Genomic DNA, 54,487 nt, shown 5'->3' on the forward strand with positions numbered 1-54,487 from the left:
AGTTCAGATGTGTGGTACAGCGTGTTGGGAGTGAACTTATGGTGAAAATAAAATGAATGCTGAAACAAAATGCCCCCTAGTCCCGTGTAACATTGACATTGATGTAATAATTTAAACACACAGAGCTCAGTTCAGTATGTTAATATGTTAAATTGGTTATAAGATATCTTCTTGTGTGGTATCGTTGTTTGAGACAAACCATCATTTATTTAGAATTTTAAAGGGTGATGATGGATTTAATGAATAGCGCGAAACAGCCTCTGTAGTTTTGAATATGTGGAATAGATTCTGAATGGAGTTTGCTTGTTTGCACCCCGTTTTTAACAGATGGGTGAGTCCTGGCTTTGGTGTCTTCTAATCAAATATAATTCCACCAGACTGATGTGAACATGCAACATTAAACCTTATTTAACCGGGTCCAACCATCTGCTCTTTGGTAAGATAGAGTGTCAGTGGACAACATATCGACATGGGTGGAATAAAATGCCAACTGTGTGGTCTCTTTTTAATGCACACTCTCTTTTACAAAATCAGATCAAATGAATACTCACAGGTACCTTACAACAGATTGTAATTTCTTTTCCCAAGTGTGGCTTGCTTTCATTTTATTGTGTGTATTCCAAGATTAGGAAGAATTGCGGGTAAGCTTTGCTCAGCAGTACAAAAGGAGATAAGTGCGAACAAAGCGTTTAGATACAAAAAACAGAAGAACCTTGAAATTTCACTGGAAGGCTTTAAGGTCAGAAAAACTGTCTAAACATTTTAAATATCACTTTTGCATAAAAATCCAATCCCTCTGTGACTACAACATGTCCGTCTGAATTCAATATAAATATAAAGGGCGGTGTCAGAAACACTTTGTCTGTGGCATTCAGTTTTCTGACACAGTCATATATCCTGTTACCTGGACAACTGAGCATCTGCATTGACAATATGTCAAGAAGAAACGTTTTGTATGCAGCTCAATATAACCATATCTCATTCTGCTGTTTTCTCGTCAGCCTCCTGTACGTAAAATTATGTAAAAAAAAAAAAAAAAAAAAGTCATAATAATTATAATACAAAAACAATTGTATTCTTGAGCAGAAAAAAAGCTGTCTAACAAAAAGTGAAACCAGAGAGGAAGCAAGAAAGTAAAAGGTCAAGTGTTGCAGTCAGACAAAAGTAATCTGAGACTAAATGTGCCAACGGGGAGATTTTTATCTGTTGATACTTAAATATCATAACAATAATCAAAGTAAAGCTTTGATATGTTGTTATTTTGGTAAATAAGTTTGTCCTCTTCCAGAATTATAGCTTTGGAAAATGGTCAGAAGTGTTTGAGTAGAAGATTATTATGTCACAGTGAAAGTGATCTTCGACTGTGTGGTTATAAAATGTCTCCCTTCATCATTTAGTCCTTTTCAATATTTGCATTACTTTCTGTCATTGGGTTGATTTGGTGTGTTTTTATGGCCAAAAGTTGTTGGAAGTCACAGTGGCACGGAGCTTTGATCAAAACCCTCTCATGATGTTGAGTCAACTATCAATAAATTCCTCAAATGGGGTCTTGGGATATTACATTCATGTACTTCGTTAAGTTAGACTGACTTTGGCAACAAAAAACTCTCTCCAGAAATTGTGATTGTGAAGCCAAACTCATGCTTCATTAGGATGCTTTGACCTTTGACCACCAAAATCTTATCAGTTCAGTCATGAATATAAGTGAATGTTTAGGTTTGTGACATTTAGGTTTTCATTTGTCTCCAAATTACTTTTTGTGACTCTCATCAGCTGATGACTAAACCATGTTGTCTTTCCACAGTCGTGCTGGTTAAAACTCTGTGGCTGAGGAATTATGTGACTGAATCACAAGGTGACTGATTGAAAACTAGCCAAAATAAAGTCTTAAGACTAAATCTTCTTATATACAGATACAAATTTTTTGCCTTTTTGCTGTTTGTTGTGTTTGTTCTTTTGTGTTTTTTTGTTTTGCTTTGTTTTGTTTTTATCATAAACTGCTCTTTTAAGTAAGTTAGTATTTAACACATTGATATGGGTGTTCAAACTGTCCTTTTTTGGAACATGTTTCCTGTTTTACTGTCAGGAAGTCGAATTAAGCCTCTTATCAAGGAACAGAAAGTGTGCCATGTAAAATCAGATTTTTATACATTCATAGGGATGGTCATTAAGAAGTCTAACCTGCTGTGGATAAACCTATTATAGTCAGCTTTTAGGTGAAAATGTGGGTTCCTTGTTAGGAAGGGGAAAAGTTTGAACTTCTCTTCATCACAGAGCAAGGGTGTAATTAGCAGTTATTTAACTGTTTGTTGTATGTCATGCACTTTGTGATTAACGTGGGAGTTATATAACTGAAAAATGCATTGGTAGCTAAAACTCTTAAAATGTGTTTTATAGTGTTCAGTCTCCTGAGCACCGTCCCTTATCTGTGCTGCTGAATTAGAGTGAAGGCTAAATTGTACCACAGTTTGAGTCATTTCACTGCTCACAGATTGTGAGGAGGTACTTGCGTCAAAACGCAATTATTGACTCCTATGACTTTTATCTGTTGTCTGAGTGAAAATGTTGTGCAACGTGTGCAATAAAAGCTACTGTTACTTTGTTCAGACTTGACTTTTGAACTTCCTAAAATGTTTAGCTCAGATTCAATTTTTTTGGCGCCTCTATGCAAAAAAAAAAAAAAAAAAAAAAAAGCAAATTTCAATTTAGATTCTTCGCCTTGTGTGAATTGTGAATTTTTCTTGCAGAATTTTTAGTCTGTTTTTATTGTGATTAAATTCTCACAGATGTCTAGAGGACTACTCTATGTGTGCTCTCCTCCCTGCAATTGATCAGACATATGCTCCATTCTCTTAATTTCGTCACTGAGTTGAGATTCTTCTAAAAGGGAAAGTCATCTGAATTTTCAATTCAAGAGAGAGAGAGAGAAAATTTAACACCAGGTAGTTGACTTTTCCTCATCATTGAGGCTACAACTTGAGTTTTTAAGGCTAATGAGGAAGGAAAACTATGTAAAAGACAAAACCTTGTGATACAAGACAAAATCTTGCAACTCAGGAAATGGCATTCCAGTCATCCAACATTGTGACTTTCCCTGGATAAACTGTAGAAATGAGACGTTGGTACTGCAAAGCTTTTGCCAGGACTGTGCACTTGCATGAGTTTGAGCAGCTGACAGCTACCTGACTGGATTGTTCTGTTGCAAACATTGCACTGGATTCAGCATTTCTTCTCCTGTCAGTTTTTTTTTTATACTTATCCCCATAGGCCTGTTGAATATCTTGAACATTTATGACTTAGAAGGCGTAATAGTTAATTGTGATAATTGCAATGATTGAAATTTGTCATATCAGTTCACGTAACCTCTTTATAGTCCTACAAGTGTAAGTTATTTCTGCAGCAACAATGAAGTTGCTGGAGGAGAGAAGGATACAAGTTACTGTATAGGGCACAGTGATATCTGCTTGTGTGTGTGTGTATGTGTTTGTCGAGACGAGAAAATGTGTGACCCACAAAAGTACTGCAACACAATCCATTCCCATGGTTTGTGAAACCAAACTTTCCCATCAGTGCAACAATTGTTCTGGAGAAAAGACCTTGTGATTTTTCGCCTTGAGCAAAACATGTTTACTTTTATGAGGAGAAAGATAATTCAGTGAATACCAGAAACACCCAGATATCATGAGTTTTTCTGTAACTGATACACCAAGCACACCCATGAAATCCTCTGTTACACATGATCAGAGTAGAGTGTCCCTGTTGTTGGTAGAGTTCAGAAGACAGTTGTCTTTTCTCTGTATATGTGATTCCCCCCTGCCACAAACCACCTGAACCTGCTGAATGGTAGGAAGCTGTGAAGTCATGTTTTATTCCGGTTAACTGAAACTGAAGCTGAAGCTGAGGAAAGAGCTATAGAAAGCCAGCTGAGGAGAGCGTTTGACCAATCGGGAGTGTAACGAGAGCTGCCACAGCAAACTGAGCACCGAACGCTTAGCCTTCCGCCTTCCCAGGCTCTTTTTCTTAAAGGTACACTTAGCGTAAATAGTTTTTGAAGGTGCTTGGCAGTTCTTCGCTGGATACAGAGCGCCATTGTCTTCAGTCTCATGTGATCCCAGACATACTCCATGGTTTTGTAATCTGGGCTCTTTGGGGAGTAGATTTTCTCTTGAAGGACACCTTGCTTGTTTGTTTGCTTGTTTTTTTTTTTTTTTTTCAATATGACACTGGCTGGGTGTCTGGGCTCTGTGTACTGATGCAGAATGTATTTAAGACTGATCAAATGCCTCCCTGAAGGTCTAACACAGTGGATGATAATCAAAACATCTGTAGGACTAAAGAAATGACTTGCATTGTGCCTCGTGCCAGTGATAAGGCCAGAGATAATGAAGATGTCAACTGTAAAAGTGTCTCTCTGGAGGTCCGTCCAATGTCGTCTCACAGATAGACTCAGAGGCAAAATGAATAAGTGAATTCATAAACATTTATATTGTTATTAATCGTTATAGTAGTTTAAAGCGTTCTGCTTGTCTGTTGTGGTCTGTCAGAAACAGATTGTTAGCAAGTGACTGTGTGGTTTATTCAGGGGTCTCTTCTAGTTATCTTCTAGTTGATACTAGTTATGATGTAGTTCATTGATCACTCCTCCAATTGTGATTTATGTCTTTTATGTTGGCCCAAACTGCTTGTAGGATGGCTGAATGAAACCTCTCTGCCCCCACACCTTGTTTGGTCATTTTTATTACTCTGTCCTTCTGGCATGTCTTTCTTCCTCATTAAGGTGCAACCCTGTGCATGGAGAATTTATCTTCCTTTTTTTTTTTTTTTTAATTCATCACACATCTTCCTATCCAGTGTGGCAATTTCCAACATCCATAAAGAAGTTTGATTTCAAGCTTGCTCAGACACATCTTCTGAAGTAAACACAAACTGGCCAATAGCCCATCCGAAGAAGGTTACTGGAGGGTAATGAGGCTGCTGGTGACAGATCTGGGCTACCTCTGTTCCTACAAAAGGTGACAGGCTTTGAGTGGCTTGAAGAGAGACTGTACAGTATCCCACAGGCAGGTCCTGGGGTCAGCACCCTGCCTTACAGGATTAACACACCTGCCACCAGCACAATAAGGTCTAATGAGCGCACACTAGAGGCCCCCGGTCCGTTAGCAGCAGGCCAAGTGCTTCCTGAGTGGCTCACACCTCAGTGCTGGTATTGAAGTCCAGGCTCTTGAGTCAATACCTTCATTAGTGACTTCATGGCAGATCACTCGGTGAAGCCGAACAAAGGCTGCCGGGAGCAGAGTGACACATTCCAGGGATTAGACAGCTCTGTCTTATTTGCCATTAAAAGAATTTCTTTTTCCTTTTTTCTTTTTTTTTTCGTGAAATGCAAGGAATTTGCTTGGACCAAAGGAAAAATAACACATTTCAGTGTAATTAAATGAGATGATTTTTCTTCCACTCAGCAGTTTGATGTAGTGGTGTTGACATGTTTCACCACATCAGATTCATTTTGAGTTTATGACACGTAGTTGGACAATTACAGTTGAAAATCACATTAATATGGCAGATTGTCCAAATACCTGCAATACTAGAGTGAAAAGCTATTAGTTACTAAATCTTTTGATTCTCAAGAAAGTTTCAGATTAATTATTTTGGATCACTGAGTCAAACTTCACTCTCCAATGGCCTACACAAATAAATAAAATTATAAATTATAGCTTTTTGTTCTAAGGTTTTTTTCTACATATTTGTTTGCAACCTTAACATGTTTCCTACAGAGTACTATCATTATTATTATGTTATCAACAGTTTTTATACCACAGCGAGGACAACAACTGGAACAATGTAATGTAATGTAAAGTCGCTCTGAATTCACAAAAAACCATTTATATTACAATGTATATGCAAATTGGGAGAAATTCTTCAGAATCAGATTTCATTGCCAGGTATGTGTAAACATACAAGGAGTCTGACTCCAGTGTTTCTATCTTGGACATGTTAAGGGAAAGACGAAAGAAAATATAGAAATATATATATATACATATATACATTGACATTAGAAATGTTTGTATTGTGTTTGTGTTCATGAAGTTGCCAGGTGGCTTACGAGGAGATCAGGGAGACAGCCTGGGGGAAGAAACTGGTGGCTTTGGCGATCACTATATTATATAAAATATACTGACTGGTTGGTGAAGACATACAATAATAACAATGATAGTAATGTTTATTACAGGTCATACTGTTCCTTCTGCTTTCTGTGTTTATTCTTCAATGGGTGTACTTTAAATTTCATTCAATGTGTGTTGAAAATTTATTGAAAGAATATAACTCAAAGCATTCCACCTTCTGACATGTGAAAGTGGCTTCTGAGGAGAATCTTCTTCAGGATGTCATTTCCTTCCTTCGATAGAGTTGATGCATGAAAAGAAACTGCTTTTTCTGGAGTTCAATGAGGTGACATAATGATTTTTGTGGCTGTGCAGAGACCTCGTCTCACAAGAAACACTGGACTGTGTCTGCGAAGCGCTAAAGTCACTGAGTGCTCATGCTTCCCCACTGTTCACCTTCATGACCCCCACCATGACCTCCACCCCGCCCCCTGAAGAAAGAGTCAGATGGCAATGATGCTTCAGTAAGTTTAACCTCTGATAACATGACCTCTGAACCCCAAGATGACCCCCTCCAACAAAGACTGTGACATTTTATTTATTAGGGGTCTGACATGTTTTTTTCAGGTGTGGGTTGCAGTGGTTTCTGTACATGCTGGGAAGTTCCAACAAAAGACAGAATTTGGACATATTTTTGTGATAATAAAGACAAAGGGACTATCAGACAGGCTGCCGGAATCTCTGACCAGAGGGAAAATGATTCAGACTTATTTCTGACATTCCGGAAAAGCTTTTGTCTCTTCACATCAGGCCAGCTGAGTGAAAAGCTATAGAAAAGGACACTTAAATTCCTCAAAGTCCTCTCATGTGGCGTCAGAGTTGCAGTTAATCTCAACATGATCAAAACTTGACATTTATGGAACCCCATTCAGCGATGTGGGAAAGCCTCCACGCAGACTGTTCTCTTGAAACCAAAGTCAATGAATGTACGGTTCCTCCCCTAAGAAAACAGTATTTAGTGACACTTGTCAAATGGGAGATTATTTTTTTATTGTTATGATTCTCAGTTCAACTTAATTTATGTTCCTCAGAGAGACAAAGTGAGCAATGAAAAGAGCTGCATGATAGGAGAGAGCTGCAGTGTGTGCCGAGGGACAGGAAGGCCACCGTTCACAGACGGTGTACGGCCTTTGTTTCACAATGATACTGCCCTATATTTAAAGCACAAAGGCACTTACGGTGGCTTGTGTGTGTGTTTGCCCCTGCTGTTGTACTTCTGTTATTGCGGACCAAGTTTTAAGGGTGAAGAACAGTTTGTAGTGTAGGTTTTATTCATTCCACTTGAGGTTATGAGGAAAACAAAATATGAATCGTATAACTGTATTTTTACACAGTTTAAAACCTTTCTGGAGTGAAGTTCAACATGCATTCTGCTTTATATGTCTCAGTTTCTTTCTGATATGGACACATTGCAGACGATTGGAAAGTTTAAAAAATTTTAACTGAACACAAACATGTGCTGATTGTTTGTTGTTCCAGGCTCAATTTTTGTTAGAAGTTGTGAAAGCCTCCAAGTAGTTTATATGCTGGAATTTAAAACATATCTGAATTACTACTGACATAGTATTTTACCTTTTGTGGTATCCAGCCATTTTCTAATAATGAATGTGGTCAACAAAAAACCCGAGAAAGGTTTAAGTACGTAAATTGTACAATCCATCACTATGATGATGGTGTAACACGGTACACTGGAATCACTGACTTCATATCCAATGATCCTCTGATATTTACATAAACTTGCAGTCACTCTATATACTGAGAAATCATGTCATCTTTTATTCTTTCTGGGGTTTTGAATAGTACAATTCATCTGTTAAGGGTTACAACCCTGATGATGAGTAGGAAAGTATACTGCTGCGTGGTTTAATGTATCCCTGTGTATTCAGTTATGACGCAGCATGGGAAGGTTTATCAAGGAAGGAAATTCAATGCTGAGGTTTTTTCCCCCTGTAGCCCTGCAGCGCAGATTGAGCAGCGGCAAATGATATTTTCTTACTTGACTTCAGACAGTAGGTATCGTTCCAGAAAGCACACATTAGCATGAACATACATCAACAGTTACAAAGAACAAGACGTTGTGATTGAAAGGTATGCATTAATCCAACTTCTCCTCTCTTGGTGTTGAATAACGGTAGAGTTTCTGCTGATTCTGAGGTAGGAGCCCATAACACAGCTTTCTGATCCCTAATACAATAAACAGGACACAACTCATAGGAATCATTTTTCTGAGTAGCAGAGGAACGTGGTACTAAAATCAGTGGAGGCTGCAGAATAACTATACTACTATACTATAACTAATAAAAGAAACAGGAAATGATCTGGCACTGGAGGATGATCAGTATTTATATCCCTGATTTAACAGGGATGGGTCTCATCATCGCTGATGCCTGATTGGGTCAATGTCCCTGATGAGCAGCATCAGGGACATTGACAGGGACAGAATACTGATTATTGAAGGCTTAGGTTTTGAGATAATAATCAATATAACTTCTTGGTTGTTGATCAGAATACTTCATATTTCAGAAAAAAATATTGAGTTTTTTTTGCAGGGTAAGATGTGAAAAACATCCTATATTAAAAAACAATGAATTCATCAAGAGATCTGACCAAAACCTTCACACAACCAATGCAAAGTTGACATGAAAAAAACTCTTTTCACACAAGTAGAGGATTTTAATATTTTGTCTTCACGTCTGAGCTGCGATCTGATTCATCTGGGATAAAATGCTGATGCCTTGATGTGTGTCATTTATCATCTGTGACAGAGGTCACAGAGCAGACCCCTGTTTTGACTTCAGGTAATATTATGACTTGATGACTCGCAGAAAAGGGTTTTGTTTTTGTTTTGCTTTGTTTTTTGCTCAACACCAGTGTCTGAGTCACAAAGAAATGTCAGATGTCTACAGCCTGAAAAATGTTGCCTGATGTCTGAGGTGCATATGGACAAAAGGATCTGATTTTAATACACAGTGATTGTGGTGCGTTACAAAATTTCCTCTCATGTCATCTCTTAACTGGCATTCTGCCCTTCTGTCTGAGACATTCACAAAAGATTAAAGAGACACATGAACATCAACAGCTTTCAAAAACAACAGTAAAAGAAAAAATATGTTCCTAATTTGGTTTCAGGATGTTCTGGAAAAATATAGGAAGTAATATGATGACATAAAAATATAAAAAAGACCAAGCAGGATAGGATACCCATGTAGAAATATTACACTTCAAGAGTAATGATGATCCCTGAGACCCCTGAGGGGCTACCTTCTCTTTTAGACCAGGGACTCCCACACAGGCTGGCTGTCTGAGTCCTGACTGTGCAGGGAGCTGAGGCCGGTGTCTGAGTCGTCATCGTTCACACAGTGGGCCTTGGACAGACCCCTGGCCTGCTCCAGCCACTCGCTCTTCTTCTCCAAAGTGCTCATCATCCCGGTCTGATCATCTGTCCCGCGGCCACAGTCCTCCTCCCTGGCTGTCCCTTCCTCTATGCCCAAAGTGCCCACTTTCTCCAACAAATCCCTCATCTCCTTCTCCCTCGCCATGTAAATCTCCTGGCTCAGCTCTAAATCGCTCCTAATAGCTTTTAAGTCCGCGTTGAGGCGCAGGCCAATGTATGAACTCACATCTAGCTGCGTTTTGATCCTCTCTTCCTCCAAAAACAACTCATTTTCCTGCACTGTGTCCGCCCGTCCCTCTGCGGACTGTGCGCAGTCTTCGTCCTGCAGAGCTTCTGTCCTGCGCTGCTTCCAGCGGAGGTTCAGCTCCTCCTGGATCTGCAACGTGAGCATCTCCAGCAGAGAGTCCTGCTCCCACAGCTGCTCCTGCAGTCTCACCACCTCCTCACACCGCCGGGCATACTCCTCCAAACACCGCTGCTCGTCCTCCGGGCAGGAGGCTGCAGCAGCATCCACCAAATAGGTCTCCTGGACGTAGTTAATCCCGTGTCTTTTGATTCTGTCGAAATGCACCGTGGCCTCGCACTTCTCGATGTCCGCGTCCAGCTCTGCGATCCTCTGAGTCTGCTGGCGGATTGTGTGATCCTGGGAAACCACGAGATGCGCCAAAGTTTCCATCCTCTCCGCGGAGGACGCATCTCTGTGCGCTGCCCGCGCCTTCTTCTTGTTGATCTTCTCCAACTTTCTGAAAGCTTTCCTGACGATCCGTCGCTGCTTTTCGGGTGAGATCCCCCCCATGTGACCCCGCGGGCTGGCCTTGGCCAAACAGGGGCTCTGTTTGCTGAGGACGACGCGCGCCTCGGCGCTCCGGGCTCCGCAGCTCGCCAAAGACGCTTCGCTTTTCACCAGCACGAACTTCACGTTCCTCTGCTCTTCCCCCCACGCCACCCAAAGCCGCCAAATCTTTATTTTATTCGGCAAAACCCTCTCGAAACCTCTCCATTTCTCCACGATGCAGTAAAACTGCGCTGCGGAGAGTCCATGCTGAGAGTTGTGGTCTTCCAGAAGCACTTGGACGACATCAGCGCAGGTTGTGTGCTTGGAGAGGCCATGGACGACCTTTTCTTCTCGGCAGACCCACACTGATATTTTACTCTCCTCGGACTCCATTATAGATTAGTTTTGAAGTGCATTCCATCCAAATAAAGCAGGAGAAAAGTCATTCTGGTAGTTAGTGTTTGCACACTGTGCAGGCGCGTTTGGAGGACGCAGGCTGGACTGGAGGCGGCAGGGAGGGAGCTCCTTCTGTCCTCTGCTTCACTTTTCTGAGGCCAAACCAAGGAAACACTGGCTGGGATCACATGATCACCGCCAAGTGTCAGGACGGAAGACGTCATGGTGATTTTCGCTGGAAATCTGCAGGATTATAAATTGGCCAGCGTCTTGTTGTGCATTGCAAACGCGTTTGTGTTGCAAAAAAAATTACCGAGACAGACTAGTGTTTAAATCCCCATAAAAGAATTTATATAATATTTTTTTATCACACTTTTACTGATGTCACAGTGTACTACGTGTCATCGCCTCCATTGGCGATTGTAGATAATTCAGGGTGAAAAATGTTTGCAAATAATGCTGCATTGTGTGTATTCATCCACGGCACAATGGCAGAAAGTCACCATCATCCATAATGAGCAAACCTGGAAAAACCTGCTCTACTTCAGTGTTACAACTCCAGTGAAAGTTGTTATGTTTTGTTTTTACAAAACTTTGAAATATATTTGATTTCCCCCGCTTATGCTCTAACACCACCCAGGAAGTGGAGTCAGCTTTCCTGAGCTTATGAGCTTTGGCTCTGGATGCGGATCGAGTTTGCCCTTTTGTGTCTCATCTTGCAGGAGAAAATACTTGATCCTCAATTCGTCATTTTATGTTCAGTGAGGGATAATTACCAGCTATGGACTTTACTTAACCGGTGAACTAATTTGACAAAAAAAAAAAACAAAAAACAAAACGTCAATTTGGTTTTAACTGGGGATCTTTTGTTATCTTGTAGTGTTTCGTCGAAAATATCAACAGCTCCACAACAGTGAGGTAAAAATGAACCTGAGCATTAGTTACACTTTCTCCCTTACTGATCACTGAACAAGCTCAGTGCTGTCCACATGACGGCACAGTGTGAAACAAAGAATAATAAGGTTTTGGACTCTAAATTAAATGAAATTAAATGTAATCTGTTCAGAAGGGATACCAAGGCTCAACAGGACAAAACCCTCTCAGATGCCTTCTTGTGCAAAGTATGCACCAACTCTTTGGTTTGTTCAGACTTCCGAACAAAAATAATTTGGGCCACAGTTAATTGGGGAAGGTATTTTACTTTTGGGACTAAATAATTTCTGACGCTATTATTGTTGTTGTAATGATTCTCTCATGACAAACTAATTGAAATTGAAAATAATTTTTCAATGGCTTTTCCTCTGTCAGTCTTTTTAAACCCTTACCTTTTTTTTTCCACAAAAAAATATTTTAATCATTGTACCAGAGGTTTGTTAGCTTGTTATATTTGGCCATGCTTAACACACACACACACACACACCATTGAGTGGTGTCTAATACATTTACTCGGTCTCTTTGGTGGTGGTTTCTGTTACCAATGTGGTCAACATCGCTCACATTTGTGTGGACAGTTGACTAAAACAAGTCTCGGGCTCCATCTACTGTTGACCCGGGAGGCCTACAGTTAGAGATAAAAATGGTCCAGACTGCAGTCAACTGAAGTGCATCTGAAAATACTGCTAAGATTTGTTGCTTCGTCATAACAGTTACGTGAAATGTTTTACTGAAGTGACAAAAGAAGAATGAGGCAACATTTTTCAGATTTATTTAACTTCAATTTTGCATACATATAAAGTATCTAGAAAGCTACAAAATATCTACTATTATCAAGAAGGCATCATAATGTTACAGAGCAAAGACACGACCATATGCAGAACATAGAAACATAGCAGAGCTGCTTTTCTCTCCTTTGCTCTGACACTTTACTCATGGATATGGAAAGATATCATACATCTGTACCAAGAAAAGCTAAGATAGTTTTGTACAAAGCACCTTTTTACAAAAGAGGAAAAAAAAAAAATGCTTGCACTCAAACCTAAATGTGTGTATGACAATTATATGTGAGCTATGTGAAGAATTATTTTAAAGCCACCATCTGAATATGGTCATAAAACAAAAAAAAAAAGAAAAAAAAAAAAAGGTACCAGTACCTACTCTTCGACAGAATTACAAATAACAAGAGCTAAAACTGCTGATATGTTTGTAGCATGACTCCTTGACTCAGCTGACTTTATTTATTTATTTATTTATTTTTCTGTGTGTGTGTGTGTGTGTGTGTGTGTCCATTTTCTCTATAAATGGTCTGACATTCATGCCATTTACAGCATGCTGCTTTGAGTGTTGAAAAGACATGTTAAAATGTACCAGCAGTAACATCATTACCATTTTGTTGGGCTTGCAATACATAGACAATGTCATCACAAAACCAAGTACAACTGTATACAAATACAGGAAGAAAACAGGAACATCTCACTAAGTAATCAGTAAATGTGAATGGATACACGGGGTAGACATAAGAAAAAGCCTGTTGAAACCCCAAATTGTCCACAGGATGTGGCAACAATACTGAATGATTGAACTTTGTCTGCAGTTATGTAGAGCTTCTTTGATTAAAAATACTTAAGATGATTGTAACAGTAAATGTCTCAGTATTTATGGTCTTTGCAGTGAAAAGTATATTAACCTTGACGGCCTCGTCCAAACACGCATTTGTGAAAAATTAGTTTCTGAAATAGCATCTCAAACAAGTTTTGGACACAATTTCAGATTTTATCTTGTTTTTTTCTTTTTTTTTTTACTCAAAGTGTTCTACAGACTGTTAAATAAAAAATTCACTTTTCATTGTGCAAGATAATAAATGATGCAAGCTTGTGTTGGTCCCCGCCTCGTCGACATCAATTGTTTCAGCATCGTTAAGGTAACATTGAGAGAGTCTGCTGTTTTCTGTGGTTTTCGCATCATGTGGTCGCAGGACAGCAGAAGCTGTAATGTTTCCAAAAACCTTGAAAACAAACAAACAAACAAACAAAGGGAACGGAAAGAAAGAAAGAAAGGAAAAAAAAAAACAAAAAAAACAAACACTTGAACCTGCAAGTGTACATGAAGCAGACGGCTGCAGTATTTATGGAGTTGACGTCCTACATGCAGTCAGTGGCTGTACATTATCAGCAGGTTTTTTCAGTCTTTGACCTCAAGCAAAGAAATACGTTTTCTTCAAATACATCATTTGTGAAATCAATTTACAATGTATTAAAAATGAATATACCATTTATTTATTTTACCAGTAACCAGCTTTCCCCACTGTCATAATCCTTTGAAAAGGCAATGTGGTGATTGGTTTCACTTTATGTCTCATATTTGGTCTAGCATCATTTAATTGTTAGCTTGTGTTTGATCTTTTTGAAGCTGGAAATTTTAAACCAAAGGCACTTCCTTGCTATCATGCAGGACATGACAAAAGAGTGACTGTAATTCTGTATTTTTGGTCTTTTGCACAGGAAAGGCAGGCGGTCTGTGTTTGTGGTACACTCAGAAGAGAAGGCAGATATTTTAGGAATATATTATAGACAGAGAAAAATATAATCTGTATTATGACCATTTTAACCTTAAATTTGGAAAAGTTCATTCACGTAGGCTGCTTGTGAAAAGAACAAAAACAAGTGTTTTTTATAATTATTACAGTCCCACAAATAATCTTTCAGATGTGGAGATGTACCAAGTGATGAAGTGGTGAGACATTTTTTTTTTTTTTTTTCCATCCACAAAACTGATTTTCGCCTAAAAACAAAGGGTAACATTAGAACATATTCTAAGGCACTGTACACTTTACACTTTGGCAGATTGTAATGTGAATTACTCACACAATGCAAATGTATGAAGAGTATTCCCGTGTAGAGATCACAGTTTTAGTGGCATCTTTTGGAGTTCACAAACAGCAATGACATGTTTAAGGCCACAGAAACATGTGAATGTGGTGTGAACATGAAGGCAACAACCCTGGCTTGGAGTTATTACAGCATGATCCCAGAGGGAGAAGATGTTCTGAGTCTTTCAAGGGGCAAAGCCACATCATACTGAACAAAGCCTGCTGAAATTTACATTGTAATGATTATTTAACCTGTTCTGAAACCACAGATCTAACAGAAAAAAACATAACTTAGGCAAGGAAGGAAGGGGAACAGAGTTCTCTTGGAAATGATGAGAGTGTGGTTGCACTAATTTGAGCAGTACTTTGCCCTGTCTAACACCTAAAAAAAGTTCTCTTATCACTTGTCACAAAGGAAAGACTTGTTTGCAGAACAGAAAGGTTTAGCAGGTGGTAAGACTTATCTACATTTATGGGGCCAATGCAGGCAAAATATCTGTAGTATTTTCACAGTGCATTCATTTTGCTCTTAGTGTCTAAGACTTGGAGTGCTTGAATGGGGATAAATATACTTCTGAAAGCTTTTTATGGTTTTTCTTTATATAGCAATAATTTTGTGATATTCACAACCACTCACTTCCAGCTACTATATATGTAGTGTTGTTAGTATTGATTCTTTGGAAAATCTATTGTCTGTGGGTGCATGTCTGTATATCTACAGTATGTATGCTCATAAATTATGAACTACAGACATACAAAAACACACTCACACATATTACAAAGACCACATTGGGCTGCTGGTAGAAAAAGCCACCAGCTTTAGTCTTTTTTTTTTTCTTAGTTTACGTAACAAAGCTGAAGACAACACATATATTTCCATTTACCAAATTAACAGAGTAAATTCTTTATAAACGGCCACATTTATACCCAATAGAGACCAACGAAACATATTTTAAACATGAACTCCCATATTTAAACATAAAACAACTGTACCGCAATTCACAGCTGCAGTCAAATAATAAACACTTATATCAAAACAAACTGATAACAACGGACTTCACCCAATACCATGACCAAAAAGCATTGTAGGTGTGACTTTCAGGTAGAGGCACTGCCACTTTTCGTGAGGTTGGTAAGTCTATGAAAAGAAGGGGGTTGAGGGGGAAGCTTAACGCCTCTCATTCCTTTACCAGTCTGTAGATATGATGTTGGGCGCCGTGCTCACTGTTTGAAACCTCAAACACGCACGCCATACATAGCAGCGTCTCTTGGGTGTCCCTGTTCGTCACCACCTGCAGAACAAAACACTGAGTCACTTCTTAGTAGAGAGCTGGTGTGATAAAAGTGAACTAAAAAGAAAAAGCACTACACATTTCTATATTCTACATGTAGTATATATATCGTGTATGTATTTAATACATATACACAGTGAGAAGTTAATACACAAGGACATTGCATCACGATTCCCATTATTGATACGTTTTTGAAAACTTTATTTTGCACTTAGATTTTTTCTAAATTCACATTATTGTGACCTTACGTATTTATTCATTAATTATTACCACTTATTATTTATTTATTCGACACACAAAGAAGCACCTAGATGAAATAACACACGATTGAGCTGAAAGCTTCTGAAAATCAGATCAGATTCTATCAGGAATGTATGAAAACACAGTGTAACGTCAAGTCAGCTGTCTGCCTATGTGATTGGTGTAGGAGAAAATTAAACGATTGATTTAGGTGCCACTGGAGGCTTGTTATTGTTCGACATATAGAAAGAACCCAACAACAGAAGTTGTGAATGGAAACATATCTGTTTTTTAACTTAAGGTGTGCGAAATAAAGTATTTTACTATGAATTACAATGAAAATAAAATATAAATAGGTAGAAAAAAGATAAACAGAAAGGTGTGTGACAGTAGGACAGAAATAGTAGGTTGATTGGGAAAGTCTGTTGTTAAGCTAATTTATTTAAGTTACGTTTTTTGGCTGGATTGCAACAGCAGTGCGAGTTCAACAATGACTGTGAAGTCACTGAGCTTCTGGCACAAACAGGTCTGTTATTGTTACATTTACATTACATTTACATTTACTGTTACCAACCAAGAGCTGAAGGCTGCACCACTGATGAGGGGCAGTCCCTCTGTTCCACAACTGCAGGCAGGTTCATAAAGCCTGACCTCCATTATGGTAAAACTTTCATTAACTGTATCGCTATTACTGAGGTAAGCAACGGACTAAACGTGACTAAACACAAGACACATGAAAGAAAGGGATGGATAAAGAGAATTTATCACAAACTGCTTAATTCTCTGTTCCCCTTCCCCTTAAAGAAACCTTTATTGAAGGTGCTGTAGCTGTGGCTAAGATAAATAAGGAGACATCAATAATAATTTGATTATTCAAAAAAGTAAATAGAGCTGATATAGAACTGTCTTTGTCTTTATTTTGTGTTTTGGGAGTTGGTCAGATGACATCCCAGTTATAAAATAAGGAATTGACCACAGGCCATACTTTTTTTTTTTATATCAAAAGTCACTCAACAGAGAGCCCAAGTGCTGGAAAAGAGCACTGACTTTACAATGAACAAAAACAAGAATAAATGTTTTCTTTTGTTATTCCTGCAGCCTTCTGTTTTTTCGATGCTGTTATTAATCTGTGGTCAAATGAAAAGTTGAAAGTCTATACCATGGATTTTACATTCATCCTTGTGTTTATGTGCTTTTGGGAAACAGGGCTTTGGTTGCCACCTTCAGTGTACGCGCTACATTCGGAGCTATACCTTTCTGTTTATTTTTTGTCTGGATGGTAAATGACATTTTTAAGACCCCATGTGGTGGTTAATAACGGGAGTTTCTCCTTCTCCCTCTTATCCTCCCTTTTCCCCTGCAGATAATGAGGCACCTCACATGGCATTTCATTCCCTGTGGAATGGGAGGAATGTGACCAGAAAGAGGAACTCATCTTAAGGCTCAGCCAAACCAAAGCGTGCCATCTATTTTTTTTTTTTTTTTAATGAAGCCAGTTAGAGCCATCAACACACCCTGACAGGGACAGAAGAATGAAGATCCTGCACTCAGGTCAGTAAGGTGATTACCAATAAGATAGTGAAGTTCTCCAGCACGCTGTTCATCATATATTTCTCTGGTAGATGTTTTAGCTTATGGATGAAGTTGATCATGTATTCACACATGGGAGACCGGCTTATTCGGTAGACGAAGCGTCCGTTTTCAAAGCGTGCGTATTCAGTCTGAAGAACAGGGGGGAAAAAAAAAACTGTAAATATATATTAATAATTCAGCCGTTTATCTGAATATTGCTATTTTAAACAATTGGCTCACACCTCAACCTTCTCGACCACCTGTTTGCCAAAGGAGCAGACCTTCGTTGAACATGTAATGGTCATGTTCTCTGAGCTCTCATACTGACTAGTGACTCCATAGAAAGATCCACTTTCATCTTGAATGTTGCAGTTTAAGTCAGCCTGCGAGCAAAGAAGAGGGAATTTAGTGTAAATGAACATTTTAGTTTAAGGTCCACACAAGAGGAAGGAAGAATAAATAAAAAACATGGCAAACAGCAGAAGTCTAGAGCTGTTTTTCTTTCAACAGCTGCAACAGAAAATAATGTAAGGGGACAGACTTGACAACTGCAGATTCCGGTGATAAATATCTGCAGGTCGATAACTATGGGCAACACACACGTCTTAGTTTGATCGTTTGACACATACTGTAGTATTGGACTGGGGCACAGCACATATGGGCATTTAATAGGAAGCCAAAATTTGGTTTAAATGTGTTGAATTAAACTTCAGAATTTCTGATCACAGAGCTGTTGAAATTATACATGTACACTGCATATCAAATTAGAATATCTTAGGCCACATCTGACTAACCATGCAAATGTGTCGGTGTTGGTAACAAGATTGTGAAGAGGATTAAATGAAGTTACATTAAAAGACTGATTTATAAGGTTGAACGGATCTGCTCCCAGAGGGCAGCCTTTGTAGGCCCTCAACATCCTGTTCATTATGGATACAAAAAGAGGAGACATCCTCCTACAACATTCTCCTCCTTCATTAAGCAAAGCAGTTATACGTTCATTATTGTGCAGATTCTCTCTTTCATTTGAAATTTAGATTGGTCGGTCACTTCAAAAGGAATTTGAGGGGACTTGGTCCAAGTGCATACGGTCTCTACTTTGTTGGGTGCCGCTAGTTAGCATTTTGCCTCAAGGAGGAAATACATGCAATGTTTAAACATCCATTAGGAGTGCAACTGGGTCACTCCATTGTTTGGAGATATTACATTGAATTACAGAGTGCTTTGATCAAAAGCTCTCCTGCTATGCAAGTCCAAATATAGCACAGTGCATTCTGCAAACATTAAGAGAGCAGTCTTCTCTGTGTAGACTGATTACACCCAATCACTAAAGACAAATCCGAACAGGCTTTTCCTGAAAAGAACTCTGCCATCAAACATTTAACCATGGGCAAAATGTTACCAATCGTCTTAAGACCAGTGTGGTGTGTGTAAAGTCTATCATCACGGTTATGTTATTAATTATCCTAATCAATGTGACCAACAAACACTCACCCAGAATTTTATAAGGAAGAAGGAATTCTGGTGACCTTTTCCATACAACTCCTTCAGTCCTCCTTTTTTTTCTGGAAATTTATCATAAATCTGACGAATGTCCACCGACTCCAGCAGTGCGTCACTGTAGGAATGGTTGGTCTGCCCGATATGTACAAATAGGTGCTTGTTGTACTGAAAATACAAATAAACAGCATTACAAAGATTTCAGATTCATTAAAAGTAAAGTACAAGTGCATATTGTGTAAAATGAACATTAGACCCTCAAAAATGATATAAAAGTAATCTAAAAGGATTGAAAATCAAACCAATTCTAACAAAATAACTACCGTCATAACTGAATTAGATTAGTAAGAATACACACTTGTGATGACAAAAAAGTCTACACATCATTGCTTTTCATTTGACTGTCTGCAAGGTTTTAGCCATCTTTTTTATTCACCACGTACAAATTAGGAAATACCATTCAAGACAAAAATAAACAGCTCCCACTATTTGTAGTAATCCAAAAGGTGAATGAAATCCTACAAGCATAATATGTCATATTATAAACAAGAAAGCTGCAAAACCACAAACTGTGACAAAGATTAATCCATCTCAAGCACTGCATTAGGTAAAACCATTCAGTAAAATAATTCATTTTCTCAAAAGCAATTCATGGATGAGTATAATTCAGTCTGCACTCAAATGAAAAGCAATATTTCTGCAAAAAACAAACAAAAAAAAAAAAGGTAACTGCAATCAAACTAAATTGACAACATAGAATGAAATAATAGTCGGAATTTATCTATTCCTTTGTCTAACTTTTCAACTGAGAATAATTGGATATGATGGTAGCTAAAGAGGGAAAAGAGGAGCATAAAATCGGAGAGTAACATTGGATTTTCAGAGGTTTGTTGACCTCATTGTGACAGAATGAAACTCTTTCATGTGGTACTGCACTTTAGTCTAAAAGTTCACAGAGCATCCTCTCCAGCATGTAGCCTTTAGGGGAATGCTGCATGCAATATTAATGGTTCTTGTGATATCATGTGATAAACACCAAAAGAAAAGGCACAGGAAAATGTGGACAAATATTTATGCAATTAGAGAAGTAAGTTGTATCATAGGCTGTGATTTAACTTGTGACATAAAAGCAGTCTTTCTAACACATCAAACACTTTAAATCAACAATACTATCAAACTTTCTGATCACCTGTCAGCCGCCTCCAGAGAAAAAACGCAACACACCGCAATTACTTTTAGAAATGACCTGAAGGTGCTACCTCCCAGCTTTGAAAGGATTAATTCGGATGCTTTTGTGGACAAGCACTTGGAAGCACATTTGAAGTTTATTCTCCAACATAGAAAAAACTGTTAATAATGTCACTTCCATACACATATATCTCAACAAGAAGCCCACCAAAAAAGACTCTAAGACTGCAGCATCTGCTGCAGGTCCTGTGACAGGCCCTATACAGCCCTGCTGAAGCAACTTAAAGAGAAGCATTTTCATAAACAATGATTCACAGTGCAACACAACTGTCAACGGTGATGCCTTACTAAGAGACTTCCTCGAGTGTTAGATCAAGTCACTTTAGTATCAGTTCCCCACAGGGCCTTCTTTCCTTCTCCTAGTCTAAACTCATTAATGTGCCCTTAACCATCCCGCCAACATCACCATCCAGTTCATGGTCTTGACTGGTCAAATTTATCTCAGAGGACAAGAAAGTTTTCAGGGATGAAGTCCAATGGAGGAGGAGGAGAGAAGTCGCGGGTGTCCTACTACCACTGCATTAGCAGGAGTGTGTGTGATCTACTGCATCTTTGCTTGGTGTCCCAGCTGCACAGCAGTGAACAGGAGAGCCCTTCAGAGGGCCACAAATACTGCCCAAAAGATCTTCAGCTGTTAATGGCCCTCTTTGGAGGTTTTATTCAGCTCTTGCTGCCTCAGTAGTGCAACCAACATATTGCGATGTATGTTGGCTGCTGAACATAAATATTCCTAATTGCACTATTTGCAACATACCTCAGCTGCTGTTTGGTTTTTCTTTTGGACTACACCCTATATTTAATTTTCATTATATCTTCATCATATATTTATATATACATATACACACGTCCTCCTTGAAATCCTTTTTTTTTTTTGTTATGACTGAATACACTATCTTGTTTTCTCCTTCATTTCAGTGTACTCAAAAATAAAGGAATCCAAAAAAAAAAAAAAAGTGGACTGCTGACTTATTGTGTCACACTCCACAGAGAATCTATGTATTATCCTGTGGTCCCGAAGTCCGCAGTTTAGATACAGTTTTGGCATGCCCTTCAGGGAACTGAATAATATACAGTCATTCATTAATCCTGCAGGTTTTCCTGCCGTGTGTTCCTACATGCCAGCCTTGTCTCTTCTCAGCTTGTTTTGGCCTCCTCCCAGCTGACTGTGTGGCTGGGAAAACCTCCCAATGTATTCATAGAGGGAAGGACGGCACGATAAGAGGTAGGAATTAACACCATGAGATTGTGATATTTCATCCTTTAGTGTAATGCTGGACTCACTGAATCTGGGTCCCTCTGTTGCTCTAAGAAGGCAGAGAACTCGACCAGTCGGAGTTTAGATGTGCCAATGGAGCGACCCTGCCATGCCGGTGCAGTGGGAGCCGGAGTTGCTGCCGGCTCATAACCTGAAGCATGAATATGTTCATTTCATTATTGTTTGGGGAGATCAGTGGGGAGTCAGGTTCATTTATGTTTTCCTTATGTTATTGGCAGTAATACTCATTACTTAAAATAAAAATGCAGAGTAAATAGAAAAATCAAATGAATTAAATATTTATGAGCAAACTGCAGCCAAGCCTGCCCTTGAAATAAGTTATTTTAGGTCAGAGCAATGGGGGAAACATTTGTGTGAATAAATCTACTCTTAACTTGTGGGTAGCTTTGTGTGATTCATTAATACTTTCTAATATGCAAACACTTGTCTTGTTCTTGGCAACACAAGCTGTGGATATTTTAGGCAAGAAATAACTATTATCCTGATTAAAAGCGTTCAAGGAAAAATGTATCAGTAATACTCTTACTTGAAATGGCTGTTGTGACGGCTGACTGGGTGGGATAGGCTTGCTGGGTAAAAGGCTTAATACTGGGGCAAAGAAAAGAAGACACATTAGGAAAAAGAAACTATTCCGCACATCGAGATATCAAATGATATAGATTTCAGAGGTCTTTTTTGCATGAATTTAATTTTCCTGTCACAGAAGACTGATACTTACTCTTGTGAGGATCCTGGCTGACCAGTGGATATCATACCCTGCCATAACTAGAATTAGATGTATAAATAGACAACAAAGAATAAACAACATCCAATTGTGAGCAGCTGTGAGCGACAAGATCAAAATGGCTTTTAGCTCGATGTTCAGTGGACATAGTTATCTTTACTACCACTCCTTTTGATCATGTGCTTATCTGATAGGGGCAGACAAGTATGGTGTGTAATGTGATTTGGCCCGGCCGTTGGTGTGTTTGGCCCCAGTGGCTACCCTGGGTGAAGCTGGACTGGATGGATCAAAAGTGGTGCCGATGAGGCTCTTACCCCTGAACCAGGAAAGGCTGGACGTGGGATGCCTGGCAGGCCGAGCTTGTTGTGAATAGCCGTGGCAGAGACGATCTGAGCCGAGGACATGGAAGCCATGCTCTGTAGGGCTTTGTCCTTCACGGCTTGGTCCTTAAACAGTCACAAAAGGCTTAGCACTCACGCAGAAATGGGAGGTGGGTATGTTGCAGAAGTAGCAACAACACACTGAAAGCATTGCTGAACTTTCTCACAACAATAAACAGCATGCAGGTTAAAAGAGGATTCATCTGTATTGCTATTTAAGTGCAGGTTGTTTTGTTTGGTTTTTGTTTTTTTAAAGGAATTACCACTGCATTCTACTATACAATGGTTAGCAAAGGTATGCACTTAAAAGAGTCTGCTTATTGACTAATCTGTCACTAAAATACTTTTAAAAAGAAGAAGAAAAAAAAACCCCTCATTCAGCATACTTCTATCAAGGATGCATTTGTCTGCATGTCAAAACACATCCAAGCATTGCAAAGAATTTCCCTGAACTGAAAGACGTAAAGAACGCTTGTTTACAGCTCTTTCAACGCTCTTAACACAGATAGCGTGTGTCCTTTATTCCTTTCATAATTTCAAATGGCCATGCTTAATAAACAGAATAGTATTTTATGGAAAGCCACCAGAGAAGCACTACACATTCTGTTTTGCTTAGGAAATAGTTCTTTAATGTGCATTAAAGAAGTTTGAAGTTACACTGAGCACACACCAAACACAAGCAAATCCATGCAGACTCACTGGTGGCAGAGGCTAAAGGTAAGCATGCTGGCAACAGTTGCTGGTGGAGCAGAATCAAGCTACAGTGTGATAAATGTGTAGCAATACGATGACACAAAGAGACACACAAAAAAAAAAAAAAAACTGGGAAAACACTGGGCATCAGCTGTTGTGTCGCTATGGAATGAACACAAATGCAAAACTAGCAGCAGAAGGTCAGAGCACAATCTAATAAAGCACAAACAGAAAATGGGTACTTACCATGCTCGTGACCTAAATGCAAACAAATAGGGTTTGATTGTAAATTTGTACATTTAAGTAAGTCAACATTTTTAAACCCTTACAAGTATGATGGATGAAAAAGTCTCAATGTTACGGCTCCAATTGCCAGTAAAAAAAAATCTACTTAAATTTGAGAGTGCCCGGCTTTCTTCACACAGAACAGCAATCACAGATGTGTAATGAATACTTCATCCCAAAAGATTATGAAATTTGTATTTACAAATTATCCTTGGTCTCTGTGGTGAATGTCTTGCTCTCTATAATTTTCACAATCTGATCAACAATCTTCATTCAAGAAAAAAAAAACAAAAAACAACAGAACAGTAACATAATGACTGTAATTTCAACAAAACGCCATAGACAAGACCAGAAACAGCAGGTTTCCACTGATGCCCCCTCAAATGAAAGGCACACTTGTACTTCTCTTGCTACTGAACTCTAATTTGCTTTAAATGAGAAAAGACAGGGATTCATACAAAAGCTGTCTGTTTTTCTTTAGACTGCTGCCTGTGCCGTGAAAGACCAGGCATTCATGTGGCTGAGCTGCCTGTCTCACTGTCTGCCACACACACACACACACACACAAAAACAGATTAATGAGGGGGCATTAATTCATGTTGAATACAGGAGTGTAAAAGTCAAAACGTAGAGTAAGCTCCCAAAATAAAATAAAGTTAAATAAAAAGGGACATGGGTGGAGAGTTCTTTTATAAACAAGAATTACTTTGTAAAATACCTGATATCACAAGCCAATAATATTCACGATTACTTCCATCACGATGCTTCAAGTTTAATATGCCATTCTTAAGTTTTCAGTATCGATGGACTGGGAGAGGAAAAGACAATGGCAGCCATGGCATTGACAAAGTGTTATCAACAGATAGAGGGGAGAACAAGAAAGGGCAGCAGAGAGGGCTTTTCAGAAACAGCCAGCTTCACAGCCATTCTCCACTCTGAATGTGCACGACTGAGCCTTTGACAGAGGGAAAAAGTTGGGTTGCATTATCAAAGAATGCAGAGGTATAATCACCTCTTGATATTTTGTTAACATATACCACCCTTTATGAACTCTTTGGAAGAGATGTAAGCAGACCATTTTCCACTGACCTCCTATTCCCAGTCACACACCAACAACCAATGCCAGCATGCTTCCCAACATTTGCATATTAATTATATTATAGTTTTACTACATTTTTATAAATCTGGAGAAGAAAAGTTTTGAGCGTGCCCCATAAATTAATCTCAGCAATATATTTGCTCCTTTGTTTGACCATTACTGGTACATACAACAAGTGATTATTGACAAGTAAATACAGGACAGAAATTAAAAAGAACTATTATCTCATCACCCCCAGCAGGACACTGACCGGTTTTTGAGGCCATGCTAGGATCAATCTGTCCATGACTTTGTACACACTGAGATGGCTCGATAAATTTTCATTGGGTTGCCTTGAAATCTTGTATAAACATTCATGAGCTCCACAGGAAGAATCCAATTGACTGGAGTGATCCCCTGACTTTTAATTCTAGTTGCTACCATGAGGGTGCCATTTAGGGTTTTCAGGGAAATTTCTTAGCGACTGGACAGATTGCCATGAGTTTTTGTCCACATATTCATATCACCCTCAGAGTGAATTGTAATTATTTGGCGGTCATCTTGCTTTTCATGTACTGCCATTGTCAGGTCAGGACATGTCAGTGTCCTGTTGTGAACTCGGAGCTGTATTTAATTGCCCTCTCACAGTGTTGCTAGCATGGCTGAACTCCTGTTTAAAAAACTGTATATTGGTCACGATTCTATAAAAAAAAAAAAAAAAGGCAACATACAATTGGAAGCAATGATGACTAAAATCTTTTCTTTTCTTTTATATATTAGTGACTGAGAAAAATTTAACATATTAATTACTAGTACAACTACATTTGTTATTTAAAATAAAGAGAAAAGGCCTTCATTGAAGAGTGAATATAGATAAAACCAAGTTGACAGAACAGGAAAGTGATAGCATCTAAGTATGGGTCAGAAAAGGAGTGAAAATATAAAGGGGGTTAGAAATTCTAAAACAGATTACAATCAGTACTTAGAGAAAATCAGAGCAGCAGGCATTCACTCTGTCACCACAGGAAACAGGAAGTTAAGACGCACAGCAACCAAGAAGCCCAAAAGCAGAAAAGCGCATACCTTTAGCTTGGAATGAAACTCACGAGATTTCCTTCTGGCAAGAACCTGAATGTGACTAGACACCTGCGGGGTCGGGGAGGGGAGGAAAACAAAGGAAGAGCCTGTAACCATGGCAATGAAAAGCCCCCTACAACCGGGCAAAGCCAGACGTACCTTAATGGCAGCTTGGATTTCACGAACTTTCTTTCTTGCTAAGACCTGTATGTGACTAGACACCTCCATTAAAAAGAGAAAAGGGAAAATAAAAAAACAAGAAAAACCAAAGAAGTACAAAGTAGATTATGCATATATAGAGATTATAACTTGTAAAAAAGAATCCACTGGATGAGGATAAGGTGCATAACACCTTATCTTGTTTGTGTCCAAATCACAAAACAAGCTAACAGCCAACCAAGTGTTATGCTGTGTGTTGTCGTCACTTAAGTGAACTGATTAAGGCGGATTCAGGCTCCTTTCGCACACATTAACAGCACACAGATGTGATCTGTTGTGTGCTGAATCAGAATTGGCTAGTCAAGTATTCTTTCGGGAGCTGGATGAGGCGTTTCACCAGCCGCGTTTACCTCCAACATTCACGCAGTACACAATTATTTGATTTCCTCAGATGTAACAATGAGCAGACCAAGTAACAATCTGACAGATAAGTCATGTGTATTGATCTTAGGTTTGGATTTACATTCTCCTTTGGCATTGTTTACACAAATCACAGCAAAGCTAAGTCAGCCAAATAAATAAATAAATAAATAATTTTCTTGGTGTTCAAGGTGTTATATATAATGATATAAAATGGACAGAAAATTAATCAGCAACTATTTATCTACAACTATTTCACTCTTTTTCTAAGCAAAAATGCTCAAGATTCTTTGGTTCCAGCTTCTCCGATGTGGAATTTGAGGACTTTTTTATTTTAAATTCACCATCTTTAAGCCTTGAACTGCTCACCAGGGGAAAAAAAAAAAAAAAAAAAAACAAAGTTTAAAGACATCACCTTGGATCGTAGGCAACAGCCATTTTCCACTATTTTCAGGCATTTAATAGACAAAACAATCAAACGATTCATTTTCCATTTTAAATATACCAATGGTTTTTTTGACTGATTGTTTGGAAAAAAGAATTTCAACCATAGTTTGTATACCATAGTTGTATTTTCAAACTAAAATAACAAAATCAAAAGTTTCAGGGTTTATGATCATAGTAGATTCAGAAACCCAGTACAATATTTGAGAAGCAGAAATTGGTGAATTTCTAAGAAATTAGCTTAAAATTTAAATAGTTATTCATCAAAGTGCCTACACGTTGAATTCACCAAATCAGTTTGAGCGAATGCAAATAACTTAAATAATAATAAATACACAGAGATAAGGCATTAAAATGAACTCTCTCATTCTAGCTCTGCGTTGAGCAGAAGAGTCATGAGACAGAAACCACACAGCGTTTCTGGCCCAGACTGATCAATTCACACACAGCGATCGAATGCCACTGACCAACACTGGCTTGTTTATCACTGTCATTCATGTCAGTGTTCATACAGGAAATCTACAGTTTAGAGGCAAAATCAGTCAATGGCATTGATAATTTAAACAGCAGTATAATAATTACCATACATATATACATACAAAGAGCCCTGATTTCAATTTTATATGACATTTTACTTACATTACAGCCCAGATTAATAGATTCATCACAATTTGATTCAGAGTCTGTCTCCAGTTCAAACGTTGTGTTGGAGAAGGCAGGATGCACTCTCCAACACCGACTACAGCAAACAGACTTCGATCACAGCTGTTACCAATTTATTAGGGCTTCAGTCTTCCTATTAATAAAGACTAATACTCTCAGTACAGGCTGATGTAGAGGAGTCACTACTCTTTTTTCTTTCTTTTCTTTTTTTTTTAAATATAAACAGAAATCCCCAGATATCTGTTCAGGCAACTCCACAGTGACAGGAGACTTTTCAGCCTCAGACGTTCCCTCAAGACTATTGCTGTCTAGTTTTGTTTCTCTATTTTCCAGGCTGCGCATATTCTGATTTGACAGCCCCCTCTCACTTGTGGACCAGAGCGTCCTCTTCTCTCATCTTACCTGCTTACGAGTCCTCGTCTTCCCAGTCCGAAGCTTGATGTATCTTGCTATCAGCTCATTTCGACCTGTGTGAACAAGAAAATTAAATGTGAAGTGAAATGTGTTGAATGTCAAGAAAGGGACAAAATATGTCTTAAAACATTTTCCAGGTGAAAAGTGAAAATTAGAAACTTTACGGAGAAACCACATCATGAGGTTAACTGGTTAGTGTGCTCCAAACTGTATGATTCTTCAGTATTAACATGTAGTCACTGTCTGGCTCTGTAGTAATGTGGTTCCTTTCTCTTATTGAAGCTCAGTGATAATAAAGTTCGAAACTAAGTGTTTTTTACACCTTTTAAAACTAATGTCAATTAACACCTTTGAACTTTTGAGAAAGAAAGTGTGAATAAAATGTAAAGCTGCATAACCAGTGTGTAGCTTCCCAACTTTGGGTCTGTATACTGCCAAAACAAAAAGGTATGTACATCTTTGAAATGAACCAGAATCAATTTTCCTCGGAAAACACCATGTGGCATTAGCATGAAAAAAGAAAGAAAGGAAAAAAGAAAAAAAAAAAACTGGCAGCAGCCGCACAGCCTTTCAAATTAATCTAATTCAATCTCATTCTCTTCAAAGTCTGAGGCTTTGAAAGGAAACAGACCTAGCTGTTCATACTATTACAGAAATATGAATATATTGGGTTTAAAACAGTGCTGCTCTGACTAAATTATAATTAAAGCAAAGCTTTGTAGAGATCTCCTATTGACAACGGCTCCAAAAATTCTTCTGCCCTCAGCTCTGCCCTTTTTGCTGTAGCAATGCACATGACCCCTGCTTAGCCCTTTCATATGGTAATAACATGCCCCCAACCAAAACTATTACACAAATTATAGGTAAGGAGGCACTCTAATTATGTGACCAGCTGTAGCAAACCAATGCCATGGATCTGCTCCATTCCTTAATGAAATGTACCAAATCCTCAATATAATATTTTTATTTATTTTTTTTTTTTGCATTCACTTCAATATCAATTAAAGCTCTTACTTTTATTATGACACAATAGGACCACAACGCATCGCACATGTGCTAATGAGCTGTAGCTCAGGTAATGAGAACGAAAGGAATTTCCCATCTATGGTAGGGCATCAGTGATCACAGAATGGGAGAGAGCACAAAGATAAAGCTCAGAGACATAAAAGAGAAGAAAACATAAGACACTTTGGATCCATAGACCAGAGAATGGTACTAGATGCCTTTCTGTCTCTTGCCTGTATAGCAGAAAACAAGCAGTTAGTATGAAGCATTATCTGTTGAAGCACCAGCTGTCTTATGTACCGCATTAAGTACGTCAGGTATAGCAGCTTCAAATGCAGTCTTAAAAGTCTGCAACGTCTATCTAGTATGGAGACAGGTAATGACTGGTGACTTCAACGGTCAGTTGTTTGGCCACATAACACATGACCAATTTTAGAACAAAGACCACATTTTCTTGTCTAAGAAGACTTCAAATGTCTTCTTTTGTCACGCCAGAAGTCAAAGCCCCAAATTTTGTTAATTAACAAAAGACACTTTTGCTTTCATCCACATCTCCAAAGAGAGATCGTTTTCTACTGTTGCCTCTTTTATTCCTGAACAAATGAATCGGGTAAAAATTTTCAGATTTTAACACAAGCAATAGAGTAAAAGGTCATATTTTAGTATTGATTAAAATCCAGAGTTTAAATAAAAATACAATGTATGCACTTGCCAGAACATGAGCTCTGACACCTGAAGCACCTGGCTGCCTGCTACACCTAAACCTTTTGTTGTACCACTAGGGGGAGTGGAGAGAGAGGGGAGGGGTTTGACATCAAGTTGGCGTTTATTGAAGGGTTGCCCCCAGAAGCTGTTTTCACAGTGACCATTTAAGGGAGGTCAGCCTCAGTGTTCCCAGTCATCTGACCCAACAGGACAAATAAACAACATCTAGGGATTTGCAGTACAGCCTATGCAGTGCTCATGCAGTGTAAACTTAACCAGATGCAGGGCCTACACAATTTTCAATAATTCACACACTGTGGAAACATAACATGACAATACAGGCATTCATGCAAACTCCTGATTCGTAGATCAAAGCACACAAATGGCCAGCTGAAAGCTTGCTTACTGTTGAATAATTCATTCCTTTCACCAGGCTGGAAAAAGCTCATTGGGTCCTGGCTGGCCTGCATTCTTTTTTGTGTTGCTTGTGTTTGTATCGTAGAACAATTGCCTTAGAAAGGTGACTGTAAACATTCAGGACTAAAAATGCTTTGTATATCACTTTGCTTCTCTCACCTGAAACTCAAGATGCTAAATTTTTCCACAACTCTTCTTCTACATTAACTTCCAGAAATAATATGTCATAGACATTTTGCATACTGATTTTTTCATTTGCAGTGCTAATTTTGATTTATCATCACAGTTTGAGTTTAATTAAATCTTTATCTTCAATCTTCTCTTCAAAATTAATAATCAACTGATAACTGTTTTGCTTTAACAGTTTTATTCTCAGTTTCTCTACATTTATATATTTATTATTAATTATTTATTAATTATTTATTTACTGCAATTCCCCAGCCTGGGATAAAATAAAGTATATCTATCTTTCTATCTTATGTTTGGTACAGTGTTTGACAGTGTTTCTTATATTCATTCCACATGCTGGGAGCTCACATGGATTGATGAAATCTTATGCACCCATCACTCCAGTAAAGATTCTTCTTGGATTCTACAGAACTATTAGTACATGTGAAATGTTCTTCAAGGAAATAGCCTGGGGAAAAGCTGACAAAATTAACTCTTCATGTAGTGGTCCTGTCACTCAAAGCAGCAGGAAAAGGCTTAAATGTTTAGTGTGACCCCTGAGCAGATATGTGCTGCTTAGCAGCTGGAGGAGCCCTCCACCTGGCCAGAGTGAACTCTCCTCTGAATCTCAATGAGTTTGGATGATCTGCGACATATGAATGGCACTCCAGCAGCAGCCCCACAAAGAGACGGTGGCTCAGCTTTCTCTAGACAGTCCCCAAGCAGCTGATTCCTCATTCAGTCAGAAATCCAATTTGGCCCTTAGCATCCTTTCTCCAAGGAACCTGGGAAAGGCTCCCACTGTTGTGAATAACAATGTAGTGTATTGTCAAAGTCCACTGTGGACCAACCTCTAAGATACCACACCCAAAAATAAGTTCCCATAACCTGCCACAGGGCCTGCAGTGTCTAAATCAGCATGTGACAACCGAAACAACTGGAACAGCACTTAGCAGAGACTTTTGCATGGATTATTTAACTCTTCTTCCTTTCATTTTGCCTCTGCTGCTTTGTAAATATTCAAATATAAAACTCCAGTAGAGGTGTGAATGAAAATTACATTCTTTCACAGCTTGGGTGATTGTGGTTTTCTTGATTAACAGATAAATTATTTGGTTTAATATCTGTCAAAAAAAAAACAAAAAAAAAAAACACTCACTTGCTCATTCATCTTCTCCGACTTATCTGTTTCTGGGTCATGGGAGTTGCTGGAGCCAATCCCAGCTCACTCTGGGTGAGGGCGGGGTCACCCTGGACAGGTCACCAGGCCATCACAGGGCCAACACACAGAGACAGACAGAGACCAACAACCACTCACACTCAATTTAGAGTCACCAGTTAACCTAAACATGATGTCTTTGGACGGTGGGAGGAAACCCACATATACATTGGGAGAACATGCTAACCTGACCTTCTGATTTTGGGGCAACAGTGCTAACCACTGTGCTGCCATGCTGCTTGGTGGTGATGACAAAAATGAAAAAAATCTTAAAGCCCAAGCTTTCACTCTGAGATAAGACAAATCTTAATGTTATAGAAGCTGGAATTGGGGAAAAGATGGTTCAACCTGATGGCTGAAAACTCAAAAATAAGGAAAAGCTGCAAGCTGTTAAATCAGGAGAAGCTGAAACCATCAAATATTTGGTACTTATGGTTTAAAATAAATTTCTCAAAATAGCTGCTGATAAATTTCCTGTAAATGTTTCAGACATTTATGGGATTGGGTCATAATGAATGCAACCATTCAAAACACAATGATGTCTATTCTGCTTTACTATGAAATGTCGACAAAACTAGAAATATTGTGCAATCGTCCTCTCTGCAGATAAAGGTGTGATCCAGTGTAGTTTGTTGGAAAATACATTTATGCCCTCGAATTCTGGAACAAGTGCATTAGTCAGTTCAAGTGTAAGAGCTATTAGAGACACTGAAGGTTTTCTTGCCAAACCTTTTTTTTTCCCATAAGTGAGCCCCCCCCGTCACCCTGTTGATGTTAGGAGCCTCCCAATAGAATTTGATTCTCTAAAGAAGAAAAGGGAAGCCAGTGATGCAATTTACTCTAAACTACATATCTTATGTTAAGATTCCAGTGAGGTTCTCCGATTTGAGAAACTGGTGTATTCAAACATTATACAATTAATTACACCTTCTATGATTGTTGCACATTAGTATAAATGTTCATTGTAAAACAGAAGCCTGAAGTTTACTCAATATAGCACTAAATATGATAATGATTTAAATAAGAACTAAGAAATATTTTGGAAAAGTTTCTTGGCAGCTTAATGTGCTAAAAGAGGGAGAAAATAATTTTTGCAACAATCTGATCAAAATTTAAAAAAGAACATCCAGCTTTAATCGTACTACTAAAAGTAACACCACAGTGAGTCATTACAACAGATTTCCAAAATCAATGTTGTATAAAATAGAAGTGAATCACCAGGGAAATCTGTAATGCATATAGATATTACATGGATTGTTTTTTTTTTTCTTTTTTACACAATGAATGTACAGAGGTAATACTGAGTGAAGCAGAGCTGAATCTCCTGGCATGCAAACGCATGCTCATCATTATATTCAACATCAAAACCTTAATGGAAATGCATGGCATAAACAAAGTATAATTATATAATGGCATATCAAATGCTCTAACTGGCCTCCTTGTGTGCTTTGAGCTACAAGAACAATACTTTACTGCACTGCTCTGTTGCATTTTGTTTTTTTGTTGGGTTTTTTTTTTTTCTCCTTTTCCTCTTTTTAAAGCAACCATTTCCTGTAACAGCACTTTTTTCTAAACGCAGGCAGAACCACAGTCACATCTGGCCCAGCACTCTTCCATGAGACAATGCTGGATCTGGCCAAGAATCAGTCGGCAGATTGCCTACATGTGTGTGGCTCCTACCACACGTCTCTCTCTGGGCAGGGCCTGACAGAACTGAGAGCACACATTTGACTGTGCCCAACCCATTAGCACAGATTTCTAACTAACCCTTCATTCATATCTTTGTTTTTAAGGGAAGCATTACCATTGGATTGAACTATCTTACAAGAGGTTTTAGCACAATAGGCTGGACATCATTAATTGTGGAGTCTTTTTTTCAAGCAAAAACCTAAAAGTGATACAATCAAAAACATGTGTTTGCAGGCCTGCCTGAATGTAGTGTGGTGTTTTGTAGCAAGCTAGCACTATGGCCCGAGCTTTCTTGTCATCTATGATAGATGACTCAGAGGTCTCAGGCAGATATTTGCATGACAATAGAGTAAACCAACAATATGAAGGCATTCATCCCAGGTTTTGGGAATTGCAGGCAGGGGCAGGAAGCCTTTTACTCATTATATCAATGGGAATCCACTGCTTGCCAGGTGGAGAAGCTGGTACTTGTGACTTGAAAGAAAATTGACAGCGGCCGTTTTGGAAGGAAAACACTGTGATCAGTTCAGTGTTACAGTAGCTCTGGCTGATTCACCAAAGACGAACCTGGAAAACCAGGTTGCCAGTAAACAAATTATTTCACAAGAATAAATAGTGCACAGCTGCTGCAGTGAGAAGACAACAATGGCTTATTTAAGTTTAAAACAATTGCAACTCAATAAAAAAAGGGCTGCCTGCAGGTGCTTCCCAAGGAAAGTGCAGCACCACAACATTTACAAACCTGCTCTCTCTGTCAAGGCTGCAGAGTACTGCAACGCCTTCAGCAGTGAACTCTCTTGTGAAAGTCAGAAGACAATATCTGCTGATTGCAAAATCCGACTCCAGTCCAAATGCTGATTGTTAAAAGTGCTTTAACTTCCTGTATTGTTGAGTGCTCATACTAGAAGTGTTGGTCCATATGAAGGAATTTAAGGCCAGTGGCTGTGTGCATGATGCCATGATCATCACAAACACAAAAACTATTCTAAGACATAAAAGAAATTCGTCCTCCTCTTTCGCACTTCAACACACGCATACCATCCCAATGCATGTCGACAAAAACAGAAAAGCTCACAACCATATAATTTCTCATTACACTGTCATTTTTTGTGTTTGATTCAGCGCATGCAAGCAAGTTAACTATACACCCATGAGTACAGCAGTTTGTTGTTTTATGGTGTACTGTGGTGTAGTTCTAACATATGCCTAGTTTTAACGTGTTGTTCCAAACTTGTTGGAGTTGCACTTTTTAAGATTCAGTGGTTCTCACCAATTTACACACAGTCGTCTTGTTCCATAAAATTATCACTGGAGCTCTGAGTTCGTATGAACATATGTCATCCTCCCACATCCACAGGAAAACTCGCTACTCAGTCCTCATTTAGACAAGAAAAATAGGGACATAAAACCAAGAAAGGCTGCTATTAAGAGCAGTTCATTTATTTCAAAGCTTAAGAATTTCTGAGCTGAAGCCAAGTCAGTGAACAGAAATACTGAGACCTTGTTCTGTCCTACTTTACTTTCTTTGATAATACGCAATATTGAAAACTGCCATTGCGCCATACAGATCAGATATTTTCATCTGCTGCACTTTTTCGTCACACTACATGTCATAATTTTCAGGATTATCGTGATAATCGTGATATAACCACTGCACCACCATGCAGGAACCATCACAGCTTTTTAGAAATTAATTGATGTTGTTAAGCATCAAAATTAAGCTCTCTATATAACGTAGTGTGTAACTGTAATTAACAGCTCTTTAAAAATCCATTTTTTCTCTGGACACCAAAAGAAATCAATACTTAACTTCAAATGACCTTATTGAGCTAGATAAAAGGCTTTATCGCAGGGGCTGGGTCAGGAGTGGTTGAGCTAATGTGGAGTTGAACAGTGGGGGATTAAAGGTGAGGTATTCTCTCAAAATCTTACAAGACATCACAAAGCAGCAGGTCACTAACCTGAGCCTTCCTGGAGACACTGAGAGGATTACAGCAGCCAACCTCTGCTGAACTGTGCCTGTATTCAGACGGGGCTGAGGAGGCAAAGACAGCCTCTTTATCACTCAGCAGGTCCAGCCCATTCTATTTCCTTGTTCCCCACACTACCTCTCTCGAACAAGGCCACAGCCGAAACCTGTTAGTCCCAACTCTGTGCAATATACTCACAGGGGACCAATTTGCACAGCCAGTCCTTGTCTGAATCACTCTATCAATTAGGAGCCACTGTGTTTATCATCACATACATTATTGTAGAGGCTGGCCTGTTCATTGTGTTTAGGTGTGCCTCTCAGGAGAGTGAAACAGATGAAATAAATGACCAGGGAGTGAAGCCACAGTTGAACAGACTGTTGGACTAATCTGAAAGGACGACTGTAATTACGAGTCTCCTGAGGAACTGACTGTGTGGCAAGTCCAATGTGTGAACATGGCGCTAAAAGTCAGGAAGGTGCACTACCCCCCTTCTCCACAACAAAGTAAGAGACTGAGACTCAAATCAATATTTTCAATCTCTCAGGATCAATTCAGCATCTGAGCACAAAGGAAGACATCTTAGCTGTGACCAATGTGATACCGAATCCAAGTTCTGCAAGAGAGGCAAGGTCCTAAATAGTTAACAGAAACATCACAGACGGTCAGAGCATGAAAAACATGCACTTACTATTAGATTACAAGGACAAATATAAGAGCAGTCATTACATAGCGTATTAAGGTCAGACCATAACACAGCATTCAGCATGATCGTTCTACGGATATGACAATCCTCTTCCTTTGATACCAGGGTTGCTGTTCATTGTTGAGAGACCATTCTCAGGTCCACACAGAACATAAAAAAAAAAGATGACAGTCTGTTAATGCTAGAGTGCGTTCCCTGTTCTGGTGATAGAATAACACTGGCATTCAGATTCCATTCATATGATGTAATCAGCATGAAACTGATGACTTTTCCTGAAGAGACGGTGAAAAGTGACACTGCATCTTTAAGAAGCCTGGAGTCTCACTGTGTTTTAGTCAAACAAAGGCAGCCAATTGAGAACATGCAACCTGAAACCAGAAGCCTGGCTCAGAGGGCCTCACACAGTACTCAGAGCATGGACACACCCCATGTGCTCCTGATTCAGGCAGGCAGGGAACCATGGCCTGCCACCCATTCAGTGCAAACATGTCCACACAGTATGAAAATCACAAACTGACTCAAACAGAGCAGCTTGTCCAGCCTCTAGAAATAAAAGCACTACCAATTTGATTTAAATAAATAGTTCAAATCAAATCAAAATTCCTATCACTGAAACATAAACACAGCGTTGAGCAACATTTTTAAAGTGATACTTATAGACTGTGGAAGGATTACACACCCTTGCCATTATGTGCTGTATTAAATCAATAACCTTGTCATTTTCTGGTATTCCTGTGTAAATTTTGTTCATTTTATAATGAATATATGCGTGCAAAGCAAATTGCAGAATCTCTGCCTCACAAAGGCCGCTCTTTCGTGATAAAATTTTCTCTAAGTAACATCTTTTCACAGTCTGGACAGCATCTGCGGAAGCTTTGAGCCCGTCCATCACCACAGTTCATGCTAAGCAGCTCTGTGAGGCATGAACTCTCAACAACTCTGGGAACCGTGGGCAGGGGACTGGAATCTAACACACGCTAGAACATACTACAATTGGTCACCACAACATGGACATGAGTTAGAGCTGAAACCTGCCCCTTGAACAGACTACCATGAAATAATATGCACTTTGAAATCGATTCTGCTGCCCGGCAACAGAGGAGCTCTAAATGTAGTCCCATTTTGGGGTTCTGTCTCATTAAATGCTCATTCTCAGACCCACAGAAACAGACGTGGATGATGAGCAAAAAAATATGTAGGAATCGAATGACGCAAAATAAGTGACATTTAAATTAACTTTGCCTGTGTTGGCTACATATGCTCTTCTGGGCATATTAGATCCATGACAGTGGGAAACAACAGGTACCAGAAAGACTATCAGGAATATCTGAGTTTCTGTAAGCAGACATGATAGAATCAGATTAAAACATATATCATTGTATTGATACAATGAATACATAAACTCTTTGTTTTCCTGTTTTGGCCATGTTTGGGGAAAGAGTCACAAAACCAGGGTTAGGGTTAGGGTTAGGGAAAAGAATTTGTACCCATTGACCCATTCACATCAACCATTGCTACGTGTTGGATCGGAAAGAAGTATAAGCCATCTCCATAGCAACCCAAGATTAACAAATAACCAGTCTTTCACTGTCATTTTGTGTTAAGACTCACTGTCTCTGAATCTTAACACAAAATGACCCTTTCCTCCCCTTATCATACCTGCATCAATACTATTTCCACTTTCAACAGTGACTCCTTACGAGATAGACATAACATAATTGGACTTTTTTTACTACCATGTGTGAAAACATGGTAGCCTTACACTGACAATGACAAGGGAACAAAGGAAGGATTATTCTGGAGGTGTGTGATGCCTCTCCTGCAATGAAGTTCCTTACACTCCATTCTGAGTGAATGCAGGTGACTTGGGGAGCCTGAGCTGATCCCAGAATTCCTCATTATCTGCCCAGTAGGGAGGATCAGATCCAAGCATGCTCGGCCCGGTGAAACGAGACCCAGAGGAGCACAGTGCTGGGCCATCGGGGGCAAGCCATGTCTGCTCATTATATCTAACTCATCCTTGACATCTCTGCAAACCAAGTGCCACTTAGTTCCCACAGGAGGGGTCTGGATCACTGACGAGATGGAGCAAACAGCAGATTGATAACAGGAAAAGCTTTACATCAAAAATCATGTGTAGGCGGAGGCATAATGTGCAACATTATGTCTGCAACAGGAATTAGCAGATTATAACAATTTGTTGATTCTATATATATATTCATGTAATGTGTAAAAAGTAATAGTATGATTACAGCTACTCCTTTAATTATTATAGCAGATTATGTGACAATGGAATACAAAGTACCTGAAAGAATATCATGAAAGTAAAAATGATCACCACAATCTCTAGACTCTAAAAACACGGGCATCAAATACAAGTTTACTCAGCAAAAACCACAAACTCCTTATGGGTGTGGTGTAGCCAACAGGTAGATTAAGAATTTGCATTTTTTTGTCAGTAGATAGAATAAAAAATGTTGTTTTATATTTTTTTGAACAGTAAGCAAGAAAAAAAAGTCACCAATGTCTTTTAGCTTGTGGGGAAATTGCAAATACATAACCCAATGAATAAACATACAATTTTGAGTGAAGCGTGTTGTTTCATTTATCAACTCTATTTCTGGGATAAATGAATGCAGCCAAGCACAGCAGGTGAATTATACAAGTGCAGAATCTCGGCCTTTGGCTAGGGGCCAGCACTCTCCATTTCCCTTTACTTTTCAAAATATTCTCCTAAGTAAACTCTGGGGCCAAGGCAAATGCTGCGTGATGCAGTAAATGCAGATGTTATGTCTTCCATTGCAGTCACAATTAGCCTCGGTGAATGGGAACAGTGCCAACTAATACTGGTCTCAGCAAACCCACAACACTTCAGGTAAATACCACAATAAGCTAAGAAGCAGAAATTAGAAATTGTTTTGAACTGCAACACTGTTGCTATAGAGACCGTTGCTAATTAACTGCACTCTACCCCGGGATAACAAAGGGCCTAAGGGCACTCAGGGCGGCTCCTCTTGTGATGAGCTCTGTGTATGGAACACTATGCCATCCCTTTCCTTCTAAATGTCCACATGTCTAGTGCTAAAATGATGTGTGTTTATACTATGTAACTGGACAGTCATTAGGCCTTTTGAAATCCATTGTTGCGTCCCCGGGCTAGCTTTGTATTTGGTAGTTACTGTATTCTAATGATGATGAGGTCAATCAATTCAAATAAAGCTTAGAAGCTTTTTTTTCCCTGTAAGAGAGACCCATGGTACCTTCCTGGCATTTGGGGGATTGTCACAGTTCATGGCATGATTGAATTGGCACACGGGTGCAGCAACAGTTGGAGGGCTGAACAACAAGCACTGTCCCCAGAAAATAATACCAGACCAAAACTCCAAACTCTCATAAGTTAAGCAAGGGGACTGCATCAACAATTCTTCTTTTGAACTCACCAAAAATAAATAAATAAATAATGAAAAAGGTCACAGAATAACTGAACAAAAGAAGAAAAAAATTACAATTGATGTAGTATCTTACAGCTCTGATTTAGTCAAACTAGACAGTCAGGCAAAGGATTCTGCTACTGGTGCGAGAACGTGTAACCAGATACAGAGCACATCTGGCAGGATGAACGTCTATTCAACCCTACAGTTGTCTTCTCAGCAGATTTTAAGGAGGATTTAACACCACAGAGACAAACTCTTTCTCAGGCTTTGTTTTCGGGGGTTTTGAACCTCTCTTAACTAACAATCTTTTATTTACTCTGTAACATACATCATTTTATCATTTTCCTGAGACAGTTCTCAGTGGGTTATCTTTTGTCTCAGTTTACAATTGTTCCTATCTGTTTGGTTAATTTGGTTTTGAGATTACTATCTACATTTAAAGAGCCTTTCCACCATGTTGAGAATGTTCACTGAGCACTGCTCATTTATACCTCGAGAAAAACTTAATTGTCATGCTTTAATCAACAGCAGAGGGACAGCTTCTCTGCCAGTGTCTCACTGTATAAGGACAGGGGAATTGGAGAAAAATACAGTGGGGAGTGTCCTGTATTCTGAGCCCACATCTTTGTAGTGGCAGATGAGGGGTTGCACTGAAACTCCTAGAATTTACATTTTGTTTGGCAGGAGGGGTCACATGACAGCTGCAAGCGATTGCTCTGGGGGGCTTTCTGCTTTCACTTGACACTGACAGGCTATGAGACGGTCCAACACCACAGAGAGAAAATATTCACTCTTTCCATGACATCACCCAGCCAGGAATGGGGGGGAAGCGGAGGGAGGAGAGAGGGCACAGCTGGTGGCAGCAGCAGTACCATCTGCTACTGACTAATAGTTCATGCTTTACTTATAAACTTGCACTTCTGTGAACCGGAGTGGTGGCTGTATAACCACCATCACAGAACATGTCACAAATAAATCTGAAACAGTCCTATAATGTCCCATTGCTCAGCACAACCATGAATTGATTCATTTTCTTCTTTTGTAAGATGTAACCTTTTACTTTCTTGCCACATTTTAAATAAGGAGATTGATTCCATATTTTCTCAAGGCAAAGAAATGATAATGCAAAACCCAATGTGGTTGTTTTTACACTTTATCCTTTTTGGACAAATCGAATACACAGGGTACGTATTTAACAGGGTAATTAGTGTGCTTTAGATGTGTTGGTAGAGAGATTTTGTTATCTTTGGACGCAGTGTGGTCAGTTGCTTCCCCGATTGCAGTCTGAATGCTAAGCCAAATTAAATGTCTGCTGGCATCAGCTTCATATTTAAGGACACAGATGAGACTGACATCAATATTTTTGATCTAGTGCTTAGCAAGAAAACAACTATTTCCCTAAACATCTAACTATTCCTTGAGGCTTGTTAAATCCTGTCCTAGTAGGAAATTACGCAGCACAGATAACACTAGGATTAAAATTTACACATTCACTTACCATACATCTTTCCCTCATCAGAAAGGATGATCTTCCTGCGTCCACAAGGAGGATAGATAGCCAGGGCCTCTTGGAAGCTCTGTTCAATGTCAGGGCTCCACACCCCCTCAGCATCATTGTCTACAGGCTTGTCTGCCGAGTCGCTCATCCTCTCCAGGTCCTCGGCAGGGCTCTCGCTGCCGCTCCAGCTGCTGGGATCAATCTTGGCGGTTGGGCTCTCCAAGCTGAAGCCTGGAGCAGACTAGGGAGAGACCTGGAATTCCCAAATAAACAGACAAAACCAAGATGTCATTCTCCACCACAGAACAGCACTGTGAGACATCTGCTTCTTAAAAAAAAAAACAAAAAAACAAACAAACAAAAAAATAAAACACACACACAACACAATCCACAGTATTGTGAACACAATACAGAACAAAAGCAGTCCCACTAACTTCAGTCCCATCACAGGATGCTGTTGATTTCATTTAAAATTGATATAATGGGTTTAAACAATAGAGATGTTTCTTCTCTATGAACTTGAGGCACGAGGCAGGGTAAAAAAATAAAATAAAAATGGGAGACTACATAAATGCTTTCCCATAAATTGAAAGAAAAAGTCGAGCTCTATTCTATAGTTTTGACTTGACTTTTGATGAGGGAGATGCACTCCATGCCTGAAAATGATGGAAGACCATTGAGCAATCACAAGTTGGTGGGTTTTATCCAAGTTTTGTTTTGCTTGTTCTTTTATTACTTTACCCAGGTGCATCATTAGACACTCCCTCATTACAGCAGTGCTAGTGCGCCCCTTGAGCAAAGGCACTCGATCAGCAGTGTAAATATACGTGTAACTCTGATTGAGAGGCAAACTTCAGCAAAGTGATGCAGAAGTAGAAAAAAAAAAGAAGCATTGCGGTATGCGGTCAGCATCACTGGTCATCCCACATTCGTCACCATCTACCAACTAGTATACCGTCATGCATATTCTGGGAAATGAGAGGTTCATGAATGAGCAAATGTGACTAATCCTGTCCGTGCATTTTACTGGCTATCAGTGAAGCATGTACATGCAAAATGAGATTCAGCAGTGTTGGAGTCAATATACACTGTGTGTCCATCATGAATGGAAAACATTCTGTATAAACTGCCATTAGCAGCCACAGAGTCTAATCTAGGACTTCAGAAGACTTTATTAACATTGTTAAATTGCATAAAAAGTAGCATCAGAATATGCTCTGTGTGGAGCAAGGATAGTAAAAACTTAGCTAATTTATCTTGTAAAGATGAGGAGTGTACTATGGTACAAGGATTAAGCCGTGGTTACAAACCAAATAAAAACTACTTCAAAAGTGTTGCCGTATGAAAACAAACAAGTCTCAAAGAAAGAAAAAAAAAACCCAAACTGTACATATATAATGTACACATGAAAAGCTACCAATTATTTAAACTAAATGTTTTGGAAAACCTGTTCTAAGGCAAAAAACAAAAGAACAGAGGCATGAGATCAGGCAACAATGACATATCTTCCGGTTACGCAAGGCGACAGGTTCACGAGTCAGTGAAGTTCCTATTGCTTTATTCATTTATTTTTTGGGGGCGTTCAGTGCAACTGTCTATATTGTTAACAGCTCTTGTTTCACTTAGGCTGAGCGACCTGAAACATCATGCAAAACTTTGATTGTTAGCTCCCATAACATGGAAGAGTATGAGTGTAAATTCGGCTGTGAGGCATGTCAAATATTTATGTGCGTACAGGAGTACAGTGGCCAAACATGCACAGTGTACAGAATGATGGAGGCCTCCAGCTTTTAGGGTTGTTTTGTTGATCACAAGCCTACAGTGACAGACTTTTTACTTATCAGGCAGGACCAAACAGAGATTAAGAAATACATTTCAGGATTTCAACTTCGAAACAGCTACTGCATTAACCCTTAGCTGGGTGTTTAAAATGTTTTGATGCTTTACTTCCTTAGCAGAAAAATCTGTTTCTTTCCCTTTCTTTCTCTCTACACTTTCCAGACAACTGCTTCCTCCCAGAGCAAGATCCTATTCAAGCAGCACAAGCTGTCAGGAAGTGGGAATAGTAGCATATGTTTCTTCCAGAATGTCAGTTCATGAGGGGAAAAGGGGGGATGGGAGCAAGCTGTTGGGGAAAAAAAAATAGTCCCAGAGAGCAGAGTGAGCTTTTACTGAATTCTGTTTTTGTGTGCCGACTGCTGACGCTGCAGAACTAACTCACAAACTGATGAGGGAGGGGGAAAAAAATCCCCTTTTCAACCACTAAAAGGCTAGGACTCTTTCTAGATGTGCTCCTCTTATCCCAACCAAATGATGAACTGAGCTGGTACTCACTTCCAACTTCCATTTTCACAGGAAAATTAGATTCTGATGAAAATCTTTGTTTCTCATCATCTCTCAACAGTGAACTATGAATTTAGGTTGGAATTTGTATTCTTTTGCATGAACATCTTTCTCAAAAGGTTTTCTTTCAGGTTTATGAATTTGAACAATTTTTCATCTTATGAAACCTCATGAAAAATATAAACTTTCTGTGAATTACTAAGTTTCCTCTTGAATGAGCGCCCTATTCTTTATTCTATTGTTATGGTATATACAAGTTGTTAAAGTGATCCGTAAAGTAATCCTATGTGACTTTGTGTTGCTGTCCATTGCAGGAGATCGATTCTCCCTTTGCTGCAGGAGCTTTATTCCATGTCACTAGAAAGTTATTACTTAAACAGTGACATGCAGTTATTGTAAACCTCAAATGTATTCACTTTTAACTGAAAGTAAGTCAAACATATAACATTGCTTCAAGGTCAAACACCTACTGAAAAAACAAAGAAGGATTTAAAATCTTAAGACTAATATAATGTATTCCGGTGTGAAACTGTAAAACTCAAAGACCGCTTAAGATCAGAGAATATTCCTCCAATCACTCTGCAGATGATCAGTACTTCTCCTCTAAAGATATTACTCCAAAAATCAGATTTCTCCTGAAGGCTATTTCTTCAACGTGATATCAAATGTGTCATCAGGATGCTGACCCTTATCTGAGCAAACCTGAGTCATTCTGTCTTTCTATTAACATCACATAACTTAACACCCACTGACATTTTGGTCAAGATCCACCCAGCTCACTCATTTGGGGCTGATACAAAGGCTTCATATGCCAAAAAAAAACAGATATCCTGCACCATTTTCAGAAATCTTCGACAAAGAAGAAAAACTTATTTTTATTTATTTATTTTTCAACCAAAACTAGGCCTTGTTAATCATAGAGCCAAAAAACTCAAAGTTTGCTTATGGTGCAGTTAGTTTTCCCGATATTTAAAATGTTGCTGTTATTTATTTATTTTTAAATCTGTCATCTGAGTATGTGTTCGATAAATTTCTTGGCTATTTAGTTAGAAATTAATTAGAAATAATGCTAGCACCAAACTGAAAGCCTTGATTCAACTTCAGCTACAAATAGCAGATGTTTGGCAAATGTGCAGATTTATATATACATTAATAAAACATGGATGCTGACTGAGCAAATTTAACGTTGATGAATCATTTATTGAATGATTTCACCATTATTCCAAAAATGTTTAAATTATTAGCAACATGATATAAATTTCCCTATCAGCTCATATTATTGACAACTAACAGCTTATGCCTTTAATAACGAGTGATACATTGTATGTATATGTATGCAACTTTTGATTAGTGGTGTGTGTATATGTGTATATATATATATATATATAAAAACTGATAACGATAACACTGTCAATATTGTTTCATCGTGCCACAAAATCTGCATTACTGGCTTGCCCTTATACAAACACTGAAACAATGCAAGATAAAACTCATCCCCACCCTCTATAGACAGGTTTCTTAGTAACCTCTGACATCAACTGGATGCTTTTACCATGTGCTACAGAAAACAGTCTCTTAGTGCCTTCAAATCTACAGACCAAAGTCTGTCATTGAATAGAAGGTATGAATGTCACCCATAGAGACACTTGTGGTTTACAGATAATTGCATACTTCTGTCTTTGCAGGGTGCACACCATAGAAATGGTCTTATTTGTGAGATGCAGGGTAAAGATGGCCCGCATTGCAATCAGTGAATGCGGTAGCTAAGCAGAGTAGTAGTTGTGACATGGCATTATGGGAAATTACACTTACATTACATAAACCACTCACCAAGTTGGAAGCCAGCTCCTTAAATTAAGAGAACCCATTTCACCCATCAGACAGACCCAAGTAATGAAATAGCAGATGAGAGGTCTCAGATGTAATTTTCCATGTGGAGTTCTTTTGTGCAGTTATCTCAAAGGGTGCAATAATGATTCTTTGGATGACTTTTGTGCACCCCATAATGGCCTATAGTAGTTAAGGCCACAGTGTGTAAAACTATAATTGCCATGTGATTTCAAAAGTCTTTCTTTGAGACATATCCAGGCCTTAGGGTAATTAGAACTGCAATGTCAAAAGTATTTCATTTTGAGCAACGCGCAACCAACTATCAACATTTACAATGACGGACGTTTCTGAAATTCCATTTAGTTTCTATCATTAAAACAAATTCATTACATCAGGAAAAGCATGTTTATGGAATGGTGTGTCACAGCAGGCATTTGAAGACCTTGAGATCCCAAGAACCCACAAAATAAATCAACCTCAAATCTATAGAGATACTCTTTGGAGTTTATTTGGAAAGCTTAACCACTCAAGGTAAAATTGAGGCGTACCTCTACAGTTTGCATTTTTTTTTATTAAAATCATCAGGCGCATGAGTCCCAGCATTTAATTAAAAAGTAAAATCATTCTTACATATATCAAACCTGCGATTCCGTTTAAGAAAGAAAAAGGGGGAAAGAAGAAAGAAACATTTACATTGCCACATTTCCTGACAGATTTTGGCATGTCACTAAACTATGCAACCATTTCTGGCCTTAAATGAATGCTTCTGTATTCCCCACAAATGCATCTGCAGCTTTGGACACAATAAAAAATAAATAAATAAAAGAGGTTTTCAATACCTATTTCTTGAGGTCCACTGGAGAAGCTAGCCAGTTTACTTATGCTGTTTCTTTTATTGGCGGAGGCCTAGTGTTTATTTCATGCCTCTTTGAACTGGCATGCTAAGGTGCCATGAATCTGTCTGATATCATCCCACTCAAATCCAAGACCTGGATCCTACCACCCAGCAACCATCAGGCAACTGTGGGATCAATCTTTGTTTGCCAGAGAATGGGATTGATTTACAGGTTCTGTCAAAGCAGCCCTTTCTACCTGCCTCAGACTGAGAAACAGGTAGCAACAACATGACCCAGAAAACATCAGATATGTCGGCAGCCGAGAAAAGAGGCATGGCTAAAGGTCTTCCACTCCGAACAACAGAGGGAAAATTGACTGTAATTTCAGAGACAAAAATCTCTCCCTCTGAGGATACATCACCGTCCTGCCAGTAATACCAAAATACCCCCCCAAAAATACAATTTATCATTAAAAACATGAAATGTAATGAAAGCCCAGGGGATATTTGCCTATCAAAAAATTTGCAGTGCATTCCAGACAGCATACACCCATGTTACCGCAGTGTGGAGTGTGAGCGGAACACATAAAGCTCAGGAAATTAAAGCTGTAAATAAGGGTCCGTCAGATAAAGGATCTCCTGACAGTTATGAGAGCAGAGCAGGCCGAGGGCTGGCCACTGGCTCAATCAGGACGCGTGCGGATGGGCATGAAAAAACAAATCACAGTGATGAGCATGAAGACACCATTTGCATTTGGCTCTGCCAGCTCACTCCTACTTCCATATCCTTTCTTCTCCTTTTCTGGCCATTATTTGTTCCACTACATACCTCTTTCGTTCTTGCGTAATTATTCTTTTCCTCCCCTTTCTTTTCTCCCTTGGCAACTACTTCATATCACATTGGACTCACCTGCAAGCTCTGCTTTATTGCTGTCAATCTTCAGAGTTTCAAGTTTTAAGTTTCAAATGACTTGGATATTTTTCTGGTTTGACACTTCAAGTCAGTTATGCTTCCTTTATTAAAGCTAACCTTTATTATTTATTTTTTTTTGTCACCGAATACACTTGAGTGGCATGAGAGGCATTGAGAGACATGATCACAAGAACACATGCAGAACTAAACCTACATTAAATTAAATTAAACTAATTCAATTCAATTTTATATGCAATATATATATGAAGAGGTAGACTCTCCATGCAGAAGCAAAACATACAGCTGAAAGGAATCAGAGATCCCTATAGTTTAGGGAAATTGGAACTTTTGGGGGCATTTGGTGAGTAATGCCAAGTAAAGATCCAAGGCCAATACTTTTGGTACAACACTAAGCACAAAATTATTTAGTTAGACGCAACACTAACACCACACAAAGAAGTCCAGTTCTCAGTATACATCCATAAAAAAATTATTTAGTCCATATTTTCTTTAACATTTGTCCATAAGGATTCAATAAATGACTACTTTGAAAGTCAGTAACCATAATGCAGAAAAACACAGAAAGTACACGGCACAAGCCAATCAAAATTATTCTTAGTTTAATGCACGTTTTGTCTGGCCCTGCAATGGACTGGCAACCTGTCCAGGGTGACCCTGCCCTCGCCCAACGTGAGCTGGGATTGGCTCCAGTAGCCATCGCAACACGGAAACAGATAAGCAGTAGACGATTAATGAATAAATGTTTTGTCTGAAAGCTCAACAGCATTCCATAGTTTTTGTTTACTTCATACAGAGTGGCTACAGTTAATTCTTTAATCAACTGGTCACTTGGCAGAAAAGCCACAAATCTGCGGCTTCCTGTAGTCTTCTATGAGTTTATACTGATTATGTTTGTTATTTGGGCAAAATAAGACATTACAACATCACCTGGAATCAAAAACGTAATAGGTATATTCCTTGAAAATAATAGTTACTTGCATCTTTTACCCCATGCCACTTAAAATGAAAAAGCAAAAGATGGGAATGGGATTGTAAACCAACAAGACTCTTTGTTGAAAAGATTTACTATTTTGGTCTATTCAACCGAATAAAAAGAAAAAATTACAACCAAAACGTTTGCACAATTGAGACCTAGTTAAGCACAGTGATAATGACAGCGTCACTCGGCTCAAATAGTGTTTTCCATAACAAAAAATTATAATAATAATCATTTGATCCACTTGTCAGCACACTCAAACAGATTCTTAAGTTAAGTAGCAATATTCCCACCAATTTGACTGACACAAAGAAAACTGAAGGCCCCAGCGGCAAAACCTCAACTACTGGGGAATTCAATTCTAACCCACAGTGACAGAGAACAGAACCACGTGAAGCAGAAATAATTAAAAACCTATTGTACTTTTTGTAGTCAGCTAAATTTTATTTTTTCCCTGTGAATGTTTATCCTTTGTATACCTTTCTTGGGAAAAAATACATTATTTCTGCCATTTTAAGTTTGTTTTGTACGCTGCAATTTTTTCAACTTAAGTGAAAAGACATTAAGCATCAAGCCCAGTGGACCAAACAGTTCTCTAATTGTGTTCCAACACAGATAGTGTGCACATCCTGTACATTAATGTTGGGAACTTACCCTCCGGTCTATATGTGCCTCCACTAAATTCAGGGCACCTTCAGGGTAGAGAGAGCCTGCTTGATCTGTGTCGACAATGATAACAACACAATGACCATTGATGAAAGGTCTTGAGGGAAGCTATTGCAAGCAAGAAGTAAAGAATATGGTGCCAGAGAGACTGAATAACCCACATTTGAATACAAGCTACAAATTATACACAGTAAATGAAGTGACTGCGCCTTTGTTTCTTTTCACTAGTGGGAAGCTGAACACCACTGTTGCTACTATGGCCACCAGAGACAGGAAGTTTTTGAAGCTGAGATTTCCTGCTCTCATTGTGGTTAAGAAATCTAAATGTTTATAGTGGTTTCTGAAAGTGACTCATCTAATGATTCATCGAGTTCATATAGCTTTTTCATCTGTGAGTGGTCACGAGACTGATCTTTTATTTGTCTTTTTACTCAAATGAAAGCTGTATCGAAAAAACCCAAACATCCCAGCATCTGCATGACTTTGAAGACACTCACAATCAATAATACACTAAGTGGTTACACATTATGTATTCTGAATACCTTTTTTCCTGGGCAAATGTTTGAGATTGTCATATGGTTAACATGATAAGATTGTAAAATTAAAGCAGCAGTGGAAAGTGAATGAAGCTCAGTTATTTGAGAGGCTCAAACATGACTTGTTCCTTTTGAATGAACAGGCAGAGTCTGCTACTACTCAAGCAAATGGGACTAGACTTAAACACAGGCTCTCTTCCATAAGTATGCACATGGAGAAAAAACTGTGTTGCACCACTAAGGTGGTTGACAAGGCCAAAGTGCATTTGGTAGCTGGCAGTCATTTTATGGCTGCAGTATTGTAGCAGATTTACTTAGATGACGTCAGTGGCATTGCGCCAGATTTTCCTTTTTGGTGGCACTCTCCACTGGCCTCAGTGGGCCCAGCTCAAACTGCTGAGCAGCAGCACATACTCTAAAATTCCCTTTCTAGACCAGGGTTTACCTCAGGGCACACACAGTCTGGAAGCCTGCAGGTGTGTTCTCTTTTTAAAGTGCGCTTTGACAATGGACAGTGCTGATGTTTTGATGTGACTCTAACCCTGCCACACATCACATCTAATTACACAATTAATGCCTCTGTGTCAAGACTAAATTACACATCACACATATTTTTCTTGCCTGGTGATTTTATTTTAAAAAATACATAAAGTATTTTCAATTGAAATGTTAAAATGTTGCTTTGCTCACAAATAGGATCATCATAATAAACAACACCTTCCACTGTGATTTTCCACATAGATGTAACCTTAAATACAACTGGTAATGATTTCAGTTGAAAAAAGTTAATATAAGCTCTACACGTGAACAAACATTAGGCCCAAATCTATGATTATACCTGATTGTAGCTCCATTTACATAAGAACTAAGGACCCAAAAAGAATCAACATTTCTAATTCCAGGAGAATATTTCTCCTGGAATTAGAAATATATTAGTAATAAATCAATTCCTGAAGAATTAAATACATCACTGCTCTACAGCACCTACTGAATTGGCTGCAAAGTTAACAGGTTTTTCCTGCTGAAGATATGAAGTAATGTGCTATTGATCAGTAAGGAACTATAGGAGGTTATTCTGCAATTTAAGCGCATGATGATTAGATGGCATATCTGTGAATACTGTATTCTGTTATCGTACAAACACAGAGGTGTTAAAGCATTTAAAATTCTGTGTAGATATAATAATAGATATATAGATTTAATATAGCATAGCTATATAAATGGGCACTGTTTATTACTGCATTTTCTTATAAAAGCAGAAATAAGAATTTGTTTTTCTGTGTTTGGGCAAAATATGACGCTCTGAAAGTCAGATAACCTTAAACAATATCCAGTAAGCCAAAGAAAAGAACAGTCTCTGTTTACTCCAAGAACTAACAGAATCTACCGTGATTCATAAAAGCATTTCATCTATCCACATTTCACTGCACACTGTGTAGCCCTGCCCTCAGTCCTCAAAGAGAGAGCATAAAGGAAAAACCCTTGAATAGAGTCCATTAAAGGTACACATCACCTGTGTATCCTCTGAAGCGCTGTTTTCACGACAGCACAACCCTCTGTTATTCAGATATATATTGGCATCTGCTTAAATTTCATTTGTGAAGCTTCCGATATGATAAATATGACAAAATTTCTAAAAACACATTTCGAGTCAAGAAATGTTTTGCTAAGTAATAATTCCACATCATTTAAACTTATTATGGCACACAGAAAAAGAGCCTCAGTGTCATATAGTCAAAATGCCTATGTATTCAATAGTTTGAGTTACACTCCGTCAATGAGCAGAAAAGGTTTGGAAACTCCTGGTTTCAGAAGTAAAGTCTAATTTGGTCAAACAAAGACAACATCCTATTCTTGCACAAATGTTATGCAGGCTTCCATCCAACAAGTCCACTGGTTGCATAAGCTGAAAACAAAGCATCTATTTCTACTCCTACTTTTTTTTTTTTTTTTTTCTTCCAGGCAAGCAGTTTTACATTGTGACATGTCTGGGGTTACGCCTGACTGTAACTCAAAGTAGGAATAATTAAAGCCTTTTAAATGAAAAGAAATAAAATATTTATAAAATATTTAATAAGCATATTTCACATAAAGCAAAGAGAACCTGGGTACTCATCTTAATCAGGTACTGGTTGAAGAGGTTGGCTGATGCAGCCAAAAGTTTCTGGTAGTAGTTGAAATATACGATTTTATTCAAGAACATCCTTTTAAAGCTTGTACTGATCTTTATTTTCATCCCATTGATGAGCTGTTTCACTTCTGGCAATAATAAGACTGCACTACCACAACTTTCCCAAGATTCAGAGGGAATTTGTTGTTTTCTGCACGCTGGTGCTAACAGCTGACTGAGGAACTGAAAAGCCAAAACATAACAAAGCAGGTGATGTGAATACGGTTAAACAACTGAAGTATATTTGATTGAATCACGGCATTGTATCTGAGCTGTGTAGTGTGACCTGCTGATTTAAACGGGCTGTTTGCTCAAAGCAAACCAAACCAAAATCTGACAATTTCATGCAGCAAACAATTTTTTGTCAGGCATCAGGAGGAGATACTTCAGTGTTTTTGGGGTGAGAGGGCGGACACACACTTTAAAGATAACTTTACTGGAGCTAATTCCAAGTAATTTGTCCTTTCTCTCCCCTCTGCCCTGAAATCACTGTGAGTACACACACACATACACACACACAAGCCAACAGTGAGGGGACTTAAGTTTTAGCTGAGCAGGCATTTCCCAAAGTAGAGGGAGGAAAGGGAAAACAATGAAGGAAACCCAATTTTAAAGCCCAGTAAACTTCACAAAGCAGCTCCAAATTACCTTCGTGACAACACTTGGCTTCGTGTCATCGGCCACATTTCAAATTGAAAGTGAAATAGTCCGTGTTAAAAATCAAGGGGATCGCAAAACATCAATTTAGGTGAGTTTTCCTTCTCAACGATAAGCAATTGATCCGGTTGGACCCTTTTTAAAACAACGTGGAAAACCCAAAGTTACCCGAGAATCTTCAGAAATGCCCATTCGGTTCGTTAATTTTTGTTATCTTTTATCTTTTATTTTAATTTTTTTTTTTTTTTTTTGGGTCAAAATGGTAGTTTCTGTCCTTATTATTTCCAGGGAGGGGCAGCCAGGAGCTTACATGAAACAATAAAGAGTTTGGGCTAACCTTTCCCTCCGGAACTGTCGGTGGAGTTACAGTGACAACAAATCAACAACAACAGCAAGAAAAACCAAAAACACAAATATTGCATACTCCACTTACACGAAACTTCGATGACGATAAAAAAAAAAAGAGAGAGTGAGAGAGAGAGAGAGAAATACCGTCAAATGTGTTGAAGAAACTCGTCTCTCCAGCGTTTTCCTTCCGAGGTGGAAGAAAATGCTCCGGCGAAATCTCCACCAACTCCCGGCTGAGAACACTACGGAGAGGAAAACAGCAGCGATTTCAACAACCGTCATCTTGTCCCAAAAAAAAAGAGGTTTTCAGTTCATCCTCGATCCCACCGGGACTTTCTAAGGATCTGCCCACCGCACGAGTGACATCCGAGGCTTTTATAGGGGCGTATTTATCCGGCTTCTTCTGGAAAAAATGTGAAAAATGTCAAAGATTTGTTCGCCGCTGTGTCAAAGCCGGAGGCAGCAACAGTGTTCAAAGTGAGCATCCTGTTGCAACAGCGACCAGAATCGGCCATCTATCTGTCTGAGCCGTGGAAATGAGACGACCTCTCCTTACTTCACACATGAAGGTTTCAGCTAAATAAACCCGACCGTTTTTGTTTGTTGGTCTTTTGGACGTATATGTGTATATAAACAGTAACGCGTTATGGGAAAGCAGCGCACGAACAGAAGTCTACAACCAGTTTGAATACCTGCAACTACCAGTGAAACTTACCTCGTTATTGATATCTCATCTAAAAACGCCCCCCTTTTCTTTTGGCAGTGTGATGTGAAGGGGTATTTTTGATACTATGTCAAGTTATTCTTGGTGTTTCTGAGCCGGCCGGGGAAGGTGTAGGTGAACCGCTTCGCGTACTGAGATGCGAAGAATGCTCGGAATGAGAAGAGGAATGAAATGCACGCAAAGAGTGAGTTTGCGCCGGGGCGGAGCGAAAGGTGGCGTCATCCCGAGCCCCGGCAGCTCAGGCCGGGCTGCGGGCTGCAGGCTGCAGGCGGCGGAGGGGACTGGGAGGGCAGTAAACGTCCCGGGAAGTGACGCCTTCAGGGACACCGCCAAGCTCAGAATTTACAATTCCACAGCCCAACCGCTCAGGATCTCCTGCAACAGTGTAGAGCTCAGATCAGGTCACTGACGGGCATTTCAGAAGAGGGTGGGAAAAGAAAGCGCACAAATTGATGCAAAAACTAGAGAGACCCAACACAAGCAACAGATGCAACACTACCACAAAGACGCAGAGTTAAAAAATTTGTTATGTATAACCAAGTCCACTTGCACTCGATTCAATTTCCCTTGGATAACTATGACCTGGATGAATGAGAAAATTGCTCCCGCAATTATAAAGACATTAGCTTTGCTCAAATTCAAAATCAGCAACCACAAAGAACCACAATGTCAAGACATTGACTGCTACCAACTAAAGAGAAACATAAGATGCGAAATATCACCATTAAAAAAATTACATCAAAGACACAATTACCCAAAAAAAAAAAATCCTACAGATACACATAATTGTCCCAAAATAATAACATTTTTCTCCAAAGTGATGCAACATGGCTACAAATACAAGAAAAAATTAAAGAACATCAAGACAGAAATGAAAGCATTAAAGAAAATAGCACCACTTTCAGAACATGGGAAATGACTGCTAAGAAGCATAAAATTATCACAGGTGTGAAACATAACCGTAAAAACAATCAAATTACTTCAAAGAAACAAAAAATTACCCCAGAATGATGATCACAAAGACAAATTCACCACACAATTACCACTGATATAAAATAAAAAATGTATAGACCCACAACATTACCTCAAGCAGACACGAATTGCCTTTAAAGTGAAACGACCACCATACGACAAGAAGAGATTCAAAATTACAACAGAGACAAAATTTCCACCCAAGTGAAATATCACCATAAAAATAAACAAATTGCCTTTTTGCTTGCTTGCTTGTTTGCTTGCTTTAACAGATATGTTTGCTTTGACATACTATAAACTTATATATAGTAAAGGGAGATTATTTGATCCCCCAGAGAATGTAAATATATCTTGTGTTATTGCACGTAAAAATACAACTAGATTCTGCTTCTAAATGTTTGGTTGGTTGGTGTTTAAATCATTTTGTTATCCTGTATGAATTGTTGAGGAAATACTAGAGTAAATCATATGAAATATATAATTTGCTATCCTCTGGTTTCTATGCTTTCTGTCGTTTCAAGATGAACAATTCTTCTCTTAATGCCACCATGAGTTCATTTGATGTTCCTCAACCCAGAGTTGTGGTATTTCCTATAGAACTTGAAAGAAGCAGCTGACTTCACAAGACCTGCCAAATTCAAACATGAGAGAGGAGAAGAGTGTTGTAGACAGGGCCCTTAGCAGAT

General features: G+C 38.8%; 2 protein-coding genes across 8 annotated transcripts; both read right to left on the reverse strand.

The window, feature by feature from the left end:
* Positions 1-9,433: 9,433 nt before the first annotated feature.
* Positions 9,434-10,726, reverse strand: rassf10b (Ras association domain family member 10b). Its single transcript, XM_029498933.1, has one exon. The coding sequence runs from the start codon at positions 10,724-10,726 to the stop codon at positions 9,434-9,436; it is 1,293 nt and encodes a 430-aa protein (XP_029354793.1).
* A 2,210-nt stretch (positions 10,727-12,936) lies between these two features.
* Positions 12,937-52,975, reverse strand: tead1b (TEA domain family member 1b). 7 transcript variants are annotated; one of them, XM_029497725.1, is made up of 15 exons: positions 52,821-52,975; positions 52,250-52,347; positions 40,811-41,063; positions 27,988-28,052; positions 26,059-26,121; positions 25,906-25,968; positions 23,706-23,717; positions 22,701-22,832; positions 22,381-22,427; positions 22,189-22,250; positions 21,668-21,792; positions 19,133-19,306; positions 17,881-18,021; positions 17,635-17,787; positions 12,937-15,826 (listed from the first exon to the last, which is right to left on the reverse strand). In XM_029497725.1, exons 3-15 carry the CDS (start codon positions 40,956-40,958, stop codon positions 15,713-15,715), a joined length of 1,299 nt encoding a protein of 432 aa, XP_029353585.1. In that variant the 5' UTR covers positions 40,959-41,063; positions 52,250-52,347; positions 52,821-52,975; the 3' UTR covers positions 12,937-15,712. The 7 variants fall into 7 exon arrangements, with proteins under 7 accessions (XP_029353585.1, XP_029353586.1, XP_029353587.1 ...); XM_029497726.1 differs by lacking the exon at positions 26,059-26,121; XM_029497727.1 differs by lacking the exon at positions 25,906-25,968.
* Between the last annotated feature and the right edge of the window lie 1,512 nt (positions 52,976-54,487).

This window comes from Echeneis naucrates, chromosome 3 (genome assembly GCF_900963305.1).
Source record: "Echeneis naucrates chromosome 3, fEcheNa1.1, whole genome shotgun sequence".
NCBI lineage: Eukaryota > Metazoa > Chordata > Actinopteri > Carangiformes > Echeneidae > Echeneis > Echeneis naucrates.

What these genes read in the sequence shown, in the direction of transcription:
- rassf10b (XM_029498933.1), bottom strand. Translation starts at nt 10,726, where the DNA reads ATGGAGTCCGAGGAGAGTAAAATATCAGTGTGGGTCTGCCGAGAAGAA.
- tead1b (XM_029497722.1), bottom strand. Translation starts at nt 40,958, where the DNA reads ATGAGCGACTCGGCAGACAAGCCTGTAGACAATGATGCTGAGGGGGTG. An exon ending in CAGCCTTTCCTGGTTCAGGG is followed by an intron (nt 22,428 to 22,700) that starts GTAAGAGCCTCA and finishes ATCTAATTCTAG; the next exon opens with TTATGGCAGGGTATGATATC. An exon ending in AACAGAGGGACCCAGATTCA is followed by an intron (nt 19,307 to 21,667) that starts GTGAGTCCAGCA and finishes TTGTATTTTCAG; the next exon opens with TACAACAAGCACCTATTTGT.